This window comes from Scyliorhinus torazame, chromosome 2 (assembly GCF_047496885.1).
Source record: "Scyliorhinus torazame isolate Kashiwa2021f chromosome 2, sScyTor2.1, whole genome shotgun sequence".
Lineage (NCBI taxonomy): Eukaryota > Metazoa > Chordata > Chondrichthyes > Carcharhiniformes > Scyliorhinidae > Scyliorhinus > Scyliorhinus torazame.
Window position 1 is genome coordinate 148,766,739 of NC_092708.1, and position 72,089 is coordinate 148,838,827.

Genomic DNA, 72,089 nt, shown 5'->3' on the forward strand with positions numbered 1-72,089 from the left:
ACAGTTCAGTGGTGCCTTTTGTGACATCCAAGGCTGTGAACTTGCTATAATGAAGTACATTTAACTTGCCAGATCTCAGCACATCATTGAATCACTTGAGGCATTGCAACTATGTGCGACCACCCTCTGGCTGCTAATGTAATCTGCAACCTCCAACCATGCCTCCTTGGCGAGGCTTGCTAGCCTCCCCTTAGCTTCCGACTGACAAAAGTACCTCTGTCTTTGCACTTGACGCTTGGACAAGTCCTTCCGGCAAGGAACCACTGAACTTGGGAGCTGTTCTTCCTCTGACTGCAACATTTCTTGAAAGCAACCCATGATTGCTCGGTGCCTGTCTGTCTGAAGTCTTTTAACTGAATTTGGGTGGGTGGGTGGGGGGGGGGGGGGGGGGTCATGTGAACACTGAAGCAGCTGCGTTTTTGCAAGCTCTGGCACTACTCATCTTTCAATCCTTTTTTATCCTGATGCACAACCTATAGTTATTTGTCCTAGTGTATATCCTGTGCTATGTTCCTTGAAGGTTCTGTCGAGATTTTGGCGATGGGGAGCCGAGTTAAATAAAAAAATCCTCGTTTGATTGAGGGGGCCGGGGAGGGGCTGAGCTTGCAGTGGAGGCTTGCTGGTGAGCAGGCCTAATCTTCGGCAATGCTGTCGATATTGAGATTATGGCTGCCTTTGTGAATGACGTGGCCGATGGTCTTAGTTTCTTGGTGCAGGTTGTTGGTGCTCACATTCATGAGCTGCGAGATATCCTTGAGAGAATAAATGAAGCGGAGAAGAGAATTCTGTTAGTCGATAGGGCATACTCCTTGGTGGGGGTTCACCTTCAGCCCTGGGAAATCCTGTGCATGATACGTCGAATATATCTTCCCGAATCCGGGAAGATGGGGCTGGACAGGGAGTCTGGTCTTCTGGCCGAATTTGAGAGTTGGCTGCCATGCTTTCGCAATCTTGGTTTGAAAGCTGGGCGTTTAGAGTTTGATAGAGCACATTGTATTCGGTCTTCAAGGCATAGGGTCGTGCGGTGACCCCAACTACTGGTCTTGCGCTATCTTGTCCTCTATGTTCGTTGAGAAAGGTTGGAGGCGGGTGGACGTGTCAGGTCATCGCCATCTGCCGGGGCCTCGGTGTTTCATTACCTGGGCTTAAGGGCGAAGAGATGGCAGACGTGCAGCGACGTCGATGGAATTCTGGAGGGATGCTAAATGCTGCTCGATGACCCTGTCATGGCTTTGGCCTTCCCAAGCTCCATGGACGATGATGTTATCCTGCAGCTCATTAATAATCCTGAAGGTTACCCTCTCCCGGATGTCCCCTTTGGTGGCTCCTGGTCTGCTCTCCTTCTCAAGATAGAGTCCCATTGGGGAGGCAGCAACCTGGGGCTGCAGGGTTTGAGTAGAATCTGAGTGCTGTGGATCATCATTCTTGGAGTCTTTTTTCAGTTGGAAGGTACTGTAGTGTTGGGTGTTCTGATGTACAGATGAACCAACACGGTTGTATTTGGTACAACGCTGTTTTATTTCAACTTGTTATTTACAGTTCTGTCTTGATACTCTGCACGTGGTGACTCCCTGTGTGTGATGTTAATCAGGTCCTGTCCTTGTCCTGGTCTCCAGATCTACTGGCCACCAGGTGTCGTGTTTCTTGTCTTATACTGTCACTGTCCTTGTCTATGATTGGTTGTCGTGTTGTGTGTGCTGATTTGTCTGTTGGTCTGTCGATCATGATATGTCTGTTTGAATATCATGACAGGTACTCTGGATGGTATAGTTAGGTGCCCACCTCCAAGTGGTCTTAGATAACGACTTCCAGTTTGCTCTCCTCCTTGAGGCCTGAGCTCCCCTTGGGAGGCAGTGTCCTGTTTCTTGTGAGGCTATGCTGCTCTGCTCCGGTATCCTTTTTGTGAAGGTGTAAGGTGCTATACCTTTTCTGGCATTCTTTAGCTAATCCTGGTGTTCCTCTCTTTTTGGGGTTTAATTTTGTTGGGTAAGTAGGGCACTGATACAGGCCCCAATTTGGTATATTGTGTCTCGGGGTTTCCCTTACCGTGTCATGGGGGAAGGATTGTACCTCTCCAGAGACGCCCAGTTGGTGGGTGCCTTGATGATTCTTCTCCTTGTTGGTGAGGTTTCCTCAGTGGAAGATAGTGTAACTCTTCCAATGTCGACTGGGCCGGAGTTGTGCCTCTGATGTGGTTGGAGACGAGTGAGGTTGGTTGTTTAGCAAGTCTTGGCATGGTGTGGGTATCCTTAGTTTATTGGCTGCTGTATATGAGAGTGTACAGTGCCAAGCATGTCTTGTACTGAGTGCGGGGTCCTATGCTTGTGATGTTCCTTCTTGGCCTGGATATCTGGGGGGGCTGTGTGTGGTTTTGAATGAGCAGCTTTTTTCCTTTTTTGTCTTGTGAGAAGCATGCACCAGAGGACCATGCACTCATAGCTATTTAGAACCATAGAATCCCTACAGTGCAGAAGGAGGCCATTCGGCAAATCGAGTCTGAAAGAGCACCCAATCTGGGTCCACTGTCCCTCCCTATCCCTGTAACCACACCTAATCTGCACATCTTTGTATACGAAGGGAAATTTAGCATGGTTAATCCACCTAATCTGCACATCTTTGAACTGGGAGGAAACTGGTGCTCCCAGAGGAATCTGACCTACTGAATATTTCCAGTATTTTCTGTTTTTATCTACATTTTGTTCCTTCACATTCTCAAGTAATTTTTATTGCTCCTCTACCTTTCTTGGCATTTTGCATCTTGTTGACTCTGTCTCCGAAATCATGGCTAGAAATTTCACCAGAGTTGCTCCTGCTCCTCTGTTGATACCTCACCCAGAACTGTTTCGGAAACACTGTGTATACATTTAAACAGAGTTTGGTTCTATACATCTGAAATAACACTGACAAAATGCCCAAATAAGTTGATGAGACTGTGCAAATTGTATTAGGACACAATTTTTTTAACCTCAGAACAAGGCCAAAAATCCTCTATCGAATGTTCTTCGTGACAGAGTTCACCCAGATTTGGGAAGATTTCTGGCATCTGGCATAATACAGTCCATAATTTGGGAATTTGATTGAACCAGAATGATAATTTAGGGAATTATGGGAGAACATTACTGGAATAAATAGAAATATTATCAGAGTCTGGAAGAAACTATATTTCTTGGTGATAATGCATAGAATATGATGAATGGGATCGACTGGTATAAGTAACCATATCAATCCAAGTTGTTATAAAAAGAGAAAATGCTGGACACATGCAACAGGTCAACTGTGGTGTGAGAAACAATGTTAATTGGCCACATCTTCCCAAGTTACAGGTTGCCTTGCTGTCAGGGCTGAATGCAGGTGATGAGCTCAAGTGGACTAACAGTGGGACCCTGGGTGGAATTTTACCAGAGGTGGCTAATTAAGAGCCTGCCATCAGGACCACATTCCAACTAAGGATGTTAACCCCACCTCCAAGCGGCCAACCCAATCAGGGCCACGTGTAAAGGCAGCCATGGATGAGGCTGCGGAAAGAAGAGGGTGTTTCCATGTTGAGGCTCTCTCAAACACCAAGTAATTTTTGAAAAAAATTCATGTACCAGAGCCAGGCAAGCAAGGAAGGGTTGGAGGGCTGAACAATCCAGCTGCAGCATAGGAACTGCAAGGGCAGCCGTTGCTACTGGGGGACCCGTCCTTGGGCCATAGCGCAGCCATTAAAGTCCCCCCCCCCATTGGAGACAAATTAGGGGGCCTCCACAGTTTACCTGGCAGTCGTCTCATGTGGTGGGGATCTGTTCGAACACCATCAGTGCCAGCAGAGATGGAGTAGCTGTTAAGTAGCCGATTTGTTGGTTAATTAGCCACCTGCCTCTGATTATTGTCATGTCGCTGTTGTCCCATTGTTCAGAATATCCCATGGTGGTGGGATATTCCACCACCATTTTACCACCTCACAGGGTGTCTCCAGAGGGCTGGGAAAATCCAGACCAATCTTTCAGATCAATGATCTTTAATCAGAGTTGTTCTGAAGGGTAATTCTGATGAAAGGTCATTGGCCTGAAACTCCTCGGATACTGCCTGTCTTGCTGAGTATTTCCAGCAGTATCCTCAGTATTTTGCTTTTTAATTCATGTTGTCCCTCGGAAAATAACTTTGCACAAACTGTTTCCGGGTCATCTGCTCCCAATGGCTTTAAAAGCACAGGAAGAAGGGTAGATCTAGGGATTACACCCAGCAACCAGAAATACACCTTCATAAAATATAAAAGAGTGTCAATTCAAATAATCAGGTGACAGCAGGAATTACAAATATCGGCAGGTTATCTGATCATTTAGGACTGCCAAGCCCCATCCCCACCAATTAAGTCACATGCATGCACTTTCGAGCACAAGTCACTGGATAGCGATCACGAGTGAGAAGCTGCCTGATGTATTTTGTCATTTCCTAGCACAGGAATGTTGCAATTGTAAAAACTGTGTTGCTGCCACTCAGCAAAGACCAGCTAGCTCAGCAGAGATGAAAAGGAAGCTTCAGTTTTGTTTGGTGCAATTCTCCACAAAATAGGGAAATTACCAGTTGAGCCATGATGTTCAACAGTAAAACAATGCATAAAATACCACCACAACAAACTCATTATTTTAGCAACGTTTTATTTAGCAGCGCTTTCAATTTCAGAAACTGGCTTAGGAGTGTTTAGTACATGTATCGTTTTCATAAAGTTTCAGTTTACATCCAAAGAGAATGATAAAATAAAGTAGGAATAGATTTCAAAGCATTGGTTAACACACCTCTGTTAGGAGTCCAGAAATTTAACTTCAAACTCTTGTACAACTCATAAATATTGACTATAAAAGAATTTTCTGAATCTATACTTGTATTTTAAAAAATTAGGAATTTTAGAAATTTAATTTCAAATCCATAGCCAGTCAGATTGCTTTTTCATTATTGTCCATGAATCACCGAAACTGGAACTGTACGTAACAGATTTTTAGTCAGTCTTACTGTAACACAGGATAGATGGCCAGTGGCTGCATTGAGCAAATGATTCATCTGCACAGATGGTATAATGCCTACTTTCAAACAAAGACTATCGTAGTTTCTTTTCATTTAATTTTTCTGAGCATAGGGATCTCAAACTTGTGTTAGGCTGTTGCATAAGATGCTAGTGAACAGGCCCATATCTCCTGTACATAATTAGAGGAAAGACATTCTCAGTGGCATTTTTCTTTTGAAATGGACACACAATTTCACTTGAAGCAACTCTTGAATGTAGTTGCAATGTCAATATGTAAAGCAGCTACTTGAATTCTTCCTCTCCTACGCTATTGCCACCCAGATTCCAGTGGATTACACCAGTACCTGAAAATTAATTGTTTCCCAAATAAAAATTACAAATTTTCCAAATGGACCATGGATTTTAATTTGAATGGAGTATTATGTCATAAAAATGTCTCGAGTTCCGAAAGATGTGTATGTTAAAGTGAATTGGACATTCTGAATTCTCCCTCGGTGTACCCAAACAGGTGCCCGAGTGTGGCAACTAGGGGATTTTCACAGTAACTTCATAGCAGTGTAATGTAAGCCTACTTGTGACACTAATAAAAGATTATTGTTATTAGAAAAAAAAACTTTTTGAAGGTATTGCCATCTGCCTATTCTATCCTTACATTAAGAGAAAAACAAATGTTTCAAGTTGATATTAAGAATATCTGTCGACTTAAAGTTTTCAAATCTAGCATAGCAATGTTTGCTAAAACCTTTTTTGTACCCCCAAAAACACTCCGCAAATTATTCAATTTATTTTGGGATATCATCTACGTTTAATATCAAAACACAATTTAGTTGGGAATATTTATTGCTCCTTTAAAATTGCAATTCTTTTTTTCATCTCTAAAATATTAAATCACACGTTGCCCGAGATTCCACCGCCCTCCCCCACAGGGTTTCCGGCGGCAGTAGTGGTCAGCCATTGGCCGGCAACAGGATCTTCCAGTCCCACCAAAGGCAATGAGGATTTCCATGGCTCGCTAGTCATGCCCCAGGGAACCCGTTGGCCAAGGGCCTACCTAACGCCAGATAAAATATTTTGAAAAATATTATTGGCACTTTGCCACACATTTTCTTTAATGCTATTAGAATCAAGAAGGTGGAAGTCAACGACATATTTAAATGTTTAAATGGTCATTCACCCTTTATCAGTATTTATATCATGAAACCATATTAAAGGTTAACCCAAATAGCATATCACTTGACATATTTCAATCTCATTATTATCAATACAAATCATGTGCATTCAAATCTTTTGTTGTTTACCCAGACATGGGCACATTTCTCAGACAGCTGCTCACTACTGAAATGGCAAATGAACTCCAGTGCGATAGAGCTCATGCCAAAGGAGATATCTATTTCAGCTGTATTTGCAAAACATTGCTTCATGTAGTAGGTAACAGAAAGAACATATAGAAATGAAGGAGAATCTGACCTTTGCAGGATTCTGTGCATTACTTGCGATGTCTGAACTACTACAAAAATAGATATCCCGAAAATGTAAGCCTAATGGTTATAAAGCATAGATCATAATGAGGTATATTATCTGTTTAATTACTCCTCAAGTGCTCACTGCCACACACTCGCTTAATTTGGGATTGCTGGTTTGGACTGTTGGATCTTTGGAGGTACATGCAAACAGCTGTCTTCCTAATGATTTGTAAGCAAATCTGAAATACATCAAATGCCCCATTGCAACAAAGGAAGTGGAAATTATCACAAGAATACCAAACGCTTCTGGGTTGGGAGCTAGTATTACCATGATAAAATGCACGAGGTCTAGGAGATAATTCATGGAATCCTGCACGCCATTTATGATTCCCCGTTCTGATTCATCCACATTTTCTTGAATAAGTTGCGTGACTGTTAAATCAAAGGACCAAAGCCCTGGGAAAGATAAATAAGAGTTGGCATTAGCTTCATAAATTTAAAAAGGTGTTCAACTCTACATTAGTAATGGAGCTGATGGAATCAGAAGAAGCAATACAACCTATGATTATTTATTATACAAAGAAAAATTCAGAATGTATAATGTCTTTATAATAGATCTAATAGATATAATAGAACATTTCACATTCATTAGGTTCCTGTATCTGTTTAATTTTTTTTCAGAACAAATCATAATTCAGCATTGCACATACATTTTTGAATTTTTTTCTTGAAGTTTCAACTGTCCAAATAAAATTGTAATAAAACATAAAATGTCTCCATATGTATTGTTGAGAGCATTCTTTTTCAGTGACAGAAACGGCTACTAGGCCTAAATTTGTTGTTCTTCACACATTAGCCAAATCTGTCTATCTTTTCAGTAAAACCATCATTCCCTTTTTCCATAAACATTCCTAATGTGGGGGCAATTTTAGTGTGGCCAAACCACCTACACTGCACATCTTTGAGTTGTGGGGGCAAAACCTCCGCAAACAGGGGAGAATGTGCAAACTCCACACAGACAGTGACCCAGAGCCGGGATCGGACCTGGGACCTCAGCGCGTGAGGCAGTAGTGCTAACCACTGTGCCACTGTGCTGCCCTTCCTAATATCTCTTGAACTCATTTATATAATGATAATCCTCCAGATGACCAGAATTTACACATGCCTCCATATGACCAGTATGACAGGTCCATATGACAAAAATAATGCAACTTCTTTTGATTTGCATTTTGTCCTGCTGTTAACACAACTTCATTTATCTGCTTTTTAAAATTGCCGCTAACATTGTGCTGACAGTTTCACAATGTTATCCACTATCACCTCTAGGTCTTTATCACCTTAAAATTACACGGTGACAAAATCTGTATAAAGTTAGCATTTATTTCAGCATTTTGTAATTTCAGCAGATGTCAACTTGTTTGAAGTAAAAGGACTAGCACTTCATGTTAAAATAAAACTTCATATTTTTACATGTCAAATGATAGTGTATGAATTATGGCATAACACTTGCAAGGTTTTTTGATCAATATTTTCTACCACTTTCAATTTACCTGCTTGCTCCTTTGATCTAGTATTAATTGTAACTAATTATTTTGTACATATTCACATTGAACCTGTCCTACTGATGCACCAGATCGAATATCTAAATCTGGTGGAATCTAGTTGCACTATTCTTCATTACTATATTATATTAAGTTGCAATAATGTCACAAACCAAGTGCAGTGTATATACTAATGTAACCAGAAGGTCAAGCAGCCAAACAAGTCAGATATTCCTTGACTTCCGTCCATGAAGTTTGAATTTTTGGGATGTTTTTTAATTGAACAGTTTTGCCTCAGTTGTTAAATTATCAATTCTCAACCAGTGCTACAATATATAGAAGCAAGACATTCTGGTCACAAAATTCAGGTGCTGTTTGCCTCCACAGTGGCATTTGTGGTGATTGCAGCCATTTATGGCGTGAACTGCGTGGGTGTAATTTTGGTGAGGGCATTAGTGCACACATGCAGGGAACATCTTCCAGAAGTGTGTAGACTAGATAGATCATGATGTCATTCAGTGTGTAAAGCTGATTTGATGCTGATGTTGCCATTTTGGAGTGCAATGATAGAGCAAACTCCCTTTTAGAACCTCACACAACTAACCCTGTATTCAGCAGCAGGAAGCACTCCCTACCAATGTTATTTAAAGTGATCAGCAACTTCTTTGAGGTAATTTGTGGCTTTTGCTGCAATTGTAGATATATTTGATGCTTTCTAGAATTTTCCATAGACACTTAAGTCTATAGAGAGTGGTGGCCCAGACAGAAGGACTACATCCTAAGTTCAAGGATTCTTGAGCAATCACTACAGCATGACCAGCTGCTGGAAGGGGTAGAAGGACTCTTTACAATGGACTGTGGATGGAATTTGCTGGCCCCCCTCTCCCACACATTTTGTACAGCTTACCAGCCCTGCCACTGTCTGAGCAGATTACAGTTTATATGTACATGAAGGAGAAATGGCACAAGGATTGTGGTAGGTGAGGGGGGAAAGCAAAAGGTGCGATTTACACCATCTGCAGTTTGTAAATCTGAAGAGTTTTGGGCTGAATGGGAAGTGGGATGTACAAAGGAGGATTAGGGATTAGTATATTGTTACGTCTTTGATGGTTTCAGCCCTGCCATTGGTCACGACCTCCATAATGGCTGTTCCAATGAGGTTAAGAACATGCAGTGTCTGTGCCCCACCTGTTTGGTCTGCTGCCTGCGGCTATGTGCCACCTTATCTTACAAGAGAAAGGGAAATGTGGCTGTGGGTGTGGTTTGCTGATTTACCTGTTGTGATTGAATAGCTCTCGATTGATACAAGGTGGGAGGTGTGTGTATGAGGCTTGCAGCAGTGCTAAGTGGGTGATATTGAGGTGAAGCTATGAATATTATGTATGAGTTGTAGTTGACAATGATTGTTGGTCGGTGAGAGGTAGGTTGAGTAGTGTGTGAGGCTTGTGGTACAGTTGGTAGGATTGGCCTTTGAAGATACATTCTCTGGCTTTGATCAGTTGTGTGAGGTCATTGAATTTCCTGACACCTTATACATTTCCTCAAGGCTAGCCTCCTGAAAACGACCTCCACAGTTCACACTGTCATCTGCAAACAGTTCCAACACCTGCTCCAGCCAGAAGGCATCTCTTGTTCAGGCTAGCATGAAGTCACATAAACCTGGGGCCCTGCTGAGCGTGCAGCCACTTGGCAGTGCATTTGGTGTAGGCTGCACATACCTGTCATGGAAATCAGCAGGAAGCACAACATTTGTGAGCTGCCATGTGAGTTGTCAATGGGATCTCCCATTGAAGCTATGGCATGCCACTGGGAAACCCGTAGGCCGGGGTGCTCTGCCGGCGGGAAAAGAGAATCCCAAAGGCCAGAAAATTCAGGTCAATATTTATGTCCATTTTTGGGCCCTGTCCAATTTTGTGATTTTGACTTTAAAGGAAGTAAAAGCTGAGCTAATTTATATTAATTCCTACTGTCTAATCTTGGCACAAATCCTGAAAAGTCAATTGTTTAGAATTTTGTAATATCCTAGTGTAAAAGGTGAGGCAATGTGATAATAAATAATTCAGGTTCAAGCTTCTCTTTTTGAAGTGAAGCTTGACTATACTTCCACATCTCTACAGTTAACCGTTTGGCTGAGCTTCCTACTTACCAATTCTTGCAGCAATGATGCCTGCAAAGAGCAAGCTCACTGAGATGTACGATTCGGGTTGAAATTGGTAATCTCTTGGGGATTCAGTTGTTGAATTATTGTATCCGACTGTGGTAACTTGCTGAGGTGCTACAGTTGTTAGAACAGGTTCCATCAAGGTATTCATATCCAAGTATCTGCTGGCGATGTCATCAAAAGGCGATACAGATAAATCTAAAGGGCTTCCAGGCATGAAGACGGAAACTACACACAAAAGCAAACATGAAAACTGAACCACACCGGAGATGAAGCCTGTACGGATCAGGCCACACTTTCGGCGGATCCAAGTGAAGGCTATCGTTCCCAGAATTCCAGCAAAAGCAGAGGCGCCCATCAGCAGACTAAGGAGGAACCCACTAAAACCTTGGGTGTAGGCATATCCAGTTGTGATACAGTCAAAACCAAGCACCGTCATGTAGAGGAACGCAAGACCCATGCCAGCCCAGAATACACGTTGGTTGTAATAGGCTACCCACCCATCTCTTAATATATAGAAAGGCTCAAGAACTTTATCACCACAACATTGCTCTTTTTCTTGTTCCAGTGTCTTAACTTTCATCAGTTGAGCACCTTCAGCTGGACAAATGTATCCTGGTTTCTCATCTGTGTTTGTTTGGCCACACTCAATATCTGGAAACACATAACATCTTCAATCAATAACCAGTGACAACCTTGGTGAAAGTAGTGATCAAACCTTTCAGAACACATTACAGTTTACAGGTTTAAATTTCCTGAATTTAACCAGTTTACCGGACCACAAATGGCTTCCTGTACGCTATGCAGGCAATCCCCCTCAGTTAGCGACATTTGCCAATTTAATACTGAATGAACTTTCACCCTCTCCCGAATTATATGAATAAGAATAGAATAGAATTCCAAGTTTCTTAACATGTATTTGTCAGCTGACATCAATGGACTACAAAATATTTCTGATAACTCAGTTAAAGTTTTTTTGTTATCACAGCTCCATTGAATAGAGAGTTAGTCAGATAGCAAATCAAGTGTGGCTGAATTAATAGAGAGTAATGTTAAAATGAGAAACAATTGGAACTTATTTTATACAAATAAGTTATTGATAAACTATTGCATGTGTCCATATTGAAGATAGATACTGGCCGGAATTCAACAATGCGATTCATTTTTACCGCCAGCAACGCACCTCTCGCCTACGGGTTTCCCAACAGCATGAGGTGGCTTCAATGGGAAATCTCATTGACAAGTAGTGTGAGTATAGAATCCCACCACCAGTGAGCGGCATGCTGCTGAAAAACACGCGACTGGGGAACCGGAGAGCTCAGCCCACTTTCCCACATCTTGGGTAGGATCCTTCAGTCCCCTAGCCATGTGTTTCTCAGCGGCATACCGTTCGCTGGCGGCGGGATTCGCTCTTCCCGCTGCTTGTCAATGGGATTTCCCATTGAAGCCACCTCTCCCTGCCCAGGTGCTATGCCAGCAGGAAAAGAGAATCCTAATGGCTTGAGAATTCTGGTCCTTGTATTTAATGACAGCAATGGACAATCACTCCGATGTGAAATGCAGTACAGGTTCGATGAAATGCTCTCTGTGCTACACCTCAACAAGATCTCTTGATTACAATCCCTTCACACACTAGCCACTGTGGTGACTAATTTAGCATCACTCTATGGCACATTGTGACTATATTTATTTAAAGTGGAATTCTCACAGTCAGCACAGAGAATATTAACCCTTCACTCAAATTGAAACTGCTGAAATTTCAACAAAGGTCCACCTAAGAATGAGAATAGTGTCTTTTCAACCTTACTAATGTAAACTATCTATACTTTAGTATTATTACAGGATAACATTGGCGTATATGATATGAATATCAACTTAATTTTAAACAATGAAATATCATAAAAATGTACACACAGGAATGAGGATGAGGAATGAGAATTGAAGAGATAGTTTCGGCAAATATTCAACATCTACAACATTTATGTCAATTTACTGGCTATACAATTTACAGGGATTGTGGGGCTTTTATGATATCACATTAGCTCACTGTAAATGTACAAAACGTGAATAATTGTAAAGCTGATGGCTAAATATCATAATATTTTGCTTTGTATTATTTCATGTTTTAAATGCCAGCACAATTCTTTATTTATTTGGCAAATGGGTTTAATAAATTGGTCAGACATGTAAGTACAGTAGCTCAAATCAAATGAAAAGACAAAAGAAGGTGGTAGGCAATGTAATGGAAAGGATACTGAAGGATAGGATTTCTGAGCATCTGGAAAGACACTGCTTGATTAGGGATAGTCAGCACGGATTTGTGAGGGGTAGGTCTTGCCTTACAAATCTTATTGAATTCTTTGAGGAGGTGACCAAGCATGTGGATGAAGGTAAAGCAGTGGATGTAGTGTACATGGATTTTAGTAAGGCATTTGATAAAGTTCCCCATGGTAGGCTTATGCAGAAAGTAAGGAGGCATGGGATAGTGGGAAATTTGGCCAGTTGGATAACGAACTGGCTAACCGATAGAAGTCAGAGAGTGGTGGTGGATGGCACATATTCAGCCTGGATCCCAGTTACCAGTGGTGTACCGCAGGGATCAGTTCTGGGTCCTCTGCTGTTTGTGATTTTCATTAATGACTTGGATGAGGGAGTTGAAGGGTGGGTCAGTAAATTTGCAGACGATACGAAGATTGGTGGAGTTGTGGATAGTAAGGAGGGCTGTTGTCGGCTGCAAAGAGACATAGATAGGATGCAGAGCTGGGCTGAGAAATGGCAGATGGAGTTTAACCCTGAAAAGTGTGAGGTTGTCCATTTTGGAAGGACAAATATGAATGCAGAATACAGGGTTAACGGTAGAGTTCTTGGCATTGTGGAGGAGCAGAGAGACCTTGGGGTCTATGTTCATACATCTTTGAAAGTTGCCACTCAAGTGGATAGAGCTGTGAAGAAGGCCTATGGTGTGCTCGCGTTCGTTAACAGAGGGATTGAATTTAAGAGCCGTGAGGTGATGATGCAGCTGTACAAAACTTTGGTAAGGCCACATTTGGAGTGCTGTGTACAGTTCTGGTCGCCTCATTTTAGGAAGGATGTGGAAGCTCTGGAAAAGGTGCAAAGAAGATTTACCAGGATGTTGCCTGGAATGGAGAGTAGGTCTTACGAGGAAAGGTTGAGGGTGCTAGGCCTTTTCTCATTAGAGCGGAGAAGGATGAGGGGCGACTTGATAGAGGTTTATAAGATGATCAGGGGAATAGATAGAGTAGACAGTCAGAGACTTTTTCCCCAGGTGGAACACACCATTACAAGGGGACATAAATTTAAGGTGAAAGGTGGAAGATATAGGAGGGATATCAGAGGTAGGTTCTTTACCCAGAGAGTAGTGTTGGCATGGAATGCACTGCCTGTGGAAGTAGTTGAGTCGGAAACATTAGGGACCTTCAAGCAACTGTTGGATAGGTACATGGATTACGGGAAAATTATATAGTGTAGATTTATTTGTTCTTAAGGGCAGCACGGTAGCATTGTGGATAGCACAATTGCTTCACAGATCCATGGTCCCAGGTTCGATTCCGGCTTGGGTCATTGTCTGTGCGGAGTCTGCACGTCCTCCCCGTGTCTGCGTGGGTTTCCTCCGGGTTCTGCGGTTTCCTCCCACAGTCCAAAGATGTGCGGGTTAGGTGAATTGGCCAATGATAAATTGCCCTTAATGTCCAAATTGCCCTTGGTGTTGGGTGGAGGTGTTGAGTTTGGGTAGGGTGCTCTTTCCAAGAGCTGGTGCAGACTCAAAAGGCCGAATGGCCTCCTTCTGCACTGTAAATTCAATGATAATCTATGATTAATCTAGGACAAAGGTTCGGCACAACATCGTGGGCCGAAGGGCCTGTTCTGTGCTGTATTTTCTATGTTCTATGTTCTAAGGTTGGTTTCGTGTTCCTAGGCATCTGCAGTCCATGAGGTAAAAAATAAGTGTGGTGATAGGAGACTCGCCTCCAATTTCCTTTTCTTTTATTTGGAGGGGTGTCACAGCATAATCAGATCTGCCACTTAAATCCAAGGAACAGCAGCAGGCTGGGCACAGATGGGAAGAAGTTCCATCCCGGAAACTCACTGATGCACCAATAGGCCATTCGTCATTTTATTGTTCCTAATCCTTCAGAGATCAGGCTGGTAATAGTGGATATTTATTTTATAAATCAAAGTTTAAATCCCCTTTGAAATACAGTTCATGATGTAGATTGTGATTGACTTAAACATGTTAGATTGGAATAATAATAATAACCTTTTATTGTCACAAGTATGAAGTTACTGTGAAAAGCCCCTAGTCGCCACATTCCGGCGCCTGTTTGGGTGAGCTGGGATGGGAATTCAACCCGCTCTGCTGGCCTTGTTCTGCATCACAAACCAGCTGTCTAGCCCACTGAGCTAAAACAGCCTTAAGAGTTTTTGTTATATCTAGCTACAGCAGAAAGACTAGAACTCAACAAAAATTATAGCCTCCACAATCATGTTGGGAAATAGAATAACTCCTGTTATAGATATCCTCTGTGCAGCTATAACAGACTTGTCTGCTGTCTATTGACTAACTGGTCATTTAACATTAATATGTCTCGAGTACCTTTTGGTTTGTTCAATGGTTTCATTTCCTGGTCATCCACCTTCCGTCCTGCTTTGATGGCCAACGCAGGTGTTCTTTGGTAAATTTTCCATAACAGATAATATTCGAGACACATGGAGCAGAGATTCCAACCAGCGATAAAACCACAGCCAATCACAGGGGAGCCAAAGGTCATTATTTGTCCAACTGCCATTGGAGCCAAAATATTTGTCACCTGATCAATTCTGCGAACTGTTGCATTCATATCTATAGGGGCAGAACAAGATGGTGGTGTTTATATTGTCTGGAATACAGTTTGTACATTTGTCATTCTTTCATTAAAAATACTCTCAATAATTGTAATCTTCATCTTTGTTTTTATTTTGCATGAAGTTACAGATGCACCCTTTAGTTTTGACAACAATATTCTGTAACTTGATTATAGTTTCTATAAATATTTTGACAAAAATATGCAAAGTTTTAAATTTCACAAGTGAAAGGCTGACATGAGAGAGCTCTATTTGAAGTCCATAGATGCAAATACGTTTGGGCCTTCAATATGTGTCAAGTTATTTTTATAACAACAGATAAGATGGTTGCTACTGAGGAATAAATACCTAAAGTAATAAAGTTCATAACACTATCGCAATTGGTTTACCTATTAAAGGCCTTTATACAGATCAATAACTGCATAGTCATTTTCAAACAGTAAATAAGCTCATTACTGCTGCTTCTCACTAAAATTCAATTTCACCGACAGTTCTTCATGCTAATGTATCAACACTTAAGAAGCCCATCAGTGTGTTTTCCCCCAAAACCAGCCATGTGCTAATCCCCTTCCTCTAATCATAGCTGCAAAAAGCCAGCCTCAAGTCTCAGTTTGGTTCTGTTTTCAGTTGGTAGAACACTTGTCTCTGAGTTGGAGGTTTCTGGGTTCACGTACCATTCCGGTACATTAGGTTGATCATTCAGGCCATCAATTGATGGCGGTTTTGTCATTCAACGGCCATTCACATAAGCGTAAAAGACCCTGGAACTTTATTTAAAGAGCAAGAGGCATCTGTCAAGGATTTCTTCTTGAACCAAAATCATCAGAGTATAAATGATCTAGTCATTCATGGGCCTCGATAGGCCAAATGGCCTCCTTCTGCACTGTGGGGATTTTAGGAATCTATGATTCCACGATGCATCTCGTTTACTGCATGTGGAAATTTGCTTTGTGATAATTGGCTTCTGAATTTCGCTGAACGACAGCAATGACTGTCATAGAATCCCTACAGTGCCGAAGGATCCATTCAGCCCATCAAGTCTGCACCGACCCACTGAAAGAGCACACCATCCAGGTCCCCTCTCCGGACTAGCCCCGTGACCCCACCTAGCCTCCACATCGTTTGTGGCACTAAGGGGCAATTTTAGCATAGCCAATCCACCTAATCTGCCCATCTTTGGACTATGGGAGGAAACCAGAGCATCCGGAGGAAACCCACGCAGACATGGGGAGAACGTTAAAACTCCACACAGACAGTGAGCCGAGGCTGCAATTGAATCTGGAACCTTGGAGCTGTGAGGCAGCAATGCTAACTTCTCTGCCACCATGCCACCCATACTTCAAGATAATTCATTGATATAAAGCTCTAAAGGATATCCCGATATTATAATATAGAAACATAGAAAATAGGAGCACAAGTAGGCCATTCGGCACTTCAAGCTTGCTCCGCCATTCAATATGATCGGAGCTGATCCTCTATCTCAACACCACACTCCCCCACTCTCCCCATACCCCTTGATGCCTTTAGAGTCTAGAAATATATCTACTTTCTTCTTAAATATATTCAGTGACTTGGCCTCCACGGTTTCTGTGGTAGAGAATTCCACAGGTTCACCAGCCTTTAAGTCAAGACGTTTCTCCTCATCTCGGTCCTAAATGGTCGACACCATATTCTGGGCCTGTGAACCCTTGTTCAAGATTCCCAGCCAGAGGAAACAATTTCTCTGCATCCAGTCTGTCCAGCCCTCTCAGAATTTTATATGTTTTGGTTAGATCCCCTCTCATTCTTCTAAATGCCAGTAAGGTGTTATATAAACACAGATATATTTAAAAAAATAGCGGGTTAGAGCTAGTTGGATTATTTATAAAAGAATATATTTGAGGCAGCACGGTAGCCTTGTGGATAGCACAATTGCTTCACAGCTCCAGGGTCCCAGGTTCGATTCCGGCTTGGGTCACTGTCTGTGCGGAGTCTGCACATCCTCCCCGTGTGTGCGTGGGTTTCCTCCGGGTGCTCCGGTTTCCTCCCACAGTCCAAAGATGTGCAGGTTAGGTGGATTGGCCATGATAAATTGCCCTTAGTGTCCAAAATTGCCCTTAGTGTTGGGTGGGGTTACTGGGTTATGGGGATAGGGTGGCGGTGTTGACCTTGGGTAGGGTGCTCTTTCCAAGAGCCGGTGCAGACTCGATGGGCCGAATGGCCTCCTTCTGCACTGTAAATTCTATGGTAAATTCTAATACTTTTTTGGAGTCAGGGTTATTGCAAGGTCACAGGCTGCCACTGGAGGCATCAGTGGGGGTGCTGCGAGCTCAGGGTCTAGGTGACATTAACAGTCGTGGAGGGAAACAAATATTGGCAGCAATGTTGAGCCAAAGACTACCAGAGGCTTGAATTTGAAGAGACAAGATAGGGAGGGGAGCAAGATGCCATATGTACAGGTACCAGGAGAGGCCTGATAGAAAGCTGCAGGTGACAGAAATCATTGATGGATGGAAAGCAAGGTAATACTGCAGGCAACACAGAAAGCCAGCACAAGACCGTGTTGGCAGCACGGTAGCATAGTGGATAGCACAATTGCTTCACAGCTCCAGGGTCCCAGGTTCGATTCCTGGCTTGGGTCACTGTCTGTGCGGAGTCTGTACGTCCTCCCCGTGTTTGCGTGGGTTTCCTCCGGGTGCTCCGGTTTCCTCCCACAGTCCAAAGATGTTCAGGTTAGGTGGATTGGCCATGTTAAATTGTCCTTAGTGTCCAAAATTGCCCTTAGTGTTGGGTGTGGTTACTGGGTTAAGGGGTTATGGGGATAGGGTGGAGGTGTGGGCCTCGGTAGGGTGCTCTTTCCAAGAGCCGGTGCAGACTCGATGGGCCGAATGGCCTCCTTCTGCACTGTAAATTCTATGAAAATATAGGTGCACCCATTAGAATAAGCAGTGAAAATATACACAAAATTACATTCTCAGCCTCAGCCAGTCAAGGAAGCTTAGGCACACTTTTATTTTATTTAGAGGAGGTGCTGGTAGATGGTTGTATGAAGCTTGTTCTGCTAAGATCGATCCATCAAAGGAAAAGCAAAGGAATAACCTCTCTGTGGATCACCATCTTCATGTGGCTTAGAGGCATGTGTGCTTCAACAATCCCTTGCTCAATGTCTTCTGGTAGGGCAGCAAGGTCAGAGGGGAGTTGCCGAACAAAATGTGGTCCAAAAATATCCTCAACTGCAGGACAGGCAAAAGAAGACAATGTGCCTCCCCAGCTGCAAAGAAGGAGGAAGGTTGCAGCATGAAAGGTGGTCCCAGCAACATGATTCGACACGTCCCAAAATTTGACTCCCAATCCGTCAAGATCACATGGACAATGACTGCTCTCCAAGGCCCCCATGTTGAACAAAATCACACATAGACCAGGCTTCTATCAGATTCCATCTACCAAGTCCTGTGGAAATGAAGAACTGGTGACAGGAACAGACCTGAGAGTCCCACGTCAAGTACATGGGCAACAAATTCATGAAAGTTGTTGGATACCTGTATTAGGACAGAGATGACTTTGGCAACAGCATCTGTAACTGAACAGTCATTTTCAGGATACCCTCAGCTCATCCCAAATGGGAGGGAGCTCGAAAATGTGCCCCAAAAATAGATGTTCCACTTTCCCCTGGCTGGGAGCCACTCGGAATCACCATCTTTGTGCTCAAAGAAAGAAAACTTTAGCACACATTGCTCGCTATGAAATGCAATAATTTGTCAAACATAATGCAACTATCTTTGAAAATTGTCAAATTGCAACTTACACAGTTTTGTGTAAAAATTGCAGTTTTTAACTGTCTTGTAAAGTCACAGGTATTTGCGAAATTTGCCTATGCTTTGATCTAATTATGACTTTGATAACTGCTCCCTATAATACATTTCAATCTATCTGAAATCAAATAGAACAACTATTAGTTATTGTCAGGTTCTATAGACTGGCCGAAGTGAATGATGAGCTACAGAACATTGAGTTTAAATAATTTAGTATGAAACAACTGCGTGATAAAGATAACTAGGGTAAATAAAATAATAAACTACTAATATTAACTAACTATTGTAGAGCTACTGCAAAATACGCCTATCCTCCAGCACAACATATTCCTAACTCCCCAGCCATGGGGTCACGTGGTGGATTTACACTTCCACCTAATGATCGGAGGTTGTGCATAAAATTATGTACAGACTTGCTTTATGCATATCATCACATCCCCTTAAAATATTTTTTACATTTCACTATGATATGCTTAGCTACTAACATGTTCACAATTTTTTCTTTTGCAGTCTGTCACAAGTTCAGTCTATCTAGCTTGCCCCTTATTCTTGTAGGCCTTCTCAGTGTCAGCTGTACTTGCAATGGTTCTTCATTTTCTTTGTTGCTTCAGTTTGATGTTCTTCATGTACTGATGTCATCCACCTTTTTTGTTTGTTCTGTATGTTCTTCAGATGTTTTAGAACTGTTCCTGCTTCTTCTGGTCGTTGAACCGCAAACAGTTGCTGTACTTTAAGCAAAGCTCTTCTATTCCTTCCCAAGACAACCCCTTCATTCGTAATGATGAGATATAAGTTTGGACCTGCTTGTCGCAGTACCTTTGCCCGTTTAGACCATCCATTACCTTTGGAGTCTTCTACTCTCACCGTATCCTCTGGCTGCAGAGGTTGAAGTCTTTTGGCTGACCTATCATAGAATCCCTTCTGCCTCATTTTCTGAGCGTCAATTGCCTTGTTACCGAGTGGTTCACGGGCTCATGAGGAAAATGAGGTAGAGTCGTTCGCAGTTGCTTGTTCATCAACATTAAGCAGGTGAGAGGCCATTGACTAGTGGTGCCGAACGATAGCTGAGGAGCGCAAGAAATGTATCATCTCGAGTCTAGTGCTTTCTTTAAAAGCTGCTTAATGATATGCACTCCTTTTTCATCTTTGCCATTCAACTGAGGGTAATGCGGGCTGGAGGTAACATGATGAAAATCATACTGCCGCGCAAATTCTGTCCACTCATAGCAGTCAAAACAAGGACCATTATCGCTCATGACCGCATTCGGAATGCCGTGTCGCCCCAAAATGTCTTTGACATTCTTAATAACACATCTTGCCGTAGAATTCGACAACTGCGATATCTCCGAGCAGTTAGAGAAATAGTCTATGAAGATACTCCTTTCCATTTAAATGGAAAAGATCCATGCCAACCTTCTGCCACGGAGTTGTGAATGTCTCGCCCATCTGCTTGGGTTCCTTGCTTTGCCTGCGCTGAAATCTTTGGCATGTTTTAAAGTTTTCCACCATCAACTCAATATCCCGGTTGATCCCAGGCCAATTGACTGCCTCCTGGGCTCTCCTCTTGCACTTTTCCATCCCCAAGTGCCCTTCATGCAACTTCACTAGGGGCATTGACCGTAGTGCCTGTGGAATTACAATCCGCTGATTCCCCAGCATAATCCATTCACATCACTTAATTCTGCTCGAACATTGTAGAAGCATGAATAGGATCCTTTAGGTCAAGTTTCATGGATATACTTTCTCACTTCCTGCAGGATAGAGTCCTTAGCTGTTTCTTTGATTATTTTTGACTTGTTGTCAGAGACTGGTAGAGACTCTGTCACCATGTTTACATGGACCTGTACGTCCTCAGCCAGCTGGAGGTTGCTCTGGAAAGCGTGTCAGCCACAATACGATGCTTACCCGGCATATACACCAACTCGAAGTCGGACCGTTGCAACTTCATGATCATTCGCTGAATCCTCGGCAACATCTCGCTAAGATTTTTTTAATGATGGCGACCAGTGGCCTGTGGTTAGTCTCCACAATGAAGGTTGGAAGCCCATACACATAATCATGGAACGTAGTTAGCCCATTAATGAGCCCGAGACACTCTTTTTTTGATTTATGCGTATCTTCATTCAGTGTCAGACATTGCCCTGGACGAATATGCCACTAGCAGCCAGTTTCCTTCCAGCTCCTGCTGGAGTAGGACCGCCCCCAAACCGTGTGATCAGTTGAGATTTTTGTATATTTTTGCTGGGTCAAAAAACGTGAGAACTGGTGCCGTGATAAGCGAAACCTGCATGCCTGACATTCTTGTTCATGGTTGCTGGATTAATGGAACGGTACATTTTCTTTATCGTCTCCCTCAGATGTACCGGTTTGGCTGCCAAAGTTGGGAATGAATTTGCCCACAAAAGTTATCATGCCTACCATTCTAAAAATGCTACTTTCATCCGTTGGACGCAGCATCTGCAGGATTGCCCTTATCTTGTCTTGTTTGGACTGAACCTCTTGTGCGGACAGCTTGTCTCCTATGAAGGTGATGCTGTGCAGCCCGACTTGACATTTCACCCTGTTCAACTTCAGACCATTTTTCTTGATTCTTTTTAGGACCCTTAGAAGCCATTTATCATATTCTTCCCAGATTGACCCTCCCCAAATAATAATGGCATCCACATACACAATGACCCGGACTTCCCTCAACTATATGCTCCATGACACGATGAAAGATCTCTGAAGCTGAGCTGATGCCAAATGGCATTCTTAAAAAGCAATATCTCCCAAAGGGTGTGTTGAATGTGAACGTTTTGGTGCTTTCTTTATCTAGTTTCAGTTGCCAGAAGCCTTGTGATGTGTCCAATTTGCTAAATTGCCTGCCATTTCGCACGTTATCTCCTCCCTTTTTGGTATAGGGTAGTGTTCCCTTTTAATATTGAGATTCAAATCCTTCGGATCCATGCAAATTCTTAATTCACCATTTCTTGACGCAGACCATGGAATTAATCCAGTCTGTAGGGACTTCAATACGCTTAATGCACCCAAGGGAGCCATTCTCTAGCTCTGCCTTTAATTTATCTCTTAATGGCACTGGCACACGTCTCGGCACATGAATCACAGGCTTCATATCTTCCTTTAATTGAATCTTGTACGTGTATGATAATGTATCAAAACCTTGGAAAATTTCAGGGAAATCATTCAGTAAGGAGTTTCCTGAGGGCCGAGGGCCTGTTGCAGTATTGTCTGCACTGTAGACATGTCTGACTAGCTGCAGCTCCTCACACACTTCAACTCCAATTAAAGACTTACGGTCCACCACCACAGAAAATTTCAACTTGTGCATTTTGTTTTCTACATCGACATCAAGCTCACATGCTCCGAACGACAAGATTTCGTTACCATCATAATCTCTTAACAATACCATTCTGGTTACTATTTTTGGTTCAATTTGCAGCTTTTTTACATCAAATAGGTTGATGAGGTTGGGCCTCGCACCAGTGTTGAGCTTGACTGTTATCACTGTGCCATTTATCTTTAACGACACTGTCCATTTATCCTTATGATTATCAGCCTTCAATTCACTATTGCTGCAGATTGGTGCAAATACATTGCTGTTTGGTATGACTTGAGTCTCCTTGCCTTCGTTGAAGATTATGTCTACACTTCATCAATAGCGCTGATACTCTTTGTTTGTTCAGGTCGTCTCCTTGTATAACATTGGATTGCAAAATGATATCTGCCACTACAGTTGGCACATGTTTTTCCAAAAGCAGGGCATTGCCGAGGCAAATGCCGTTTGCCACATCGCAGACTTAAAATGGATGATTGGGTCGCCCGCTCAAAATGGCCGCCCGCACCGGGAGCACGTTTCTTATTTGAGTGCGTCACCACAGTAATGACGTCTGCCTCCTCTTCTGCCTTCACACCAAAATGCCGGAAATTCAAGAGCTGAGCTGCTCTGTTTCAGGTTTGTTTCCCACAGTAGCCACTAGCGCACTTTATCATTGGAGATTTTGAAAACGATCTGATCGCGATTATTGATGACTGGATGCATGACTGCGCCTTCAATCGCAAATCAGTGAGGAAGCTATCGAATGCCTCACCCCTGGGTGCATGTACGGAATATATAGCGCTCAAAGGTTTCATTATTTTAGGGCAGCAATGCCGATTGAATTGTTTAAGAACTTCTTTGAAGTTTTTGCATTCAGCCTAGTTTTCAAAGACAAAAGTAGTGAAAATTTCAGTTGTTTGGGGACCTGCTACAGTGAGCAGCAAGGTACATGGATTAAATACATTGAATTTGGCTAGTGGTCAGGGACAGAGTATGGCTGCGAGTGAGGCAGGTAGAGGGATCCAGGAGGTAGGGATGCAGGAGCCTCAGTTCCTGAACTTATCCAACAGGTTTGAGATTCTTGCTCCCTGTGTAAACAGGAACGGGGACTGCAGGGAGGATGAGCAAATTGACCACAGCATTGTGGTACAAGGAGCCGTTCAAGTGGGGGAGAAAAAAGAAATGTAGTCGTAATTGGGGATAGTATAGTTAGGGGCATTGACGCTGTTCTCTGTGACCAGGATCGAGAATCCCGAAGGTTGAATTGCCTGCCTGGTGCTCGGGTTCAGGATATCTCATCTGGGTTGCAGAGGAACTTGGAGTGGGAGGATAAAGATCCACTTGTCGTGGTCCATGTAGGTATCAACGACATAGGTAGAAGAGGAACAGGAGCTAAATTAAAAAGCAGATCCAAAAAGGTAATAATCTCTGAATTACTACCGGAGCCACGAGCTAATTGGCATAGGGTTAATAAGAATCAGGAGGTAAATGTGCACATTGAAATTGGCGAGTATAATGTGGGGATCACAGAGATGTGGCTGCAAGGGAGCAGGGCTGAGATCTAAATATCCAAGGAGATGTGTCCTATCGAAAGGACAGGCAAATAGGGAGAGGAGGTGGGGTTGCTTTGTTAGTAAGGAACGAAGTTAAATCGATAGCAAGAAGCGATATAGGATCAGAAGGCATAGAATCTCGGTGGGTAGAGTTGAGGAATCGCAAAGGTAAAAAGACCCTGATGGGAGTTCTGTACAGGCCCCCTAGCAGTAGTCAGGATGTTGGACAGAAAATAAATCAGGTGATAGAAAAGGCATATAAGGTAATATTACAATAACCATGGGGGACTTCAATATGCAGGCGGACTGGGAAAATCAGGTTGGTAAGTGATCCCATGAAAAGGAATTTGTGGAATGTCTAAGAGATGTTTTTTTGGAGCAGCTTGTGGTAGAGCCCACTACAGGACAGGCAATTCTGGATTTGGTGATGTGTAATGAGGCAGACTTGATTGGGGAACTTAGGGTGAAGGAACTCTGAGGGAGCAATGACCACAATATGATAGAATCTACCCTGCAATTTGAGAGGGAGAAGCTGGAGTCAGATGTAACGGTATTACAATGAAATAAAGGTAACTACAAAAACATGAGGGAGGAGCTGGCCAGAGTTGATTGGAAAAGAAGCCTGGCAGGGACTACGGTGCTGAGGACCCGGGTTTGAATCCCGGCCTTGGGTCACTCTCCATGTAGAGTTTGCACATTCTCCCCGTGTCTGCGTGGGTTTCAGCCCCACAACCCAAAAAGATGTGTAGGTTAGGTGGATTGGCCACGCTAAATTGCCCGTTAATTGGAAAAAAAATTAATGGGTATTCTAAATTTATTTTAAAAACCTGTCAAACTATCAACAAACTGGCAAAGAACTGTCAAAATTTATTTTAACTGTCAAAACCAATTGGAGCTGTCAAACTGGCCATAGTATTTAACTCTGCTGGTCTTTAAATGTAAAAATAATGTGGAGTTTAAAACAAAATCAGTGCTGTCTATTTCACTCTGTCTGTTGACATAAGCTTGAATGTCATCATTGTAAGACTGTGCTGCGTGAATGATTTTACATCCTAACATTAACACAGTAGGGTGCCTATTAAGTGAACAGCCTGATTGAGAGCTCCGAGTGGTTATAGAATACTTGTTTTCATAAGAGATTATGTACTTAAGTGAAATGTTTATCTTCATAAGTGATAACTGCAGGAATCCTAAAGTATTGAATATTTTATTTAATCAATGAGAGTTTCTTTTAAATAGTGGTGCCACCAATAGATACATAAAATAGTTATGTCAGCATGGCTCCTCGGGTTTGCCCATGGTAGATACTAGGTGAGTTGGCATGGAGTGGGTGTGGTAAAAGGGTGGTGGGTGGAGGCATTGGTTGACATGAGTTGCCACTAAATTGGCATTGGAGCTGTAAAAGGCCAGGGAATGTGGTGAAATGAGTTGGTGTGGGGATATGAGAGACTGTAGAGGATGGGTAGAGGGCATAGGGTGGCATATGGGGTTTAGGTGCAATGGGTGTAAGTACAGGGGCACAGGTTTTCATGAAAAGTATTGGAGTCCATGGGGAGGTGGGTGGGGGACCTGTTGGCATGGCAGGGGAATGAGGAGTGTGTGGTATATGCAGGCGATGAGGAGTGAGGGTTGAGAGCAATTTTTTCTCTTATTGGTTTTTTGGCCTGCTGCCCAACGCACCTCCGTGCCCAGCAACATCTGTACTTGTCCCAGGGATGGCAGGCCCAATCAAGCTTACCCCCGGATTAAAAATCCCAACTTCTGCGTGTCTTTGTCCCGTGTCGGATTTATGGAGCTGGGAAATGTCCTGACTCTGCTCAACCGACCCGGGAGTGAAACTCCTGGCCATTGTGTACATGGAACAAGCTGATATACTAACCTGCCACTTTTAACAATTCGGTAAGCAAATTAATCCATGATTATCCTTATGTAAAACTATTGGGAAAGACTAGGGCCTTGACTTGACATTTAATTGATTTATTCTTTACACAAGTGCCAGATAAAACACAGAGACCGGAACCAGGATATAAAATGAACTTTGCTGCAGGTTATGGTTGCATTAGCACAAGTTTTTTATGAATAGATGATCAGGTCTGTAAGAGGTACTAATGTAAATTGTCAGAATATGACAATTACCCAATGCGTATACTGAACCTTCATTTTTCTTTCACGTTGTATGGGGGTAGGGCATCATTATCTGCCTTTTTGATGCTATGTGAAAATACCAGAGTATCTCAGTTCTCGGAAAAGAATGAACGAACCTGCAGATTCAGCAGCAATGACCAAATGTTTCTCTGCAGTCCCAGGATGCACGCTTTTCATGTAGCATTGTGATTAAAGAATGCAGCATTAACTCTTACCTGCCAGTCTGCTTCTGTCTTCACCCGCAACAACAACAATCCAGTCTCTTTGAATTGTGATTCCCACAGCAGTACTTGCCAGATTTGCAATGTTGCCGATAGTAATGACCAAAATATAGCAGGCTGTCTGTAACAATTTTAAATGAAAATAGCATTAAAATAACAATTGACTAATAGACCCACATTTAAAAAGAATAACTTCAATATTAAACTCTGGGTTTCTGCAAAGGATACTATTTTAGTTTAAATTTATTATATCTTTATGTTTCTGCTTTTTCTAACATGAGAAAAATTAACTCCCATCAAGGGCTTTTTGTAAACCGTCAGATCTACTGTTGATGTCTCTCGTGGAGTTAATAAGAATTGCTACCTGCTGTCTGAACATTGCCCCCCAATTTAGAAAGCTGGACACCATCCTAGGAGGAGGGAACATGATTTAGCTGTGTGACCTACTAACATCAACAGTCTGTACAATAACAGAGACAAGCAGGTATTTGGATCAATATTCCAGAAGACGGTTAAAAATATAACTTCCATCTGAAACTCATCAAACATTCTTATTGTTAGTGGCACATTAGGATTTCTCCTACTGACTTTCATAATGCAACTTCAACTGTAATCTGAAAATGTGAAAGAGTCTCTGACAATACATGCCCTTCGATTTAATACAAGCAGAGTAAGCAAGAATGACTTTTTATGTCAGTGTAACCTCTCTCATGACCTCCACAGACAGCATTTTGTAATGACTGGGGAAACTGCTAGTTTGCTAAAGCACTAGAGAATTGACAATGCACAGTTATAAATGGCAGCCTGCATTTACATTTACTATGTTGTGAAGCAATACAATAGTCTAAAGGAAGTTAATTCAAAACAATAAAACAAAAGTGCTAGAAAATGTTGGAAACAATTTAAATGATCACACTCTCACAGCTCTTGATGCCACCAGGGCAAAGATTAAAGCTCAGATTTTGGTCTGAGGTGGGAGTGCAGGGGCCAGCGTGAGGTTGAGGTTACCTTAACTCCTGGACCTTATTTAAATTGATCCGTTCTGAACTTCACTAAATGATGTGGAGGCCAGCAGGCAGGAACTTAAAATCAAGACTGGGGTCTCAAGGAAACGGGCACTGACAAGATAAGTTAAATGGGAGAAGGGGTGAGACAAAGGGGATCCGAGAAGATCATATTTGGTGGAAGCTGGTGGGGGTGGTAGAGCTGGGCAAGGGGGAGGTGCAGGGGGTGGAATCTAGGGTCAAAGATGTCCAGAGGAGCTGGAGTGCTTCTCATAAAGCAGGAGGAAAAAGAAGGGCGCTCTGAAGTGACTGACAGTGAGGGATAAAGGATGGATTCTTCTGTCACTTCGATGACTGGGTTTAACAAGGAAACCAATTGTTCATCGTCTAGTTGCCGTTTTCTCATTTGAGAAACAGATCCAACTACAAATCGTACTTATTAAGATACTGTTGGAATGGTAGATGAAGGTACTGGATTTGCAGTGTGCTTACTTGTCCTGGGGGGACCTAACCCTATTCTCCTCAAATATTGAGATTGCAAGGTGACAGAGAAATCTGCTTTGGATTGGACCAGGGTTGTTTTTTTTCCACTATTGGGGGAAGGTAAATTCTTAAGGTGGCACATGGGATACCAATCAAGTGGTCTTCTTTGTCCTGGATGGTGCTGAACTTCTTGAATGTTGTTGAAGGTGCATTAATCCAGGAGAGTGAAGTGTATTCCATCGCACTCCTGCCTTCGTGCCTTGTAGATGGTGGACAAGCTTGGGGAATCAGGTGAATTACTCACTGCAGAATTCCCAGTCTACAACCTGCTCTTATAGCCACAATATTCATATGCTGGTTCAGTTAAGTGTCTGGTCATTGGTAACCCCCAGGATGTTTATAGTGTGGGAATCAGTGATGGTAATGCCATTGAATGTCAAGGGGAGGTTGGTTAGATTCTCTCATGTTGGAGATGGACATTGTCCATCAATTGTGCAACATGGATGCCACTTGCCACGTATTAGCCCAAACCTTAATGTTATCCAGGTCTTGCGGGTATGGACTGTTTCAGTATATGAGTGGCACTGAACTCTGTGCAATCATCAGCGAATATCCCTACCTCTGACCTTATGATGGAGAAGAACAACATTGACATACATGTGTCTATATTTACAGTATTTCATTAAACGATTGGCATTGTTGAAAAATTCAGAACAGAAGCACTGAACAACTAATAATGAAGACTTACAAGTAACCATCCATGGAACATGATGCTAAGTGGAGATTTAAAGAGGAAAACCATCATCAAGATGACACCACAAATGATGACTGAGACATTCTGAACAATCAAGGATGTTTGGGCAACTATCACAGGATGAAAAAGGATTAAATCAGTTACATTCAAAGTCATTACAATTATTCTCAACATAATTTTTGAAAATAAAAACCTCTGAATGTCAGTGTTTTCCACAGCTTAGTTATTTATACCATGTCTAATGCTTCACAATTTTTATACATAGATAGACAAATTTAAATAAAATATCTTGTAAGTATTCAAAAAAATACAAAAATTAAGACTCTTTGGATGCGAAAGTCTTCTGGCAGTAATTCTACAGGAGTAGAGAATGGGATTTTATAAAGAGATGGAATTTCACTCCTTTTGAGATTATTTGCATTGAAGCACTAATTTTATAAAATCATGCCGCCAGTGGGGAATTTTATTGGAATATATCAAGGACTCCTGGATACAGGTTTCTGATATTGAGATGGCATGCCGAAGAGGAGGAAATAGTCATGCTTAAGGTCGCCATAAAGCACCAGGTCATAACCATGCTGCAGGTCAAGGCTAGTTCAGAATTCAGGAAGTGTCTATGTGATAATAATGGAAACAGAAGTTAATGTTATTGAGCAAGACTTATACTCAGTCAGAGAGCAAGAAAAACAGCACATAGAAGATGAGAGTAAGAGGGCTGAAGATAAAATTCCACCGCCCACAGTTAAAATGAAAGTCAGAGATTCACAACTTATTTTCATCATTGATCCAGCTGCAGACGTGAGTGTTATTTCAGGAAGAGAGTACAAGAGATCCTTCAGTCACATTCCCTTACACTAAACTGGTGTGGAACGTACTAATTATTCCAGTAACAGGATCCTTGTGTTAAATGAACGTAAAGTTAGGTTGGGATATGATGAGGCATTCTTAATTTGCCATTGTTGTAGTAGAAGGGACCAAACTCCTTGATAGGAAGAAATTGGCTGAAGAAACTGCAGTTAAATAAGGCCAATTATTCACAGTCGTGATCAGTAATAGAAAGTCTGTTTCAGAAACTGCTAAGAGAGCACACACTGATCTTTTTTTTCATTATTTAAATTTAGAGTATCCAATTCATTTTTTCCAATTAAGGGGCAATTTAGCGTGGCCAATCCACCTAACCTGCACATCTTTGGGTTGTGGGTCAAAAGCCATGCAGATACGGGGAGAATGTGCAAACTCCACACGGACAGTGACCCAGAGCTGGGATCGGACCTGGGTCCTTGACGTCTTGAGACTGCAGTGCTACCACTGCGCCACCGTGCTGCCCTGTACATACTGATCTTTCAACAAGGAGGACCAAATGTAAAATTAGGCATCACAAGGCTGAAGTTAAGATAAAGGGCACTGTGTATCTGACATTTTGCAAGCGAGGTCAATGCCTTAAGCACAGTTAGAATCAGTAAGCAAAGAGTTCAATAGAGTGGCACAGTGGTTAGCATTGCTGTCTCACAATGCCAGGGACCCAGTTTCGATTCCGACCTCGAGTGACTGCGTGGAGTTTGCACGTTCTCCCTGTGTCTCTGTGGGTTTCTTTTGGGTGCTCCAGTTTCCTCCCACACTCCAAAGATGTGCAAGTTAGGTGAATTGGCCGTGCTAAATTCCCCCAAAGGTTGGTTGGGGTTCTGGGGATAGGGAAGAGGAGTGGGCTGAGGTAGGGTGCTCTTTGAGAGCATTGATGCAGACTCCCTGGGCCAAGTAGCCTGCTTCTGCACGCTAGGCATGCTATGAAAGAACAGGGCAGTTAAGGAGATGAAGAGCAGTGAAGGGGCTGCACCATTGTGACCATTCAAAAAGCCAGTGGATCTATCTGGATTTGTGGAGATTATTATCAAGTGGTAAATAACGTGATCAAGATTGATACTTAACCAGTGATCAGCAGTGAAGTATTTTCTTTAATTTAGCCAATGAAAAGTGTTCAGTAAAATTGATTTGTCAAATGCATGTTTGCAATTAGAATTGTCGACTGCGTATTTGTAATTTGCCACGACTGCGACCATGAAGTCAAAGGTCCAATGGACCCTAGGTAAATCCAGATTCTTGGGCAGGGTCTTGTGCAGTGGGATGGAGGGGTGCATTAAATGCAGAGATGGGTAGAGAAAAGGGGGGGGGTGTTCTATCTTAGAGGGGTGGCTGCGCTGTGATCCAATGACGGCACCCCACAAATGGAGAACTCCCTTTTTCTTACCAACCTTTGAAAAATGTTTTTGAAAAATGGGGCTGCCCACTCCTGCCCAGCTGCCCAAGCCAAATGTCTTATAGCATGGGCCACGTATTATTTATTTAAATATTATGGATGTGCTGCCGATTCTGGCGTCCACCTACCTACGTCCACTTGGGGGAAGCTGGTAGGGTGGGCACCCGCTCTATTTTACGCCCTCTGCCCCACCAAAACCTCACCCAGCGGGGATACATAAAATGTAGTCCACTGTGTGGGCAACAGAATGGAAAGAGAAAGCAGTGGTGAACCAAGGACACAATAATACATACATACAGTTTGAAATACTGTTACAATACAGGCATTAAATTGTAGTGAAACTTTACAAACTGTAATGCACAACTTTACGTTGCACATTTTGGGTACTCGTTTGCACTAATGTAGTGTCAGGTTAATTCCATTTCCTGCTTCACAATAGTATCACTAGAGAGAACAAATGGTGACTGAGACCCAATCCCAGATTTACGACCCCATTCCTGGGGCCCAAAATTTTCATCCATGCCTGTTACAGTTGTGGGTTAGTTTGAGTCACGAGTCACAACCTACACTCCAACCTGGCTGGCCCCATAGCCGGTATAGACTTCTAGTCCCCTGCAATTTTCATGGAATCAGGCCAGCTTTTAATGGACTGGTAGTCTCCCTCAGAAGTGAAATTAGTATGGATGAGGGAACCCTTAGAAAGGTAAATTTGAAAGGTTGTACCTATCCCAAGCTATGACCCTCCTCCCACCCCCATGTTCCCACATACCCTTCCTGCCAAGCCATGGCACTTCCATGCCGATTTACTCACTATGCACTCTGTACAGAACCAATGCACCCTATAATAACATTAGGATGTGTGAAAAAGCAAATGGATGTCAGGGCTCTCAGGTAAGCCTCATTATGCAGTCTTGGCTGAGAGCCCAGACATTCATTAGCCTGTTGAAACAATTGTGCCCACGGGAAAACATTGCTTGATTGACATCCCTTTATCTTGGAACTATTCTGTGAACTGCACCATGTTTATTCACACAAGATGAAGAGGTATCAAGTTCTGGCAGTTTCAGCTATTGATACTTTAAAGGGTCTGGATGATTGACACTTTTATAGGGCAGTAGTAAAAGGAGTTATTTTTAAGTAATTAGCAAGTTATCAAAGAATGACTGTTTTGTTAAAGCCTTTTCACACTTCCTATTGTCCTATTGTTACTAGAGGGTGATTGTTTCTGTACAGAGTGCATGGACAGTATGAGGGACCACAGGGCAGGTGATGGAGCATAGCTGGTCATGGAAGGTATGAGGGGTCATGGGTGGAGAACATGAATTGTTATCAGTTGCCATGGATAGGACATGAGGAGTGTGTGGGTGAGTGAGGAGATGTGAGGGGCAAGTAATAGAGAGCTGTTCTTTGTTATGCTATCGGTATTATAACTGAGGCAGGCCTTTTTATCAGTCTGCGCCTCTGAACTCTTTCCAACGGCAGTGAGCCCGATTTCCGTTGACACCAACCCCACAGCAACTGAATGAAAACTCATTTCACTGCCGCTTCCTCTCAAGGCGGGCAGGGTGAACTAGGAATTTTTCTGACTCCCTCCACCTGCCTCTAGCATGGAAAGCCAGGTCATAATGTTCAAAATCATGAAGGCTTTAGAGTAAAGCAGGCAACACCATTACAAGTGGCACGAGTAACCAGAGAACATAGATTTAAGGTCATTGGCAAAGGAGGCAACATAAGGGAAAAAAAATTACACAACAAGCTGTTATGATCTATATGCATTATTTCAATGGGAGATAGAAGAGGGGCTGGTTTCTCTGTTTGGGAGACCCCACGGCAACGTGAAAACGATGGTGTTTTACGCCAGGAAAACTGGCGCAAAACGGTCACCGATTCCCTGCTCCGTGGGGGTTTAGCAGCCAGACAGCGGAGAGTATTTTTCAGGGGGCGGAGCATTGCGAAAGCGGCGCCGCCCCCGATTCTGTTATGACCGTGGATTCTCCGCTCCGCCGCTGAATGCGATTTCGGCATCGGAGATTCCAGCCCGAAGTTCCAACAGTAAATTTTAATAGGAAAATAGATAAATACCTGAAGGGGAAACATTTGCAAGGCCATGTGGAAAGAGCCTGGGTGTGGAAAGAATTGGTTGGCTCTTTCAATGAGCCTGCACGGATGCAATTGTTCAAAAGGCATCCTTATTTGCAATATCATTGTATTATTTCATTGAAAAATTGCACGTAGTATGGCATTCCATATAGTGATAAGTGGATAACCAGTTAATCTGTTTTCGCAACATTAGTTGCAATGTTGGCTAAGACACCAGAGGAACGTCCTATTCTCCTCATAAAAGTGCCACTTGACCTTTTATGGCCACCTAAACAAGAAGAGAAGACCTCAGTTTAATGACATATTCAAAAGATAACGGTACTGACAATGTAGTACTCTTTCAGTACTGCACTGAAAGTGTTAGCTGAGAGTAGGGCCGGGATTCTCCGTACCTCCCTGCCGAAATAGCGCCCGGCGCGGGGATGGAGAATGGGACGTCGGACCCACTACGCCTTCACGCAATTCTCCGGCGACTGGAGAATCGCCGCTAATCACGCATGCACGGTGATGCGGCGCCGGTCAGGGGCCGTTGAAAGAGGCCCCCGCGGAAAATCTCCGCGGACGATCGGCCGGGTTCCCGCTGGCATGGTTCTAACATGGTTCCGTTCCGGCGGGAGCTTGGAGTAGCGGCTGCAGTGGCCGTCCTGTTGGGGGGCGGGGGAATCTGTCACCAGGAAGGGCTTCCGCGACGGCCAGGACCGTGATCAGGAGCCACCGATCGGCGGGCGCGCAGATCTGGGGGGGGGGGGGCCTACTTCTTCGGCGCCAGCCCACTGTGTGGGTCCACCAAGTCGTGTGGGGCTGCCGCGCGCATGCGCGGACCCCGCGGCCGGAAGTGCAGGGCCCCATATCGGCAGCAGGCACTGCGTGGAGCACTCCGGGGTCCTGCAAACCTCCTTAAAAACAGAGAATCACCCCGGACTTTCTAGAAAAATGTCCAGAGTGATTCATGCTCGTTTTCTCATGGGCTTGGAGACATAGCCCCATTATTGGAGAATCCCGGCCTAGATGCTTGAACCCCGGGGTGGAACATAAACCTCATAACATTTTGACAGAGGTGAAGGTGCTACTATTCAACCAAGATGCCACTCCTGAGAGAATGCTTGTTTGTAAGGGAAAAATAGTTCACTCAACAGAAAAACAGACAAAAATAATTTCTCATTGAGAATCCGGCAAGTTAGGGCAGCACGGTGGTGCAGTGATTAGCACTGCTGCCTCACGGCGCTGAGGACCCAGGTTCGATCCCAGCCCCAGGTCACTGTCCGTGTGGAGCTGGCACATTCTCCATGTGTCTGCGTGGGTTTCACCCCACAACCCAAAGATGTGCATGGTAGGTGGATTGGCCACGCTAAATTGCCCCTTAATTGGAAAAAAAATAATTGGGCATGCTGAATTTTTTTTTTAAATAGAGAATCCGGCAGGATGTCACCATGTTCCACCTTCCCCTTCCAACTCCTGCACCATAATTTATTTCTGTTCACTCTCCTCACATACATTTTCGCCTCTTGTCTCTGCAGAATGCAGTACACCTCTGATATTCTGCCAACTCTTTCTGGGTTACACTGTAGACCACCCTTGCTATGGCCAAGAAACTGGAATGAATATTTGAGCTCACAAAATGACTGCTGATATCTGCTGAATTCTTGAATGTGCTTTATTGTATCCTGTTTTCTCGGGGTTTGTACAGACCAGGCTTTGAACAGGTAATTAAATTTCTGAGGAGCCATTCAATTATTGTGTCTTCATTCTGAAACAGCTGGGAAACCTGTTATATCCTTAAAGTAAAGGCAATATGAACATTTCCTGGAAAATGTATTGGCACATTTAATTACAGACTATTTAGCTATTCATTAAGGGACACCATTCTCTGTTGCTGAGCACCTTGATCAATTTAATGGCCAAGTGAGTGCAGCTGATACCTTCAGGTACCTGAGGAATGTCTCATCTTTTGAATGCTCCTGTCCATCTCGCCAACCACTCTACTGCACTAATTTCAATGCCAAAGCAGGACATCTATGCCCTGGCTAATACATTAATGTGCCACAAACTGAGTGTTCAGGCTAAAATTGTAGCCATGCCTTTAAAGGAAGCTGTGGTAAGGATACTTAAGTGCTGTTGGCACTTTTGCCATCATTGAAATGCCAGGCAAATGTTGCACCTTGGCTGCATGTTTGGTTCCAGGAAATAGAGGAATTATTTTTTCTTTCGTGAACCTTATCACCTTGATCCTTGGCCAAATCAAAATAGCTCTGTTACCAGTCAATGTGGTATCTGAAGCGGTAGGGAGTCCTGTTCTTTCACCGATGACCTTTAGTCACCAACCCTACTCTCTTATTGATCCTCCACCATCAACATGTTCTGCAATTGCACTCTTGCCTATAATAAACCCATTGTGCTGTGTGGGGCAAAACAGCTATGTTGCTCTTTCAATGCATTATCCTTTGCAACATGGTGGACTTCTGCCGACTCTCCGCACTACCTCAATGCGCACCTTCAGGGCAGGTTCAAACAATGCAATGTGTTTTGGAAGGTGAACAAATTTGCACGCTGGCCTTTAACTCATGTTTAGCAAATTCAGAAATAACGTGAAAGCTAGGTCTGCTGAAATGTATCAAGCTTTAAAGAATTTTGAAAATGTGAACAAAAATACGCGAACTGTTAAAACTAAATTGCTGCACAATAATGCACATCTAGTGTAACTTCACTATAGTACACAGAGGTTTCTTCATCCCCACAATGACCGAACTGAATCGGTGCAAATGGCAAAATAGAGAGATAAACAGACAGAAAGATTAATTTGTGGACCCACAAAGGTGAAAGGGAGAAAAAGAATGAGTCGAGGAGACGCAGTCAAAATCTGAGTCAAAGACAAAAAACTGGCTTCGAAAGCTGCAAAAAGACAAATTAGAATCATAAAGGCCTAATAAAAGTGACAAAAGGACTGCATCAATGATTGACACACAGTAGCCCCAAGTGGCACAAGAGAACAAAGAGCAGTTACATACATAGATATGTTTAGCTTCTGAGTTTCTTATCATACTTCCCTTGTATACGCCAGCACCACTGTGTCTTTTAACAGATACAACTTGCCTGCACTTGTGCTGGATGCAAACAAGTGTCCCTCCCCTTATTTTCCAGCTCACTTTTTAATGTTATACAACAAGCTAGAAGTTGTCATAAAGTAAGATATTTGTATTACTGATTCCACTCTTGATGGATTAATATAAAGATTCCAGAGAAACTTTAGAACTAGAAAATATCTTTCAAATGTCACTATCAATTATTCTGGGCAATCTCCAAATGTTGGACCCAATGGAATGGCCTCGTCGCGCTTGACTCGGGACACAATGAGGCTATTAAACTCTGTCAAGATTTATGACGCTCGGGCGCCTCGCGAGAGAGATGTGGTGAGCTGGATCTCGATCTCACTGGGTGGGATCCAGATTATATTCTGGTAGTCACCACTGATGTATATATTGTATAGATAGGATTTGATCGAGGTGCTTTACGGTAAGGCCCCTGTACTACAGGTACGGGGGTAGATCCCTGCCCGCTGGCTCCACCCAGTAGGCGGAGTATAAATATGTGTGCTCCCAGTACAGCAGCCATTTCGTCAGCTGCTGTAGGAGGCCACACATCTCAGTGTAATAAAGCCTCGATTACATCCTACTCTCGTCTCTGTGTAATTGATAGTGCATCAATTTATTACACTGAGTTTTTCAGAAGATGGACCTCCGCATCAAGCCGGATCGCCTGCAGCTGCATCCGCAAGCAGACAACACCAAAAAGGACTTTGGACATTGGCTAGCCTGTTTTGAAGCGTACATCGGGTCTGCGCCAGACGAAATTCCAGAAGCACAGAAACTCCAGATCCTTTACACGCGGTTGAGCTCCAATGTCTTTCCACTTGTCCAGGACGTGCCGACCTACGCAGAGGCCATGGCGCTACTGAAGGAAAACTACGCTCAGCGGACTAACACACTCTACGCCTGGCACCTCCTCTCCACGCGGCGTCAACTTCCCGGTGAGTCGGTGGAAGATTTCTGGCGCGCCCTGCTCCCCCTAGTTAGAGACTGTGACTGTCAGGCCGTTTCGGCCACGGAACACTCGAATTTGCTAATGAGAGACGTATTTGTTACAGGCATAGGGTCTGACTACATCCGCCAGTGCCTCTTAGAGGCGGCCACGGTCGATCTCGCGGCGACCAAAAAACTAGTGCTTTCACTTACGGTCGCATCGCGCAACATTCAGGCCTATGCCTCCGACCGCGCGGCCCACCCCCCCTGTGCATCGTGGACTCCGCAGACGGCCGCCCGATCGTGGACTCCATCAGCGACCTCCCTCAGCTAATCCCACGCCTGTGCCGTGCGGCAGCCAACCAACCCCGGGGGGCCCAAATGCTACTTCTGTGCGCAGTCACCCCCGACAGCGCTGCCCGGCGCACTGCACCCTCTGTAAGGCCTGTAGCAAGAAGGGACATTTTGGTGCAGTGTGCCAGGCCCACTCAATCGCAGCTATTGTCCCGGCACCCCCCACGTGCAGCCAGTGGGCACCGCCATCTTCCCCTCCTAGGACCACGTGCGGCCAGTGGACACCGCCATCTTGCTCGACTCGCAACACGTGTGGCCCATAGGCGCCGCCATCTTGTTCCTCCCAGAACCAAAGGGCGCCGCCATCTTGCTTTCCCCACGACACGTGCGGCCCATGGGCGCCGCCATCTTACCCAACTCAGGACCCATGCCCGTCGGGTACCTCACCCGGCCGCTCATCACCTGCAACCCCCAACGACCAGCCGCATCTCGCCTCGGTCACGATTGACCAGTCTTGACCACACAACCTCACGACTGCTTCAATTAAAATGAAGGTCAACGGGCACGAGATGTCCTGCCTGCTGGACTCTAGGAGCACTGAGAGCTTCATTCACCCCGATACAGTAAGGCGCTGCTCCCTCGCGGTACACCCCGCTACCTAGAGAATCTCCATGGCCTCCGGGTCCCATTCAGTGGCGATCCGGGGGTACTGCATCGCCACTCTCACTGTCCAGGGCGTGGAGTTCAGCGGCTTCCGCCTCTATGTCCTCCCCAACCTCTGCGCTGCCTTGCTACTCGGCCTGGACATCCAGTGCAACCTCCAGAGCCTAACCCTGAAATTCGGCAGGCCCCTACCACCCCTTACTGCGTGTGGCCTCGCGACCCTTAAGGTCGACCCACCTTCCCTTTTGGCAAACCTAACCCCGGATTGCAAACCCATCGCCACCAGGAGCAGACGGTACAGCGCCCAGGACAGGACCTTCATCAGGTCTGAAGTCCAGCGGCTGCTTCGAGAAGGCATCATCAAGGCCAACAACAGCCCCTGGAGAGCCCAAGTGGTAGTGGTCAAAACTGGGGAGAACAACAGGATGGTCGTTGACTACAGTCAGACCATCAATCAGTACACGCAGCTCGACATGTACTCCCTCCCATGCATATCTTATATGGTTAATGAGATTGCACTGTACCGGGCCTTGTCGACAGTAGACCTGAAATTTGCCGACCACCAGCTCCCCATCCGTAAGGCGGACCGCCCATAGACTGCGTTCGAGGCAGACGGCCGCCTTTACCACTTTCTTCGGGTTCCCTTCGGCGTCACCAACGGGGTCTCGGCCTTCCAACAGGAGATGGACCGAATGGTTGACCGGTACGGGCTGCGGGCCACTTTCCCGTACCTCGATAACATCACCATCTGCGGCCACGATCAGCAGGACCATGACGCCAACCTTGCCAAATGTTTCCACACCGCCACTCTCTTCAACCTCATGTATAACAAGGAGAAGTGCGTGTTCAGCACGAACCGCTTAGCCATTCTCGGCTATGTGGTCCAGAACGGAGATCTGGGGCCCGACCCCGATCGCATGCGCCCCCTCATGGAACTCCCCCTCCCCCACTGCCCCAAGGCCCTCAAACATTGCCTGGGGTTCTTTTCGTATTACGCCCAGTGGGTCCCAAACTATGCGGACAAGGCCCGCCCACTCATTCAAGACACTGTTTTTCCTCTGACGGCCGAGGCCCACCAGGCCTTTAACCGTATCAAGGCCGACATCACCAAGGCCGCGATGCACGCGGTTAACGAGACGCTCCCCTTCCAAGTCGAGAGCGATGCATCAGACGTCGCTCTGGCCGCCACCCTCAACCAGGCAGGCAGGCCCGTGGCATTCTTTTCCCGCACCCTCCATGCCTCCGAAATTCGGCACTCCTCCGTCGAAAGAGATGCCCAAACCATCGTTGAAGCTATGCGACATTGGAGGCATTACCTGGCCAGCAGGAGATTCACTCTCCTCACTGACCAACGGTCGGTTGCCTTCATGTTTAATAACACACAGCGGGGCAAGATCAAAAACGATAAAATCTTGAGGTGGAGGATCGAGCTCTCCACCTACAATTACGAGATTTTGTATCGGCCCGGTAAGCTCAACGAGCCCCCCGATGCCCTATCCCGAGGTACATGTGCCAGCGCACAAGTGGACCGACTCCGGACCCTGCACGACAACCTCTGTCACCCAGGGGTCACACGTTTTTACCATTTCATCAAGGACCGCAACCTGCCCTACTCCATCGAGGAAGTCAGGGCGATCACCAGAGACTGCCAGGTCTGCGCGGAGTGTAAACTGCACTTCTACCAGCCAGACTGTACGCGCCTGGTGAAGGCCTCCTGCCCCTTTGAACGCCTCAGCGTGGACTTCAAAGGGCCCCTCCCCTCCACCGACCGCAACACGTACTTTCTCAGTGTGGTCGATGAATATTCCCGATTCTCCTTTGCTGTCCCATGCCCCGACATGACGTCTGCCACTGTCATCAAAGCCCTCAACACCATCTTCGCTCTGTTCGGCTTCCCCGCCTACGTCCACAACGACCGGGGATCCTCATTCATGAGCGATGAGCTGCGCCAGTACCTGCTCAACAGGGGCATTGCCTCGAGCAGGACGACCAGCTACAACCCCAGGGGAAACGGGCAGGTGGAGAGGGAGAATGGGACAGTCTGGAGGGCCGTCCAGCTGACCCCACGGTCCAGAAATCTCCCGGCCTCCCCGTAGTATTTTAATAATGAATTTAAAAATTTATAAAATACAAATTTAATAAAATTACATGTTTAGTAGACAATCATGGAAAATCCAGTGAATTACAAATTGTAAATAGATATTAAAACTTCATCCCTGGAATATGAGGGAACAGCAATCGGATAGAGAATAGCCAATGCCAAAATTGTGGCAGACGCCAGTTTGACACCAAATCATGATGCTCCACCCCCTCCAAAACGGCATCATTGCGACACACGGTGTGCACATTTGCAACATCGTTCGCATCTCATTAGTGAGCCCAGCCGCGATGCTCCGCCTCCGATGTGCCGAGTTCCCGACGGGGTAGTCCACGTGTGCTCTGAATGGTCGTGAACCTGGCGTGGTGGCTGCAAAGAGAGAGAGGGCGTACGGACAGTGGCCAGCACCGCCATACTTCGCTAACATTCTTGCCGCCAGCCGGGGGCTTCTGCAAGGGCTGGGGGGAGTAGTAGGGGGTGGCCAGGAGGTGGGATGTGGGGTCGGGATGGACGGGGACATGGTCCAGCAGAACCCAGGGCCATATTTTCGGACTCTATCAATGTGTGTGTGGGGGTGGCGTATAGTTTTTGCGCGGCTGCAGCTTATCAGTCCTGCGCCTGTCCACCACGGACCCGGTGATTTCCCCACTTTTCCGTGTGTTCTGTGGGTGTTCCATGCGGTGCCGGTGCTAGCCCTCACTGGTAGCGGAATCGAAGCCGGTGTGGCACCAATTTTTCCGACGTGGAACGCCATGGATCCTCCATTGGGTTCGGCACTTAGGCTGAGGAATGGAGAATCCAGCCCAAGATGTTTGATAATGTGAGTGTGAGGACATGTACTTTGGATCTGAGAAAGGCAACTCAGAATGTTTCTTCAATGGGAAACTAAAGGGTGGTTTCCAGCAGCAGCTTCAGGGGCCAAAGATCCTTCAAGATGACCAAGATGGAGATTTGACCTGAAGCTCATGTTTAACACAAGATGCCATCTCACGACAGGGTTGAAGCTGCGCAAAAATATCCACCTACAAGTTCATATAAAGCCTCCTACAAGTTCATACAAAGCTGCAAGGACAGCACGGTAGCCCAGTGGTTAGCACTGTGGCTTCACAGCGCCAGGGTCCCAGGTTCAATTCCCCGCTGGGTCGCTGTCTGTGCGGAGTCTGCACGTTCTCCCCATGCCTGCGTGGGTTTCCTCCGGGTGCTCCGGTTTCCTCCCACAGTCCAAAGACGTGCAGGTTAGGTGGATTGAACTTGCTAAATTGCCCTTAGTGTCCTAAAAGGTTAGGAGGGGTTATTGGGTTACAGGGATAGGGTGGAAGTGAGGACTTAAGGTGGGTCGGTGCAGACCTGATGGGCTGAATGGCCTCCGTCTGCACTGTATGTTCTATGAACTAACACTTATTAAAGAGGCTAAATAACATTTATTTGTCTATTGCCTGTCCTAATACAGTCCCCAAATGTGGATCAGCTATTTGGAAACAAACAAGGTGCTGGTGTAAATTTCAGGCGCTATTTTATTTTAATTGTTGCTGGAGCTAAGAGAACCTCTGAATCACATTGCAAGACATTCTGGAATATTTTATTACGATTTCACCAACAATCAAGCAATATTAAATCCAGAAATTCTCTGATGACTTCACCGGAAAGAGTATGTACTGTGCTACTCAACCTTTTGGGAGTCACTGGTAGATGGAAAGTTCTTGGTCATGGGTATCTTAAGGAATTTCTTTTGGTCTGGATCTGGTATGGGAGGAGATAGTAGACCAGGCAGAGCAGCACCAGCTGGTGCAGGAGAGGTAGACAGAGAGAGAGAGAGAGAGAGCAAGGTGACATGGGTGAAGTGTTATCTTTCGGCATGCAGGTGCAGGTCAATCGCCCCCTCAGGACCTCCCCAACCAGGATCTCCACTACAGCACCTGAGAACCTGTATGTCTCTCCCTCTGACTCTCAGAAATTCATCAACATGCTGCTGTACACCAGCAGAGCACACCTCACCTTCAGTGGCATTGAGTGTTTGGAGCCCATATATATACTGACAAAATTGCTTCTTGTCAGCAACTGACTACTAAACCTGCAGAATTAGGACCAAAATAATGTGTTGAGTCCAAACTTTCAAACATGCTCATCTTATTACCACAGTATTCATCTAGTGTGTTTTCATCCTTCGACTGAAATAACCCCCTCGGAACTATAGAGGAGCAAAAGACATTTGAGAGTCTGTGGACGCACATCATCCCAATCTAAAATCCCTTGGACCAAAATGTAAAGGCTAATGGAATGCGGGTCTTTATCTCAAGGGCATCATAAAATGAAAGTGAACAAGGTATGCTTCAGCTGTACAGAACCTTGGTCTGACCATATGCGGAATACTGTGTCCTGAGTTAAGCATCAACCAACAGGAAAGGCTCACCAGAATGAAACCAGGGCTGAAACTATTAAATTCTGAGGAAAGGTTACAGAAATTTGGTTTGTGTTCCTTGAGTTTTAACAGTTGAGGGAAATTGAGATTTTTAAAATGGTCATGATAAAAAGATAACGGTAATGATTCATTAAGATAGTTACAGAGAAACAGTTTGAAGAAAATAAGAACATAAGAACTAAGAGCAGGAGTAGGCCATCTGGCCCCTCGAGCCTGCTCCACCATTCAATGAGATCATGGCTGATTTTTTGTGGACTCAGCTCCACTTTCCCGCCCGAACACCATAACCCTTAATCCATTTATTCTTCAAAAACCTATCTATCTTTATCTTAAAAACATTTAATGAAGGAGCCTCTACTGCTTCACTGGGCAAGGAATTCCATAGATTCACAACCCTTTGGGTGAAGAAGTTCTTCCACAACTCAGCCCTAAATCTACTTCCCCTTATTTGGAGGCTATGCCCCCGAGTTCTGCTTTCACCCGCCAGTGGAAACAACCTGCCCGCATCTATCCTATCTATTCCCTTCATAATTTTATATGTTTCTATAAGATCCCTCCGCATCCTTCTAAATTCCAACAAGTACAGTCCCAGTCTACTCAACCTCTCCTCGTAATCCAACCCACACAACTCTGGGATTAACCTAGTGAATCTCCTCTGCACACCCTCCAGCGCCAATATGTTCTTTCTCAGGTAAGGAGACCAAAGCTAAACATAATACTCCAGGTGAGGCCTCACTAACACCTTATACAGTTGCAGCATAACCTCCCTAGTCTTAAATTCTATCCCTCTAGCAATGAAGGACAAAACTCCATTCACCGTCTTAATCACCTGTTGCACCTGTAAACCAACTTTTTGCGACTCATGCACTAGCACACCCAGGTCCCTCTGCACAGCAGCATGTTTTAATATTTTATCATTTAAATAATAATCCCTTTTGCTGTTATTCCTACCAAAATGGATAACCTCACATTTGTCAACATTGTATTCCATCTGCCAGACCCTAGCCCATTCACTTAGAGTATCCAAATCCCTCTGCAGACTTCCAGTATCCTCTGCACTTTTTGCTTTACCACTCATCTTAGTGTCGTCTGCAAACTTGGACACATTGCCCTTGGTCCCCAACTCCAAATCATCTCTGTCTGGTCTGGTGGAGTAAACCAAAACAAGGGGTATAAACACGGATTTAGATCATTTAGGACTGAATTAAGGAAGCTATTTTTCAGAAAGTGTTGTGGAAAGCTAGAATGCATTCCTCCTAAAGGTGGTAGTTATTGCATCAATTGAAATTTTCAAAACTGATATTGATAGATTCTAATTAGATGAGGATATCAAGGATATGCGCAAAGATGGCATTTAAAAGTTTATTGGATAAACATATGGATGATAATGGCATAGTGTAGGTTAGATGGCTTTTGTTTCGGTGCAACATCGTGGGCCGAAGGGCCTGTACTGCGCTGTATTGTTCTATGTTCTATGTTCTATGGTTAAATAGAAGTGAAGTACAGTTCCGGTGATGGCGGGCGGGAGGCGGCCGCACAATGGAGAGCCCCCGCACGGGAACGGCAATTTCGGGGCTTTAAGCCCGGTCCCAGGGTCCGCGGAGGCGGCAGAAGAAGGGAGAAGGCACGGAGGAGGCACTGAGAAGACACAGGAGGGAAAAAAAACCCAAAGAAAAATGTCGAGGGTGAGCAGAAAAACGGCCGAAAAAAAACCAGCTGGAGGTCCGTCGGGGAGTGGAAAGGTCACCGCGGGGTCACCAGGAAAAATGAAGGCTGGAGCACCAGGGAAGGTCGCACTGCTTACGGCTGAAGAAATAACCAAGGTGATGGCTGCGGAATTTGAAAAGCAGTTGGCGCAGATTGCGAAATGCATGGCGACGGTGAGGAAGGAGATGAGGGAGGCTTTGAGTGTGCTGGTGGAGGAGGCGGTTTCCCCGGTGTGGACGGAGGTGGCGAGCACAGTGGCGGAGGTGCGAGAGCAAGGGGAGGCGCTGAAGGAAGTGGAGGAGACGGCATTGCAGCACGGTGATCAACTTGCCTTGATGGGGAAAGAGATGCGGAAGGTGATGGATACTAACAAGGATCTGCAAGGAAAAATGGAAGACCTGGAAAATAGATCCAGGCGACAGAACTTGAGGATTGTGGGGCTGCCCGAAGGAGTTGAAGGACCGAAGCCGACTGAGTATTTTGCCGCGATGCTGGCAAAACTACTGGGGGAGGGGGAGGACCCCTCCCGATATGAACTGGATCGGGCTCATCGGTCGTGGAGGCCTGTACCAAAGGCGAGTGAGCCGCCAAGGGCAGTGACTATGTGCTTCCGTAAGTACAGGGTGAAGGAGAAGGTCCTGAGCTGGGCCAAGCAGAAGCGGGTGGTGCAGTGGGCTGGAGCTGGTATACGTGTGTACCAGGACTTTACGGTGGAGCTGGCAAGGAGGCGGGCTGCCTTCAACCGGGTGAAGAGGGCACTGTACATTAGCAAGATGCGGTGTGGCATTCTATATCCAGCGAAGCTGAGGGTGACTTACAAGCTCAGGGACTTTTATTTTGGAACGGCGGAAGCAGCGGAGGAGTTTGCGAAAGCAGAGGGACTGTGGCAGAACTGACAAACTGAGGAATGGCCATGTGCCGATGTAACCTCATGACTGTATTTTCTTCTTTTTTTTATCACTGCGCGCGGGTGTAGAGATTAAAGGAGCCAAGGTGGTATATATTTGGACGAGGGAAGGGACGGGACTTTCACTCGAAATGAGAGTTCTTTGGGGTGTCGGTGGATAGGCGGGGTTTGTGTGCTAAAAGGGGATCTTTGGGCTTTCCTGGGGCCGGGCAAGTGGGAAAGGGACCCGGGCGGGGGCCTCCACGCTGGCCAGTTTAAGCCGGCCAGTGAAGGGGAGTGAGGTGGGGGGAGGGGCTGCGGCCATCGGAGACTGGCAGAACAGGGTCCGAGTGGTCTAGCCGGGGTGGAAAGTTGGGGGGGAAGGAACCAAGGGTAGGGGGAGGAGTTTTACAAGAGGCAGTGGACGGGAGGAGCTGGAGGCCTGGGGTGGGGGGGGGGGGGGGTGGGGGGTGGTGGGGAGGGGGGGGTGGGAGCTGTGTAAGATTAAGGGTGATTACGGGTAATCCCTGATTTATTTTTGTCATTTGTTTATGTAAACATGCGGGTTGAGGTTTGGGGGTTGGTGGGTAGATGGGATCGTTGTTGTTACTATGGAGACTGACATATCTTGCTGATTATTGTTTATTGTTGATGGATGTAAATGTGGGAGAAAATGTGAAAACGGAGGAGAATTAAAAAAAATGTTTAAAAAAAAAGAAGTGAAGTACAGTCCAGTTACACAATTGAAAGGCAGAGCAGGTTCAATGGACTGAACAGTCTACTCCTGTTTCTAAGGTCCACTAACTGAGCAATGCAGTGTTATTTAAAATTATGCACATTATATATTTTGTACAAAAAAAGCTGTATATTTAAAAGGTATATTCTGCAGAGGTAAAGGTACAGTGGGCTAGGCCATACCTTTAAGCCTGGGGGTTCTGTCCACCCAGTCACCGATGATAGCTCCCAGCAATAGGACAGATCCTGCCACGACCAGTCCGTAAACAGCCGTCAGAAGCAGACTGTTACCGTATAGCTCCACCAGGAACACTGACACCGCAAAGTGCCACATCCTATCTCCCTGCAACAAAACACAAAGTCCATTTAGCCAAAGTCAAAAATTAAAGGTGCAATTTTAATCAATGATTATTCATCCGGGTTCCAGCCAATGGTTTTCAATTTTGTTAAATAAAATTATTTCTTAAAAACTAAATTTGTGAAGTATTAGTTAGCTTGGTGCACACTCAGTAACACCAATTTGGAAATGGTCTGCTGTCAGGGTACACATTCAGAAAACAAGGTATACCAGACATTATGGGAGAAAACTCAGGCAGGTCGTTGACAGGTACAATGGAAGGCATATCTCTTGCCAAGCTCAAATTATATTGAAAATCTGGTCTGGCAAGGAATGAAACAATACAAGTGCACCTCTATCTTCTAAAAATGTTGCACCTTCATTTTAATTGTGGGAAATTAGGGGAGCAGGAAGTTAATTTTTGAAATATGCATCAGTTTTATTTGTGGTGGTTTAACTACTGCTCACAACATCCAAGGGACGCTTCAACTGGTCAGCCCTCCGAAGGAGGGTGTAAATAATTACAATTGTCTCCAACAATAAGCTTGCCTCAAACCAATGGTTACAGAGGAGGTTGAGGGGAGATTTAAATCAGGTGTATAAAATTTATAAAGGCCCTAGATAGACTGTATAAGAAGGTCCTATTTCCCTTAGCAGAGGTCTATAACCAGGGGCTTTAGGTGTAAAGTAATCAGCAGAAGGATTAGCGGGGAGTTAAGGAAAATGTTTGTCAGCCAGAGGATGGTGAAGGTCTGGATTTCATTGTCTAAAAAGGTGACAGAGGGCGGAAACCTCTTTGGATTTAAAAATTCTTTATGCATTTCAAGTGCTGTAAACCGAAAGGGCCTGGGAGAACCCCTCAAGTGCTGCTATGCCTGGTCCACATTTGTGGAAACCAGTGCTAAATGGCAACACGGCGAGGTCTCCAAGGTGCGGTGAGGGTGAGATTCAGATTGCAATGTCTCGCAAAATCTTGTTAGATTTTGTGAGGTGTCCTGTGTGTCGTAAATCTCACGAGAGGCGTCTCCCGAGATTTAACAGCCTCGTTGCATTATCGAGTCTGTTCGATTGTTGTTGTTCTTGTGGGTCTTTTGTCACCCTTCTTATGGGGTCTTTTATCGCCCTCGTTCTGGGGTCTTTGTACAGCAGCCTCATGGCTGTGGTTAGCTCCCAAAATGTCCCTGCTTGGGATCCTCTTTCATGGTGGGGTGATTCCATGCTGTGACTCCCAATCCCAGGCCAGATGATCCTTAATCTGCTGCATTGCCTTTAAGGGACAATTATCATAATTGTGATGCAAGTCAGCAGTATATTTTCCCACTGTTGGCATGTACAATATTTTGCTAAGTGCCAGCTTAGCACACTAGGAACACAGAAACAGCAATAGGCCATTTACCCTCTTGAATCTGTGATCTAAATCCATATACAATCCCCTCCCTCTCTTTGTTCCATTTCCCACCCACCGACCCCCTTTGCCCCATACCCTTTAATATCTTTAATTAACAAATCGTAGATTTAAAATTAACAATTGACCCATCATCAATTGCCATTAATGGAAAAGAGTTCCTATCTTCTACCACCCATTTCCATGTGGAAGTGTTCCCTACTTTCACTCCTGAAAAGATCTGGCTCCAATTTTAGACTATGGCTGCCCAACCAGCAGAAATAGTTTCCCTCTATCTATCCCATCAGTACTCCTTAATATCTTAAAAGATTAATCAAATCATACTTTAATTTTCTAAATTGTAAGCAATACATCTCTAATTTGTGTTATTTCAACTCATAATTTAACCCTTGAAGTTCAGGTATCATTCTAATAAATCCACACTGTATCCCCTCCAAGGCCAATATATCCTTCCGAAGGTGTGATGCCCAGAACTACTCACAGTACCTCAGCTATAATGGTAAGAAAGTCAGCTTTTAATCATTCTAGCCCCACTCAGTGCTTAGATTGAAACTTCAGTGCAGTACTGAGGGACAGCTGCATGGTGGGAAGTGCTGCCTTTCCAATGATAGGTTAAATAAGGTTCCATCTGATTGTTTGGGTCAGGGTTTCCCAAGTTGGTGTTTGTGGATCCCTGCAGCTGTGAGGAAGGTCTCGGGGTCTGCGGAGCTGGCGGCAGCCACATGACCAGCAGACGTCAGTTCGAAAGGAGCAACCGACCAATTTCAAAACTAATTACAGCAAGGAAATAGGCCAATCAGAAGCAAGACCACTTGGAGTCCTGGGTGCTGACAAGCTAGCAAGATCCAAGAGACTTTTCTCTGATTGGTCCATTTTGATTAATTCCATCTGACTTTTTCTGGGCAGAAACGCCCCTTCCAACAGCAAAGATTGATCCTGAGAATGGAGCCAATGAGACACAGTGAGAAACCTCAGATAGACATGTATGAGAGAGCAGGAGGTTCGGGTCTCGGAGAGGTCTGCGGGAGAGATTGGGGGATGTTTGGGCCTTGGAGACGTGTGCGAGAAAGATTGGGTGTGCTTGGGCCTCACAAAGACATGGGTGAGAGAGTGGCGAGTGGTGGGGACTCAGAGGTGTGAGAGAGAACGGAAGATGAATGTGTGTTGGAGAGAGGAGAGTGTTTGGACCTCAGAGAGGCATGGATGAGAGAGCAGAGGGTGAAGGGATGGTAGTTCAGGATTCGGAGAAGCATGTGTGAGAGGTGGGGGGGGCGAGTGTGTGTGAGGGGGGATGAGTGTATGTGAGAGGGGGTGAATGTGTGTGAGAGGGGGTAAGTGTGTGCAAGAGAGGAGGAGCGAGAGAGAGGGAATGAGTGTATGTGTGAGAGAGGGAGGTGAGTGTGTGTATGAGGGGTGAGAGTGCGTGAGAGGGAGGTAAAAGTGTGTATGAGAGAGGGAGGTGAGAGTGTGTGGGAGAGAGGGAAGTGAGTGTGTGTATGTGAGAGAGAGGGAGGTGAGTGCGTGTGTGAGGGGTGAGAGTGTGTGAGAGGGTGGTAAAAGTGTGTATGAGAGAGGGAGGTGAGAGTGTGTGGGAGAGAGGGAAGTGAGTGTGTGTATGTGAGCGAGAGGGAGGTGAGTGTGTGTGAGAGAAGTAGGTGAGTGTGTGTGAGAAGGAGATGTGTGTGTGTGAGAGGGAGGTGAGAGTATGTGTGAGAGGGGTGAGTGTGTGAGGGGATTGAGTGTGTATATAAGAGACGGTGTGAGAGTGGGTGAGTGTTTGTATGTCAGAGCGGGTGAGTGTGTATGTGGGGGGGGGGGGGAGAGGGGAGTGTGTATGGTGTGTGTGTGAGGAGCGAGTTGAGTGTTTGTGTATGTGTCAAGGAGAGAGAGGTGCATGTGTCCGATATGAGAATCTGCTTTCCTGTTTATATTTGATTTGTGTTTCCACATTTTCTCACCAAAAAAGGGGTGTCAACATTAGGAGAATGTTTGGGTTTTCACATTGCTCTTGGGAGGTCACTAGTTTGGGAAACCCTGGTTTAGGTAAATGTAAAATATCTCAAGATTAGCGAATTCATCCCTCAGCCAACATTGCGAAATGGATCATTAATCTTCCTGATTTTTCTGGGACCCTACTGTGTACAGATTGATTTCTTTATTTGGCTACAAAACAACAGTGATTACATTTCAAAAGCAACTAATTGACAGAAGCATTAGTGACATCTTCAGAACGTGAAATGAGCAATATGCAAATTGAAGTTTTTCTACTTTCCCCCAATTCTGAGGCAGATATATGAGGGAACTGAAAACTTTGATTGCTTTTGCATTAGTGCAAACATGGGGCTCTTTCAGTGATTCTGCAGTGTTCTGAATAACTCTGGCTAATTCTAAATATTTCATACAAATGTAATGTGGGACTGCTGCTCGTGTATTCCAAATATGTTGAATATTTTGTTGAACTCAAGTGGATATGAACTCATCTGTATCAACTCAATATGCCACTGTTACATTACCACTTGAATACATTAAGTGCCTCCTATATTCAAATACTAATGTACTTTCTGTAGTGTCACCTCCTGTAAAATTGTGCCAAGGAAGTTAATTGTTTTTAAAATAAAATTATATACAAAACACTTGGACAGTTGAAATTTAACGCAAATGGGATAACAATTTTATATGCTGCTATTTTATTGTGTAGTGATTATCGATATCAAGCAGAGGCAAAATATATGATTTGGATAATCTCATACATCAGAGCATTATTATTTTAAAATACAAGATTTTCAACAGGAATTTATTCCTGCTGATAGGTGAGCCTTAGTTTTCTGCTCCCAGTGGTGTAGACTAGACAGGTCTGTTTATGAGAGTTATCCCTCACTCTAGACCAGCAACACAGATTTTTTTCAAATTCATTTTTACAGATGTGGGCATTGCTGACTGTCAGCATTTATTGCCCATCCCTAGTTTCCCTTTAGAAGGTGGTGGTGAGCTGCCTACTTGAACCGCTGCAGTCCCTGAGGTGCTGCCACTGTTGGGAAGTGAATTCCAGGATTTTGACCCAGCAACAATGAAGATATGGTGATACATTTCCTGGTTCGATGCCGGGTGGCCCGTTTTCATTATTTTTGGTTTCCACTGTAGCGGTTGAATACAACCGAGTGACATGCTGGGCCATTTCAGAAGATATTTAGGAGTCAATTACATATCTGTGGGTCTGGAGCCACATGTAGGCCCGATCAGGCAAGTCCCCTTCCTAATGGGTTTTTACGACAATCGACAATGGTTTCATAGTCATCTTTAGACTTTTAACTCCATATCTTTTTATTGAGTTTGAATTAGATTCAAACTCAGGTCCCCAAAACATTACCCTGGGTCCCTGGATTACTAGTCCAACAACAATACCACTGAGCCAGCACCTCCCCTATTAATGGTGAATATTCTGCTACATTATACTAGAAACCATTAGACCTTGGAGAACAGTCCCAGAGTATAGGCAGGCACGACCGTAGGAACCAGTAAAGCAGACAATGTTATGTTATATTATGGCACTTTTAGCCTTCAAATAGCCTGCATTATCACTTAGATGAGCCTTTGCCACCACAGAAACATACTACTGACAGGCATTTGCAATTGTGAAACATTGAATGAGAGTCTAGTTGTAACACAGTGTGTGCAGATTTCTGCGCAGATAAGAATACATTTTATGTAAACACCCCACCAGATGGTATTTTTGGGGGCAGGAATAAAAGTTTACTTCTCACTCAGTATGGCATTTTGCATTCTGTACAGTGTGCTTATTACACAAAACGTTAGTCCATCCTAGTTACATGACTGAAGAGGAGTGACAAAAGGAACAACATTCACAAGATAAGAATTGAGGAAAACAAGGAATTGCAAAACAGAAATAACCAAAAACAGATATGGAACAGGGCCGAAAAGTTGCAGAGGGCAGGAGTACAGACAAAATACAAAGTGGGCATTTGAAAAGAAACTAGATTGAAACACAACAGAAAATTCTCCAAAGTAAGACAAGGGAATCCAAAGAAGTTATGGTAAAGGGGAAAATGAAGCAATTTGAAGCTTAGATGAGAAGCAACCCACTGAGAGTCTCAAGTATATCTGTTCCCATTACACAATCTTTCTTGTTCCTTGCCTTTTGGGTCTGAATGTGGAATTAGGTTAGAATGTGCTGGTTCTCCAGTAGAGCTAGCAAAAAAACCCCAAAAGAATTTGCATCTTATTGGGACTTTAACATTCTTAGGACTTCCCAAAGTGCTTCAGTCAATTAATTACTTTTGAAGTGACAGTCACTGCAGCAATCAATCTTTGCACTCTAACGTTCTAAATAAAGCTTGGACATTTTGGTTGAGGAAGGAATGTTGGCTAGGAACCCTGAGCCTCTTTGAATAGTGCCGTGGGATCTTTTACATTCACCTGATTGGGCAGACGGGCCTCCGTTTAACTTTGCATCCAAAGGACGATAGATCTGATACTCCTCAATACTGCAGTGAAGTGTCAGCTTGGAGCTTTTACTCAAGCCCTAGAGTGCATGTTAAAGCTACAACCTGCTGAGTTAACCATACAATTAAAATTTTAAAATGTTAAATATTTTTCTTTCTCCTGTTCTAAGGTACTTAAAATGGTGGTTGAAGTTCCTAACTGTTTACAGCAAAGTTCCTTGGAAAGAAGATTGAAAACTGGGTCGGTATATTTAGTTTCAGTCAAGATGATGGAAATCTTCATTTCGGTGAGAGCTGAGTGAGTTCTCCCCTCCTCTGAAGCCTTTCCTGTTTCAGCTTTTCATCCCAACTGTTGCCTCAGAACTGTGGTTCCATAGACCAGTAAGTACAGTATTTCACCTCTTTAATTTCACCTTGTACATTTCAAGGACTTGCATTGGAACATCAGAGTTGATGAACAGAAGGCCACCCACTCCAATTGGCATATGCTGCTCTAATGACCCTTGCCCAGGAGCCCCCAGTGACCTTTCTCATCACTCTCCTGCTTTAGACTAGCCTCCTGATGAATGAGGAATTTCTCCTGAACATTTTCTGAATGTTTGAATTCGGTCTGTGGATGGAGGCGCCTGTTTGACATTAGGTCAGTTAGTTCTATGTTGCGAAAATTGTCACTCGGATGACAGTCGCCTGGCTGCATCCTAAATGCGTTTGCGAAGATCCCCCCGGTTCACCTCCACCAGAGTTAGCATTTCGCTGCAAGTACTGTACAGGGGAGGGAGATCTTCAAACCAAATCCACTCGCGCGTTGCTGTAACAGAACCGCCACCAGAGGAATCCTTACCTAACTAACTGCTTAGCACATGATGGGAAGCAAAACAGAAGTAAAGGAAGCTGCAGTGTGAACCTTTGCAGCCGAGCTTACCCAAGTTGACAGCCCATGACAAAGGTAAAGGAGAAACCCGGTCGTCTTGAAGTATCTCACAAAAGCTGTCGATTAAAGGATGAGAAAAATACATGTTTCAAATGAGTCAATTAAAAGTAACGGGCAACTTTAGGTACACATTGAGGCTTGTATGTTAGTGGCATATATTAAATATTCTCAGATAATTTCCAAAATGTTGCATTATTTTCACAGTAACTTAATTGCAGTGTTAATGTAAGCCTACTTGTGACAATAAAAACGATTATTATTATAAAAACTCAAGTTTAAAACTCTCCAAACGATGCATAGCCAAACTTACCGTAGCTGCTCTTATTAGACCTGGTTTCAGTCTTCTCCATATTTAAAGGTAGTTTTTGTTATCTTTGGCAGGTTTTTTTTTCCAGTCTGATTCCAGCTCTTCTTTTCTTAAAAATAATAATCTGATTGAGAACCGCACCCCGAAGAAAAGCAGTTTCTGAAATGGCAAGCGCCGCTAATTGTGTTGTTATTCGGATTTCCAGACTTAGCTAGCACTGTAGCTGAAGTCGGAAAAATGTTGTCGCTAAAATATAATGTTGGGGTCTAAGCCCTAACGCCCCATGAGGACAGCCGCACGGTCCGGCACCCAAATTCGAACAATCCACATCTTTGGGATTTTGAAGGCTCTGTTCAAAGGTACTTCCTAAGGAGGGAGGCCGGCCCCCGTGACGTTAACTACATAGAAAGGTCCTGCCAGCTGACAAGTGAAGCTATGTAAACCCGCAGCCGGAGTCCCAGCACTGAACAATGTACAATTCACTGCAACAGCGTTACTGCTCCCATCGCTTCCGCCCACAGCCCTGTAACGCGGCACCAGAGTACCCCGCCTTCCCTGTCCTTTTAATAACATTTTCACACTTGAGTATTGAGTACTGCAAGGAACAGACCCAAGACTGTACATGATCAATAACTTCCTTACTTGTGTAAGGTACCCATAGGCGCAACAAATAAACCGTCAGTATATGCTCAGGATTTATATAGTTATCTAATATAGGCAGTTGTAGAATATTGTAGAATCTTGCTTTGAGCCAATGTGTTCACAAGGTATCACAGTGGATCATAGATTCATAGAATTCACCGGCCCTTGGAAAGAGCACCCTACTCAAGCCCACGCCTCCATCCTATCCCCGTAATCCAGTAACTCCACTTAACCTTTTTTTTGGACACTAAGGGTAATTTAGCACGGCCAATCCACCTAATTTGCACGTCTTTGGACTGTGGGAGGAAACCGGAGCACCTGAAGGAAACCCATGCAGACACGGGGAGGATGTGCAGACTCCACACGGACAGTGACTCAAGCCGGAATCGAACCTGGGACCCTGGAGCTGTGAAGCAATTGTGCTAACCACTGTGGATGTGGGACACAGGGGCACGATCTAATGCAGTGTTATTCAGACATTATTTCCGGAGACCCATTTTTACCAACTGGCCAACCTTCAGGATCCACGCCGGCCGACCTACGGAAGCCACACCGGCCGACCTTCGTGACCCACGCCGGCCGACCTTCGCGACCCACATCGGCCGACCTTCGCGACCCACCATTCTCTCTTACTTTGTTTGCTGCTGACAAAATGGAGGAATCGCAATCGCGCCCAAAGCACGTGATGGCGACGTTTGGGGGCCGTAACCTTCTCTCTGCCTCCCTCAGGCAGGAAGATTACATAGTGCCCTTAGTGTTGGGTGGGGCTACTGGGTTGTGGGGATAGGATGGTGGTGTGGGCCTTGGGAGGGTGCTCTTTCCAAGAGCCGGTGCAGACTCGATGGGCCGAATGGCCTCCTTCTGCACTGTAAATTCTATGATTCTATGATAGAATTTTTTTTTAAATCTTCTGCGTCTCCGATTGAGCAAATTTGCGGTCTTCAGCCGCGGCAGCCAGCTTTTATATTCAATTTTTATTTAGTTTTTGTAAATTGTAACAATGTTGTTGCACGGCACGTTTAATCAAAGAGACCAAAGCCCATGTCATCGTCAGACTCTTCAGATTCTTCCTGTTTCTTCTCTTCCTTTTTCGCTTCAGCAGCAACAGGGACAGCGGTGGAAACAACTGCTGCAGCAGCTGGGGCTCTGCTACCAGTAACAACGTTGCAGATCAGACTATTGACATCAATATTAGCCAATGCCTTGGCAAACAAACTAGGCCAGAAAGGCTCAATGGTCACACCAGCTGTTTTAATCAGGGCATTGAGTTTGTCTTCGGTGACAGTGACCTCGTCGTCCTGCAGGATGAATGTGCTGTAGATACAGGCGAGTTCCGAGGTGGAGGCTATGGCACAGGATCTCTGCGGTGGGTCCAATGGTGCTTGTCGCTGGGGGGGAAACTCAACCTTAGCTTCGTTCAGAAGAACCGAGCACTTCAGAACCGGGCAGAGCGAGCAGCAGCCGGCTTTTAACTTTACTTTTTACCATATGTGGTGATAGTATTGCTGCTACAATTCACCACTGTATTGTATTGTATTATGTTGATTCCCTTGTGGGCTCTGCCCGTGGCTCCGCCCCCTTGGGGGTGTATATAGATCTGCAGCCTGTAGGCGGCACTCAGTACAGAGCAGTCGCAGGCAGGCACAGATCTAGCTTATTAAATCCACTGTTCACTTCTCCTAATCGTCTCGTGTGAATTGATGGTCACATCAATTTAATAAGCTAAGATATTGCAATGGAAGCCGCCCTCATAACTGATCGACTGGAACCCGACCCACAGGCAGCTGAAGCAAAACAAATCTTTTCACACTGGCACCGCTGTTTTGAGGCCTACCTCGCCGCCTCCTCCTCGCCCGCCATCAGCGAGGCACAGACGCTGAGTATCCTCCACGCCCGGGTGAGCCACAGAATCTCTGTACTAATCGAAGACGCGACCACATACGCAGACGCAGACGCGATCCTGAAAAGACATTACGTGAGGCCGGTGAACGAAGTATTCGCGCGGCATCTCCTCACCACACGTCGTCAACACCTCGGGGAATTGCTGGAGGAATATCTACGCCACCTGAGGACACTCGCTCGAAAGTGCAACTACAAGGACGTCACGGCCTCGCAGCGCATGGAACTCGCCATACGGGCCACCTAGGTGGCTGGAGTCTGGTCCAACTATGTCAGAGAGCGCCTGCTCGAAAAGGGCGCCCTCGACCTAGAAGAGACGGTAAAACTATCCACCTCATTAGAGGTAGCCTTCCAGAGCCTAAATGCTTTTCCCTCCGACCACGCGATTTCCTCATGGGCGCCGGATGCGCAACCATCACCCAACCCGAGGGTGTCCCAGGCCTATGCCGCGCGGCTGCCCGCCCAACCCGGGGGGCCGCCTTGCTATTTCTGCAGTTAGATCCAGCACCCCAGGCAGCGTTGCCCAGGTCGGAACGCGACCTGCAGCGACTGCGGCAAGAAAGGGCATTTTGCCAAAGTCTGCTTGGCCCGATCCAAAGTTCCAAAATCGCAGGCCCGACTCACAGAGTCACAGGCCCACAGACCCCGCAGCATGGCTGCGTGGCTGCCGGTAACGCCCCCTTCTGACGCGTCATCCGCCTCGTGCTATCCGTGGGGGCCGCCATCTTTAACCCTACCTGACACGTGCGACTTATGGGGCCGCCATCTTGGCTGCCATTTTCAACACCACCCGTCACGTGCGACCGACCGGGGCCGCCATCTTGGCTGCCATCTTCAACGCCGCCCGACACGTGCGACCGATGGGGGCCGCCATCTTGGGACCGCCCCGCTACCACCGACCACGCCGGCTACCCGCAGCTTGGCACTGCCACTCTCGACCAGTAATGGCCCAAGCACCTCAAGAACGCCATGATGACCGTCCGGGCACGAAACAGGCACGAAACGCCCTGCCTGTTTGACTCTGGGAGCATGGAGAGCTTCATCCATCCAGACACGGTAAGGCGCTGTTCCCTCCAGATTTCCCCCGCATCCCAAACAATCTCCCTTGCATCCGGATCACATTCAGTGTAGATCCGGGGGTACTGTGTCACGAACCTCGCGATACAGGGTGCCGAGTACGCCGATTTTAAACTCTATATCCTCCCCCATCTCTGCGCTCCTCTCTTGTTAGGACTGGATTTCCAGTGCAACCTCAGAAGCCTGACCCTGAAGTTCGGCGGACCCCTACCCCCTCTCACCGTATGTAGCCTCATGACCCTTAAGGTCGCCCCTCCCTCGCTCTTCGCGAAACTCACCTCCGACTGTAAACCCGTCTCCACCAGGAGCAGGCGGTACAGTGCCCAGGACAGGACTTTTATCAAGTCGGAGGTCCAGCGGCTCTTGAGGGAGGGGGTCATCGAGGCCAGTAATAGCCCCTGGAGAGCCCAAGTGGCGGTCGTCAGGACCGGGGAAATGAACCGGATGGTTGTAGACTACAGCCAGACCATAAATCATTACACACAACTCGATGCGTACCCCCTTCCCCGGATAGCGGATATGGTTAATCAGATTGCACACTACCGGGTTTTCTCTGATCTGAAGTCCGCATACCACCAGCTTCCGATCCGCCCGGAAGATCACCACTACACTGCCTTTGAGGCAGACAGCCGCCTCTTCCACTCCCTCAGGGTCCCCTTCGGCGTCACCAATGGGGGTCTCGGTATTCCAAAGAACGATGGACCGAATGGTTGACCAGTACGGGCTGCGGGCCACGTACTTGGATAACGTCACCATTTGCGGCCATAATCAGCAGGACCACGACGCTAACCTTCAGAAGTTCCTCCAAACTGCCCAAGCCCTCAATCTCACCTACAACAAGGAGAAATGCGTTTTCCGCACAACCGGACTAGCCATCCTTGGCTATGTCGTGGAAAACGGAGTCCTAGGGCCCGACCCTGACCGCATGCGCCCCCTCCTGCAACTTCCCCTTCCCCACTGCCCCAAGGGCCTGGAAAGATGCCTGGTGTTCTTTTCATATTATGTCCAGTGGGACCCCAACTATGCGGACAAAGCCTGCCCACTTATCAAAACCACCAACTTTCCCCTGACGACTGAGGCCCGCCTGGCCTTCAGCGCATTAAGGCAGACATTACCAAGGCCACGATGCACGCGGTGGACGAGTCTATCCCCTTCCAGGTGGAGAGCGACGCGTCGGATGTCGCCCTGGCCGCTACCCTTAACCAGGCAGCAGGCCCGTGGCCTTCTTTTCGTGTACCCTCAACGCCTCCGAGATTCGACACTCTGTCTAAAAGGAAGCTCAAGCCATCTTGAAAGCTGTGTGGCATTGGAGGCACTACCTGGCCGGTAGGAGGTTCACCCTTGTCACCGACCAACGATCGGTAGCCTTTATGTTCAACAACACACAGCGGGGCAAGATCAAGAATGTTAAAATCTTGAGGTGGAGAATCGAACTCTCCACCTATAATTACGATATCGTGTATCGTCCTGGGAAGCTCAATGAGCCTCCAGAAGCCCTTTCCCGCGGCTCTTGCGCCAGCGCGCAAGATGACCGACTTTGGGCCATCCACAATGACCTCTGTCACCCGGGGGTCACGCAGCTTCTCCACTTCATCAAGGCCCGCAACCTGCCCTACTCCACCAAGGAGGTCCGGGCCATGACCAGGGACTGCCTCAATTCTATCGGCCAGACAAGGCCCACCTGGTGAAGGCATCCCGACCCTTTGAGCGCCTCAGCGTCGATTTCAAAGGGCCGCTCCCCTCCACTGACTGCAACATGTATTTTCTCAACGTCGTTGACGAGTACTCCCGTTTCCCCTTTGCCATCCCATGCCCCGACATGACCTCGGCCACTGTCATTAAGGCCCTGCACAGCATCTTCACCCTGTTCGGTTTCCTCACTTACGTCCACAGTGACCGGGGCTCCTCGTTTATGAGCGATGAGCTGCATCAGTACCTGCTCGGTAAGGGCATTGCCTCGAGCAGGACTACCAGCTACAACCCCCGGAGAAACGGACAGGTGGAGAGGGAGAATGTGACGGTATGGAAGGCCGTTCTTCAGGCCCTACGGTCTAGAAGTCTCCCGATTTCCCGCTGGCAGGAGGTCCTCCCCGATGCTCCCCACTCCATTTGGTCGCTCCTCTGCACAACCACGAACGAGACTCCTCACGACCGTCTATTTGTCTTCCCCAGAAAATCCACCTCCGGGTTTCCAGCCTGACTGACAACACCGGGGCCTGTCCTCCCCTGGAAGCACGTGAGGAGCCATAAGTCCGACCTCCTGGTCGAAAGGGTCCAGCTCCTACATGCCAACCCTCAGTCTGCCTACGTGGCGCACCGCGACGGCCGACAAGGTACAATCTCCCTCCGGGATCTGGCACCCACCTGTTCCCCAGCGACCATCACCTACGCCCCCCCCCCCTACACCGAACACCGCCTCTGCCCCTACATGGCCTACACCCCCTCTACCGCCATCGCCATCGCCGACCCACCATGATGAAGCTCCAGATGACACGCTCCCGGAGTCAACGGGCCCAACACCCGTGCCCGCAGCGAAGCTGGAGCTGAGGCGATCACAGAGAATGATCAAGGCACCGGACAGACTCGATCTGTGAGCCCACTTCATCCCCGCTGGACTTCAATTTTTTAACAGGGGGTGAATGTGGTGAACGTATTGCTGCTACAATTCACCACTGTATTGTATTATGTTGATGCCCTTGTGTGCTCAGCCTGTGGCTCTGCCCCCTAGGGGGGGCAGCCTGTAGGCAGCACTCAGTACAGAGCAGTCGCAGGCAGGCACAGATCTAGCTTATTAAAACCACTGTTCACTTCTACTAATCGCCTCGTGTGAATTGATGGTCGCATCACCATATAAAGAAAACGCGGTCGTACTGCGCTTGCATGCCCAACGGTGCGCTTGCACATGCGCACCGATGATCGGGCACGTATGCGCAGTGCGGCCGCATTCTTTTTATATGTTTGTGGCCATTTTGAAGGCCGTTCGCAGCAGACATAGTTAAAAGCCAGCTGCTGCGGCTGTTGCACGCGGATTTGCGCGATCGGGAGCGCCGCGATGGACGGCTCTGCGACCCTCCCGACACCCACCCACGACTCACCCATGGGTCACGCCCCCGACTTTGACAATGCCTGATCTAATGGAAACGTTTCTAAGTGCCATTTCCTTTTATTTATTCATTTAAGGGATGTGGACATCACTAGTTAGGCCAGCATTCATTGCCCATCCCTCATTGCCCTTCAGAAGATGGGGGTGAGTTGCCTTCTTGAACTGCGACATTTCCTGAGATGTAGGTGCACCCACAGTGCTGTTAGGGAGGGAGTTCCAGGATTTTGCTCCAGCGACAATGAAGGAGCAGCGAAATATTTCCAAGTCAGGGGGGTGAGTGACTTGGAGGTGAACCTCCAGATGGTGGGGTTCACAGGTATCTACTGCTCTTGTCCTTCTAGATGGTAGTGGTCGTAGGTTTGGAAGGTGTTGTCTAAAGAACCTTGGTGAGTTACTGCAGTACATCGTGTAGATGATACACATGGCTGTCACTGTTCGTCGATGGTGGAGGGTTTCTATGTTTGTGAAAGCGAAGGCAATCAAGCGGGCTGCTTTATCCTGGATGGTATTAAGCTTTTTGAGTGTTGTTGGAGCAGTATTCATCCAGACAAGTGGAGAGTATTCCATTACACTCCTGACTTATGCCTTGTAGATGGGGGACAGGCTTTCAGGCTTCAGGAGGTGAATTACTCACCGTAGGATTGGATTGATTTATTGTCACGTCTACCGAGGTACAGTGAAAAGCATTATTCTGTGTGCAGCTCAAACAGCTCATTCCGTACATGAAAAGAAAATATATAATAGGGCAAACATAAAATACACATGACTGCCCTGGTAGCCACAGTGGCTAGTCCAGTTCAGTTTCTGATCAATGGTAACCCCCAGGATATTGATTTCAGATGCGTTTGGCTGGGATTTGCTCCCTGGCTGTCAGCGAGTTCCCCACTGCTATCTAACCACACTGACAATTTTGTGGGCCTAGGAGTTCCTGTCTGGGCTGGCCCACATTTCAAATTATTTTCACCACTGGGAGCTCAATTTGCCGGCCAGACCGGCTCCTCAGAGATTGTGCCACCATTTTGAAAGGGTGCCCTGATCTCTAAATGAGATTGAGGGTTCCCCACATCCCCCACACATGGGCAATGTCACCCCCCAGCACATCCCCAAGTGAGGACATCCTGCTATGGAGTCGCTGAGGGCCACCCCTTTTCAGGCCTTCCCATGTCCCCTTATGCCCACCCCCCATTCAGGACCCCCCACCTTTCACCCTCCCCAACCTTTCACCCTCCCCAACCTTCTGGATGCCCTCGATACCCGTCCTTCACCCCCCTCCCCCACCTGTCATACCCCCCCATCCCTCTTTTCATAGGCATGGCCCTCCTCAAGCCCTTATCCTTGGCAGTGTCACCCTGGCACCTGGGCACCATGGCACTGCTACCATGGTACCCTGACAGTGCCCCTGCCAGCTTGGCAGTGCCAGGGTGACAGTGCCAAAGTGCCAGCCTGGCAGTACTAAGATGCTCAGGCACCAGAGGGAGAGCCAGGGTTCCACTGTGCCCTGACCCTGACCACCCAGTGGCCTCCAGTGGCCTGCGAGAACCCCCAGGTGCCATGACACCTGATCTATATTTGGGCCATTACTAAGTGGCGTCCATGTGACTTCTCACTGGGGAGCCGGTTATATCACGTGAGGCTGTTAGATCAGGCTTCCATCTCATTAATGAGACGGAGATTGCCCTTAATTGGCCTCAATTAGATTCATGCAGGGTCTAGGCAGGATCCAGATCCCGCTGTCGGTAGTGGGCCGGTTTGATCGCAAACTGCTCGGCGCTCGGTGCAGTCTCCAATTCGGGCCTCTCCCACAATCTAACTGGCCTGCACGGATCCTCGCCGGGCATAACGCAGCCGTGAAGTCATGCCCGTTAGCTCCCTTCTCTCTCCACAGATCCTGTCAGACCTGCTGAGATTGTCCAGTATTTCTTGTTTTTGTTTCAGATTCCAGCATTTGCAGTAATTTGCTTTAATTAATATGCACTGCAGGGTCTTTACCTGTCATTTGGAAAAGTATTGATTTGTCATTTGTACATTCGGAGATTAGCATCCTTACATTTTGAATGTTCTCTATGTTTTGTTTACATTATCCCACTGGTCAGATTGCCCCAGGCCCATTTCAGCATTTGAGAAGAAATTTACTTTTCACTATTTCACTACAAATGTCTGGAAGCATAAAAAATAGATATCAACAAGCATTTGAACTCCCAATATTGTATGATTTATTCCTGTCAATTCAAGTTGGAGTCTCAGTAAATGGCGCTGAGCTAACCACCTAAGTGATGAATGGATGAGTGAATTACAAAAGATTGATGCACTCAGTAGCCTCAATGCAAGACAATTGATTGCCCAGTACAGTCCATTGTCTACCCTCCCAATTTAGCTACAGATGTGAAATCCCCAAGACTCATTTCAAATGATGGTTAAGTGATTAGCGTTTTAGTTGAGTGAAAAGCTAAAACAAAATCAACATTATAGTAATCAATACTTTTACTCGCATAATCAAATGTAGCAAGATTATAAAATCAGAAATAGGAACTAAAAACTGAAAATCCATAAAAGCTGATCAGTATTTAAAATAGGGTTAATGCTTGGGCGGCACGGTAGCACAGTGGTCAGCAATGTTGCTTCACAGCGTCAGGGACCCGGGTTCAATTCCCAGCTTGGGTCACTCTCTGTGCGGTGTCTGCATGCTCTCCCCGTGTCTGCGTGGGTTTCCTCCAGCTGCTCCAATTTCCTCCCACAAGTCCCAAAAGACATGCTTATTAGGTCAATTGGACATTCTGAATTCTCCCTCAGTGTACTCGAACAGGCGCTGTGGTGTGCAACTAGGTTTTTTTTACAGTAACTTCATTGTGTGTTAATGTAAGCCTATTTGTGACACTAATAAAGATTATTATGATTCAAGTGTGATACACCAATTGTTAAACCTCCTGCTTCTTTAAGGTACCGATGGACCTGCTGTTAATTCCTAACACATTCCTCTGAGCAATAAATGTTTTAGATTATGGGAACCATTTTGTCAAGTAGAATATATTGTGATTGGCTCCAGATAAACTGAACTGATTTGGGTTTTTTTAACATTTCACTAATATTTGTTAAATCCAGTACATGTTGAGAAAGTGTTTCCATTACACTTATTAGATTTCAACAAGTCAGTGAAATATTTAAGCCATACCTTGCAATTTAAACATTGGGGTAAATTTTCAACTTAATGGACAAAGGAATTCAACATTTCTCACAGACACTCTGGGTGGCCCATTAAAGAGGAACATTTATCCCACGATAACCTTTTACTGTTCAGGTTACTTATTGTGCTTGAGGGAATTTTCACCAATGAAAAGCTATCAGCTTGAATCATAACTCTGTCTCTCTCTCCCTCCACAGCTGCTGCCTGACCTGCTGAGTATTCTCAACATTTTCTGTTTTTATTTCAGATTTCCATTATCCATAGCATTTTGCTTTTGTATGTATTTATAATGCCTTTCCAGGCCATTCCATGGTTTGTAAACTACTTGCTTTGATAGACACACAGTGTGGCTCCTAATCTAGGATATTTGGGAAAATAGAAATGCTCAAAAACAAGCAATGATAAGTGAAATAGAAGGGAAGGGTTGGACACAAGGAATTCCGCAAGCTAATCAAGATTCTTCATTTTGTGTCAAACAGGAAGAGATGTAGGATGTCAGCTCGCTCAAAATGCCAGGGCGACTTTGCTATTTTAGAACAACGTAGTGTAGAGTGAAAAGGAGCACAGCAGCACTGGAGAGGATCGCAGGGATTCAATCCGCTCGTCCTTCTTTGAGAAGGCCACTCTGGACATTATTAGGCAAGACAACATTGAAGAAGCAGATCGAGGAATGTGATGCCAGAGACCTTCTCCAAGGCCAAGGCTCACACCAATTCTATTCTTTCATGTCTTGTGACATTTTGACTCCCCGACATCTTAAGAAAACAATCAAATATAATACGCAAGTACTGTTAGAAGGTGTCTATTGGAGGTAGTGTTTAACACCTGTTCCCTTTTTGTGTTTGTATGAACAGAGGGATATTAAGGAGTACAGTCAATGTCCATAAATAAAACAGTTTCACCATACATGCCAACTTTCCACGTTTGACACACCCAACAGTACAACCTGGGCACAACTTGAGTACTTGACTGTACTTGCAGATAAAAATAACTGCAGATCATACTTCTCCCCTCAAAGTACTGCCCATTGATCCTTTCGTCACATTACCTCTCCCTCTCCAAAGTGCAGGTTCCAGGCACTTAGTTGATATCACTGCCGCTGAAAGTGATTGAATGTAGCTGCACCCTGTTGGTGGATTCCTTGCAAGATAATGGATTCCCACCCATGAGTGTGCAATGGAGTTAATCACTGATTGCAGCAATGATTATAGAAAGAAGGACCTTTGAGTCTCCTTAGTTTTAAGACCAGGGAATGGGAAGAGATGAGAGAACGCACGAGTCACATTTTGCGGGGGGAAGAGGGGAACGAAGCTGAGAGCAGCACTTTAGAGGAAAACAGGGAGGAACATGCCAGTTTTAACCAAGGAAAAAGGAAGGGCAATACAAGCATTGATTAAATGGGGGAAAGGGAAGTATCAAATTAATTGGGGGGGGGTGCCCATGGTGGATGGGAGAAGCAGAAAAATGGCAGCATTACCGTGGATGGGTTCGAGAGAATAAGGATCTAATATAATTTGACAGTGAACTAATAGTTACTGTTCCTGTGGCGAATAGCATGAAGAGCTATGGTACAAGTTCATGCTGTCTTCCAGAAGGCGTACAGAAGCAAGTAAAATAATTAGAATTAAAATTTCAACATTTGTGGACGAGATCAAATTGGGGGATGGGATGTAATTATCGCAGTAGACGGTTCTGACAAAATACAAGCAGATGTGATTAAATTTGCGCATTGGCAAATAAACTACCGTACAGATAAGTTTGAGGTTGTACATTTTGGTCAGAAGAATCAGGAAGCTACAATCCCATTGGAAAATAAGTGTCTAAATGGAATAAAGAAGCAGGGGGATCTGCAGGTACAAATCACTAAAAGTAGCAACAGAGGTTAATAAAGGTCATTAAAATGCAAATGTAACACGGGTTCATTTCGAGTGAGATAGGATTGAAAAGCAGTGAAGTTATGTGAACCTTACATTCAATCAAATTTAGAGCGCCCTTGGGAGTACTCAGCACAGATCTGGCCTCCATATTATAGAAAGAATATAGATACACTGAAGAAGATGCAAAAATGATTTGCAAGGATGATACCAGAGCTGAGAGGTTATACCCATCAGGAAAGGTTGAAGAGACTGGATTCTTTTCTCTAGAAAGGAGAAGGCAGAGGTGAAACATGATAGATATCTTCAAGATTATGAAGGAGTTTGACAGGGTAGATGTTAAAAAGCTGTTTTGATTTGAGGGGCCGGCCAGAACTAGCAGCCATAGACATAAGACCGTCACTAATATATGAGGGCAGCACGGTAGCGTTGTGGATAGCACATTTGCTTCACAGCTCCAGGGTCCCAGGTTCGATTCCGGCTTGGGTCACTGTCTGTGCGGAGTCTGCACATCCTCCCCGTGTGTGCATAGGTTTCCTCCGGGTGCTCCGGTTTCCTCCCACAGTCCAAAGATGTGCAGGTTAGGTGGATTGGCCATGACAAATTGCCCTTAGTGTCCAAAATTGCCCTTAGTGTTGGGTGGGGTTACTGGGTTATGGGGATAGGGTGGAGGTGTGGACCTTGGGTAGGGTGCTCTTTCCAAGAGCCGGTGCAGTCTCGATGGGCCGAATGGCCTCCTTCTGCACTGTAAATTCTATGATCTAAATAGGGAATCTGAGAAAAATGTATTTACACAGGGAGTGATTAAAATGAGAAACTCATTACTCAAGGGATAGTGAAGGCAACTAGTATGGATGCATTTAAGGGAAGTTAGATGTACACATGAGGGAGAAAGGAAGAAGTTGATAGGATTAGGTCTAGAAGGGTGGAAGGGCGCATGTGGAGGTTTAGCAATTGCATTGATCTGGCGGCTGAATGTTCTGCTTCTGTGCTGCCTTCTACAATGTGACTCCAGAGGGGGATAAAGTGATTTTCTTTTTGCATTGAGAGGGAATGCTTGGAGGAGGAAGAGTGACTGCTGAAACTGAACTTGTCATCCACCAGACCATCCAATATGGCATATATAAACTTAATCAAAAGAAACAATTGCAAAAATGTTCAGGAATAATATGCTACAGGTTTTTTAATGTTCCAGTTTCTACAATTGCCGCAATTTAAAGTAACTCTGCTGATTCATTTTTGTGAACTCCAATTAATTTATCATGTTGCAACGTCATTAAGTAGCAGATACTTTGGACTATTAATGAATTTACTGTTATGTTGTTTAGGTTTCAATGATAACCATGGTTCCTGAATATTAATGAGAACGCTACAATTAAATGCAGATTTATAATCAAAATTTTCCATTCCACGTGACATTTTTATTGTATAATGAATAAGCTGCATTTGGATAAATTTAGAACTTATTATCAATTCATTCCAAACAGATAAGCTAGTATAGACCCTGGGCTGGATTCTCTGCCCCGCCACATTTCTGTTCCGACCCGCCGGCGGGATTCTCCCGGCCGGTCAATGGGGTTTCCCATTTGTCGTGTTGGGTGTTCTGGTCTACAAACAGGTCAACATGGCTGGAGATGGTGTAACTCTACTTTATTAACAACTCACCTGTAATAACATACTGTAAGCTTGGGTACGTGCATTACCAGCTTATCTGTGGACCCTGTCCTATCACTATCTAGGTGAGGCACTCAGCACATGGTGAATGTCTGAGAGGCAGGCTGTGAGCTCTGTGCTCTGAGCTGGCTGCTGCTAGAATCAGCAGGAACTCTGGTGTCCCCTGTCTTTATAGTACGTGTGCTCTCACTGGTGATTGGCTGCGATGTTGTGTATGCTGGTTGGTCCTAATGTATGTCCATTAGTGTGTCAGTGTGTGTGCGATTGCACCATGATGTGCTGATGTATATCATGACACCATTGTGGGGCAGCCCATGCCATCGGGAAACCCCAGGGCACCGGCAAAATGGAGAATCCAGCCCCCTATAATTCATGAGGCATTTAACCTACAAAATAACATAGTAATTAAGAAAGAAGAACTAATTTAGATTCGTGTAGCACCTTTCATGACCTCAGGGAATTCCAAAGTGCGTTAAGGCGAATGAAGTATCTTTGAAGTATACTTAAAGTTGTAGGGAAATGTGACAGCTACGTTCTGCACGGCAAGGTCTCACAGCACTTGTAACAAAATAATGACCAGATAATTTGCTTCAGTGATTTTGCATGAGCGATATATATCGGCATATATATGGGGCCTGTTTAGCTGAGTTGGCTGGGCAGATGCAGAGCAAGGCCAACAGTGCGGGTTCAATTCCCGTACCGGCTGAGGTCGTTCATGAAGGGTCCCCGTCTCAACCTTGTCTGAGTTGTGGTGATCCTCAGGTTAAATCACCGCCAGTCAGCTCTCCCCCTCCCTCAATGGGAAAAGCAGCCTATGGTCATCTGGGACTGTGGCGACTATTAGACATCAGAAAATACCCGGGAGGATTCTCCTGCTCATCTTTTAATAGTATCATGGGGCTTTTTACATTCCCCTGAAGACAGGATCTCAGTTAAACATCTCATCTTGAGAATGGTACTACTGACAGTTCAGCAGTCCCTAAGTACTACACCAAAACTTCGGACAAGAATATGTGCTTCAGATTCTGGAGTGTGACAAGAACCCACGGATTTCTGGCTCAAAGGCAAGAATGTAGCACTTAGTAAAAGCTGACACTAGTCAAACGAGCACACGTGTAGAAAACAGTTATTGATATTTACACAAAATCCTATAACAACACAAATCTATGAGAATTCATAGAACATACACTGCAGAAGGAGGCCCATCGAATCTGCACCGACCCACTTAAGCCCTCACTTCCACCCTATCCCCGTAACCCAATAACCCCTCCTAACCTTTTTGGTCACTAAGGGCAATTTATCACGGTCAATCCACCTAACCTGCACGTCTTTGTACTGTGGGAGGAAACCGGAGCACCCGGAGGAAACCCACGCAGCCACGGGGAGAATGTGCAGACTCCACACAGACAGTGACCCAGCGGGGAATCGAACCTGGGACCCTGGCGCTGTGAAGCCACAGTGCTAGCCACTTGTGCTACTGTGATGCCCCAATTCAAATATCTACAAAAAAATTAGCACATCAACCAATGAAATATTTCTTGGATTGGATTGAATTTGTTTATTGTCACGTGTACTGAGGTACAGTGAAAAGTATTTTTCTGCGTGCAGCTCAAACAGATCATTTAGTACATGAAAAGAAAATACGTAACAGGGCAACACAAGGTACACAATGTAAATACATAAACACAGGCATCGGGGGAAGCATACAGGGGTGTTGTATTAATCAGATCAGTCCATAAGAGGGTTGTTTAGGAGTCTGGTGACAGTGGGGAAGAAGCTGTTTTTGAATCTGTTCATGCGTGTTCTCAGACTTTTGTATCAACTGCCCGATGGAAGGAGTTGAAAGAGTGAGTAAGCCGGGTGGGAGGGGTCTTTGATTATGCTGCCCACTTTCCCAAGGCTGTGGGAGGTGTAGATAGAGTCATTGGATGGGACGTGGGTTTGTGTGATGGACTGGGCGGCGTTCACGACTCTCTGAAGTATCTTGCAGTTTTGGGCCGAGCAGTTGGCTTACCAGGCTGTGGTGCACCTGTAAAAGTTGGCAAGAATCAATGTGTACATGCCGAATTTTGTTAGTTTCCTGAAGAAGTATAGGCGTTGTTGTGCTTTCTTGGTCATAGCACCAACCAGGACAGACTTTTGTTGATGTGCACACCTAGGAATATGAACCATCTCCACCTCGGCCCGTTGATGCAGACAGGGATGTGCACAGTACTTTGCTTCCTGAAGTCAATTACTAGGTCTTTAGTTTTGCTGGCATTGAGGGAGAGATTGTTGTCATTACACTACTCCACTAGATTTTCTATCTCCCTCCTGTATTCTGACTCGTCGTTGTTCGAGGTCCGATCCACTTTGGTCGTGTCGTCAGCAAACATGTAAACGGAGTTGGAACCAAATTTTGCCACGCAGTCGTGTGTGTACAGGGAGTATAGCGGGGGCTACGTACACATCCTTGCGGGGCCTGGTATTGAGGACTATCGTAGAGGAGGTGTTGTTGTTTATTCGTACTGATTGTGGTCTATGGGTCAGAAAATCGAGGATCCAGTTGCAGCGTGAGGAGCCAAGTCGTCGGTTTTGGAGCTTTGATATGAGCATGGCTGGGATTATGGTATTGAAGGCAGAGCTGTAGTCAATAAATAGGAGTCTGATGTAGGAGTCCTTGTCGTCGAGATGCTCCAGCGATGAGTGTAGGGCATGGGAGATGGTGTCTGCTGTGGGCCGGTTGTGGCGGTATGCGAATTGCAGTGGATCTAGGCATTCTGGGAGTATGGAGTTGATGTGCCTCATGACCAACCTCTCGGAGTACTTTATTACGATCAATGTCAGGGCCACCGGATGGTAGTCATTTAGGCACGTTGCCTGGTTCTTCTTTGGCACCGGTACGATGGTGGTCTTCTTGAAGCAGGTGGGGACCTTGGAACGGAGTAGGGATAGGCTGAAGATGTCCGCAAGCACATCTGCCCGCTGGTCCGCTCAGGATCTGAGTGCACGACCAGGGACTCCGTCCGGGCCAGAGTCGCCTTACAATGGTTCACTTTCAGGAAGGCCGATCTGACTTTGGAAGCTGTGACGGTGGTTATGGGTGTGTCTGGAGCTGCTGGGGCACTCAACGGCGGTTTGATGGTTTCGTGCTCGAACCGAGCATAGAATGCATTGAGTTCATTGGGGAGGGGTCCGCTGCTGCCAGAGGTACTGCTCGGCTTCGCTTTGTAGCCCGTTACGTTATTTTGGCCTTGCCACAACGGACAAGATGCTAATCTGTGACTCAAGCTTGGTCTGATACTGTCTCTTGTGTCTTTCGGTGTCAGTTAAAATTACACAAAAAAATAAATCGTGGCAACATTCCTTTTTTACCAGGATCTGTGAAAGAACATGATTCACGGCTAATATTTTTTTGAAAATAAATTTAGAGTAACCAATTATTATTTTTTTCCAATTAAGGGGCAATTTAGCGTGGTCAATCCACCTAGCCTGCACATCTTTGGGCTATGGGAGTGAGAACCACGCAGATACGGGGAGAATGTGCAAACTCCACACAGACAGTGACCCAGGACTGGGATCGAACCTGGGTCCTCAGCGCTGTATGCAGCAGCATTAATCACTGCGCCCCTATTCACAGCTAATATGATGAATTCGGAATCCATTTTGAGAACCTGGATGTAAACTTCCCATTATAATGAAAAATCATGGAGACATAGTCGCAAAATTCTAATATACACTAATACAAAAGCAAATTACTGTGGACATCTGAAATAAAAACAGAAAATGCTGGAAATATTGAGCAGATCAGCCAGCATATGTGGAGAGAGAAACAGAATTAATGGGCAGGATTTCTGCACCCCCCCATGGTGTGTTTCGCAGCGACAGAGGAAGCCTACTATTGGCTGGCGGCAGGATCTTCTGATCCCCGTCTCTGTCAATGGGGTCTCTCATTCTATGTACCCCCCACCCAGTTGCCAGGAAACCTGGGGCGGGAGTTCGCTGTCGGTTGACTGGAAGATCCAGTCAGCGAGGACGGCCGTAAAATTCCGGCCAATGGTTCAGGTTGGTGACATTTTAATAGAAGTTCTGATGACCGCAAGTGGGATAAGTCTTCCTTCATTTTGACTACCCACCTGACTACCCAGGTGAGCAGTCGGGGGTGGGGGGGGGGAGTTAAAATTCTTCCCATGACCCAACCTAAATTGGTTTTACTGAACAATAACTCATATTTGCTATTGAATTCTCCTTCCATCATTTCCATTTTGTATAATACATACTCCATCGTTTCAATAAATTCCAATTTCCTTTAATGCTGATTCACACTATTTTGTGTCATTTCATTTGACTAATTAGAGTTAGATCCACCAATGATTGTTGATTTGAAAGGATAAACTGAACCAGCAGTTTAGCGGATTCCACCTTTGGAGTTTTGCTCTTTCCATATGTTTCTGAATCATAACAGGTCTTGGGTATTGTTTTTCTTCAAGAACATAGGAACAGCAGATGGCCAATTAAGCTCTTCAAGTTTCCTTTACCATTCATTTAGAGCATGGCAAATTCATAGCACCAATTCAATCAGATTGCCCCTCAATCTTCTATGCTCAAGGAAATAGGCCATGTATATGTAATCTATCCTCATAATTTAACTCTCTAAGCCCTGGTATTATTCTGATGAATCTATGTTGACCCCCTTCATGAGTGCTATCCAACACTGAATGGTGTACTCCAACTGGTGTCTGACTAAGTTGTTACAGTATTTATAAGATCAAAAATACAATGACATTGGGGTGGGGTGGGGGAGGGGGGGGGTCATTTTTGCAAAGGGGTAAAAACAGGTTCTAAACAGGTGATGTTTGTCGCTGGACTCGTAATCCAGAGACCTCGAATAATGGTCTGGCATTCCGGGTTTTAACCCACCATGGCAGATGGTGACATTTGAATTCAATAAAAAATCTGGAATTAAAAGTCTAATGATGACCATGAAACCATTGCCGATTGTCGGAAAAAAAACATCTGCTTCACTAATGTCCTTCAGGGAAGGAAATTTGCCCTCCTTAACAGGTCTGGCCTACAGGTGACTCTAGACCCACACTGCAATGTGGTTGACTCTAAACTGTCCCTGCTGAAATGGCCTAGCAAGCCACTCAGTTCAAGGGCAATTAGGGATGGGTAGCAAATGCTGGCCCAGCCGGTGACGCCCACATCCCAAGAACAAACGTTTTAAAAGTGCTATTAATACCACCCTTTGGGGAACATCTGAATTTAACAAACAATTATGACCCTAATTGTTGATTGCCATAATTTGAACTTGCCTGGAGGTGCTGAACTCGAACCATGCAGGTTTGGGTCAATTAGACACAAATTTCATGGAGAGGTTTGTATGGTTTTCTCACAATCACTCTCATGTGATTGAACGGTTTAGCTTGTACACAGTGACATGTTGTAGGATGACTCAGGGACTGAGGGAGAGTGTGTAGAAGTTCTTGGTTGCAGCATTTGCACCCTGATGGAGGAGGTCCTAGGGAAGAAGGGGTCCTGTGCATGCAGTGGGGGAACCTCAATCTCTTCACCCTCCTCTCTCTAACTCCAACTGGTGCTGCTGTGCTTGGCCACCTGTCCTCCTCGATTCCTCATCCAGACTTAGGAGGACTCTCGCAAGCCCTTTCATGAACGAGCATCCCCTTTCTCCTGGGGACTCCTGTATGGTGGCCAATAAGCTTGTGTTGCACAGCACCTACACTTTTC

General features: G+C 45.5%; 1 protein-coding gene across 1 annotated transcript; it reads right to left on the reverse strand.

Moving 5' to 3' along the window:
* Positions 1 to 4,623: 4,623 nt before the first annotated feature.
* Positions 4,624 to 53,365, reverse strand: slc40a1 (solute carrier family 40 member 1). The gene is made up of 8 exons (XM_072478017.1): positions 52,916 to 53,365; positions 52,597 to 52,661; positions 45,656 to 45,815; positions 28,295 to 28,410; positions 26,054 to 26,180; positions 14,786 to 15,031; positions 10,156 to 10,824; positions 4,624 to 6,924 (listed from the first exon to the last, which is right to left on the reverse strand). Exons 1-8 carry the CDS (start codon positions 52,953 to 52,955, stop codon positions 6,599 to 6,601), a joined length of 1,749 nt encoding a protein of 582 aa, XP_072334118.1. The 5' UTR covers positions 52,956 to 53,365; the 3' UTR covers positions 4,624 to 6,598.
* Between the last annotated feature and the right edge of the window lie 18,724 nt (positions 53,366 to 72,089).

Bases quoted from the DNA above. Each gene is read 5' to 3' on its own strand.
- slc40a1 (XM_072478017.1), bottom strand. From the start codon at position 52,955: ATGGAGAAGACTGAAACCAGGTCTAATAAGAGCAGCTACG. The intron at 52,662-52,915 runs GTAAGTTTGGCT...TTTAATCGACAG, and splicing joins GTCTAATAAGAGCAGCTACG to CTTTTGTGAGATACTTCAAG. The intron at 45,816-52,596 runs GTAAGCTCGGCT...GTTTTGTTGCAG, and splicing joins GTCATGGGCTGTCAACTTGG to GGAGATAGGATGTGGCACTT.